We start from the raw sequence: 57,980 nt of genomic DNA, 5'->3' as shown, positions 1-57,980 counted from the left end.
AAATGTGGTAGCTAATGCTTTGAGTCAAAAATTCATTCACATGTTTGCTTTGATGGTGAAAGACTTGGAATTGGTGGATAGATTTAGAGTTCTAAACCTTGATGTGGAACTAACTCAAGACCACATTAACTGTGAGATGACTACTATAACTAATGAGTTCTTGAGACAGATTGGAGTAAAGCAATTGCAAAGTCTTGAATTGTTGAGAATTTTGGGATTGGTAGGCATGGAGAAAACAAGTGGTTTTGAGTTGGGAGGTGATAGGACTTTGAGGTTCAAGGGCTGAATTTGCTTAGCTCAAAATTTTGAGATAAGGAAAGTTGTTTTGGAAGAAAGACACAAGAGTCTTTTTAACATACATTCTGGTATGACTAAGATGTATTAAGATATCAAGAGAAGTTTTTGGTGGCCTGATATGAAGAGGGAGGTGGCTGAGTATGTTGTAGCTTATCTGGCTTATTATAGCTTATGGAAATTCCCAAGTGGAAGTTGGATAGCATCACGATGGACTTCATTACTGGGTTTCCTAGATCCACTAGGAATAGGGATATTATTTGAGTGATTATTGATAGGTTGACTAAATGTGCACATTTTCTTCCAATCAACAAGAAGTGGTCCTTGGAAACGCTTACATAGTTGTATATTAGGGAGATAGTATGGTTGCATGGTGTACCTTTTATTATTATCTCTGACAGGGATCTGATGTTCACTTCTAAGTTCTTGTAGAGTTTACATTAAGCTTTAGGAACATGATTGACATTGAGTTCTACCTATCACCCATAGACAAATGGACAATCGAAAAGGATGATTCAGTCGTTAGAGGACTTGTTGAGAGCTTGCATACTATGCTCATTAATGTAAATTCAGTGAAACTCAATTATGCTCTAAATTTTGGTGTTACTACTCTAAATTTGCATAAACTTTCAGCAGTCACAATTTAGCCTTCATTAGCAATAATTAAATTCAATTATCGTCGTCTTTAAATTAGTTTGGAAATTCTTAATTAGCCCATAATGTTGGAACATCGTTAATAGTAGTACCTAGTAGACAAATCGTGGATTTTGTCATAATGCTCATAAATCTTCTCTTCGCTTTATTGGATTATTAGGAGACAAAAATACATTTTTTCGTCCCTTATATTATTTATTAGTGTCAATTTAATCTCACTTTAATTAATTGAATCAATTTAGTCCCACATCTTTAAAATGTATCTTAATGTTTGATTTTTCATTTTTTTAATTTAAATACTTAACAGATTTAACATGTGTCATGCTATTATGTCACGTGTCATACTGTTATGCCACGTGTCATGTGTCATATCATCATGCCACGTGTCATGATGTCCAGCCATGTGGCATGAAACGTGTCATATCCGTTAAATATTTAAACGGATGAAACGGAAAATCAAACATTGAGATACATTTTAAAAATGTGAGACTAAATTGATTCAATTAATTAAAATGAGACTAAGGGACGAAAAGTATATTTTTATCTTTATTAGGACAAGTTTTTATGTTTGCTTCGTTGAATTATAAAAAATCTACGCACCTTTAGCATTGTGGACTAATTAAAGAAAAAAAAACTCAACAATGCATGGCATCTCCTTTATCACTCTGGGTCTAGTATCTTTAATGGTATTTTATTTAATAGTGTGCAATATGATTTCATTTACTTCCTAGACTTGATTAAGATTAGCTCGTAAGTAATAAGCAGAATTAGCGTTATTTATTTGTTTTTTTAATAATTGTATATATTAATATCCTTGAATTATTGAAAAGAGATCCTTGTAGCTGCTCATAAAAGAATGAAAACATGTCATCTTTTTGGCCTAAAACAGTCCAAAATATATATATGTTCATTAAAAAGTGGTCAAATCCCATATAATCTTGTATAGTATATATGATTTATATTGGTTAATGCGCAAGCATCAACATACATGCTTAAGGAGACTCAAGCTAGACAAACTGATCAGTTGTATAAAGTGACATGAAAGGATTCTTGCTTCCTATGGAAAGTTGAGAGGAAAGCTCTTGTGAGGAGTAATTTTAGATAGAGTAATTAAATTATATTAACACCCTTGAGTATTATAAAAAATATATATATTTAATTACCAAAAATTAAGCTGTAATTTTATTTAAAAAATAGGTTTTAATAAAATGAAGATGGAAATCAAATCTGTTGGGATTCATCCCAAGTCCTACATCTGTAAAATGAAGGAACATTGGCTAGTTTATAAGGGTGTCCACCATTCCATATAGTATGAGGCCTTTTGGGAAGGAGCCCAAAAACAAAACCGTGCGGGCCTAGCCCAAAGCGGACAATATCATACTATGGTGGAGCAACAGGTGGACTATCGTGGTATTAGAACCAACGGTTCGTCTGGGTTTGATGCGGGAAGACCCTCAGTGTTGTGCCTCGCGATGGAGATCCGAACTTGGTGCCTTGTGTCGAAAGTCTTCTTGATATTGTGGTGTTCAGGCGGCGTGTCCCGTAGAGTTAACGACGGTACAAGATGGTGACTGATTATCGCTTGAGGGGAGGAGGTCACGAGACATGTGGTCCTTGGTCTGAGGGGAGGTTTGTTGGGATTCATCCCAAGTCCCACATCTGTAAAATGAAGGAACATTGGCTAGTTTATAAGGGTGTCCACCATTCCATATAGTATGAGGCCTTTTGGGAAGGAGCCCAAAAACAAAACCGTGCGGGCCTAGCCCAAAGCGGACAATATCATACTATGGTGGAGCAACAGGTGGACTATCGGGCCCAACAAAATCTATATATAATCTTATGTTCATGACAAAAAAATTATCTAGAATATTAATTAAGTATATAGTACGTGACAAACCATTTTGTAAGAGAAAAATTTGGGCTTGTTCATTTGATCTTTTTTTTTTTTAGTGTTAATTTATCCACATACATATCTACGGGGGTCTGTAATGTTTTTGAACTCTCATAGTGGAATCAGATCGGCAATTTTCATCATGTTGTGGATTAATGAAAATTCCATTTTAAAAATGACATACATTGGGATAAATTACAGGTTATGGTTTTGTTTGGTGGCACTCTGATGTATTTTTAGTGTGATTATGTAGCTAATGAAAGGAATTAAAGTTGGTGTTACATTTGACATGGCATACGAACATGTTACGAAGAACGGAGTTAATTAATTGTGAATTCGTGATCATCAACACTAAAGTCCAATGTCATTCAATCGGAGTTAAGATGCTCTCTTTCTTTCATCATTAAGATTTTAAATAAATAAATGAAATGGCACTCAATCCACCTGCTGATAACCAGTACCATCCCTGTTCCTCGAATTTTCAGTTACTTATTTTATTCCCAAACATGCTTTTGGATTTAGTATCCAACATGAAAACAATATTATTTCATTAATTAAGAATTAAAATTTAAACTATCATAGACTGAATCAATCTTAATTATTAGGACAAAAATCAATCTGCTGAGTCTACAACACTAGTGCCACCTCATTGAACTATCATAGAGTGAAACAGCATGACTAATTTTGAGCAAGATAATCATAAGTCACAGAATAACCCATTGAACAAGAAACATAAAAAGTGAAGCAAAGCACATAATTAAAACCGAAATAACATAAGTCCCGATTCAAGGAATTTCTTGGGCAGGATATTGGTTAAGATCCAAATCAAGTATAAGTGTTTGTTTAGAGTGGGTTTGGTGATGAGTTGTTGAGCAGGTGAGAAGGTGCGAGGGAGGGATTGGGAAGTTTGTTTTGGCCTTGTCAGGTCCACGAATCTGAATGGCGGCAACATCGTATGCTTTGGCAGCATCTATGGCAGAGTTAAAGGTTCCGAGCCACACACACTTTTTCTTGAAGGGGTCTCTAATCTCAGCCACATACTTCCCCCATTGTCTTCTCCTCACTCCTCGATAAGGCACTTTCTCCACATGAACCTTCTTGCTCTCACTTGGGGCCATTATCCCTAACCACACTCTCTCTATAGTAAGAAACAATCAGAAAATGAATGTGCCAAAGGCTAAACAGGATCATCTTTTATAGAGACTCAATCATGTGTAATTCTGTAAGTTATCACCCATCCATCAATCAAATAATTTTATGTGTACAACAAAAATTATACTACAATATATATAATATATTTTGTCTCTATATTTCTCTCCATCACTTCATTTATTAAATGAAGTGATATTATTAATGATAAAAAAAGTTTAATACAAAAATAATGTTATATCATTTTTTATATACATCAATGTGTGAAATTTGATTGATTTAATAATAAAATATAAAATTCTCCTATTCACCACGAATTAGCTAACAATACATTTCTTGTGATACACTCTTTTTTAATTGTTAAAGTTTACTAAAAATTACAACAACAAAAAAATCATGATAGATTTAAATAAATGAGGAATTCACCAAATTTTGTAATTTCTACTAAATTTTAACTAAATATGCCAGAGAGTAGTCACTAGCATTCGTTTTAAAATAGTGTCTTATTAGTAATTATTTAATAATGATATATCTTTTTATGGGGTTTTTTTATTATAATTTCGTAATAAAAATATTTAAAAAAATTATAATTTTTTTAATTAAGTCTATGGAATAAATGTCTTTATTGTATATTTGAATGTAAGAAAAAAATTATGATAGTTAAAAAGATATTAAATAAAAAAATGAGTAAATATTTAAATTTCTCTGAATTGACTACCGAAATAAAATAAGAGGAAGTAGAAACTAACCGAAAGTTGAATTCTCTATTAAATACACAAGTGAGAAAGAAAATTAAAAAAAAAGTTATTAATAACTTATTTAATCGTTGATAAAATGAAAAGGATTAATGGGCCTCATCCTAAATAAATAAATAAATATATATATATATATATATATATAAATAAACGAGTAAAATTTTTAAAAAAATTATTTTTTTTCTTGACAATTGAGTTTATATACAATAATTGCAATAATTTTAGTGCCTTGCTATACGCTGATTTTCTTTGAATAATAAGACTTATTATATTTTTATTCATAAAAGAAATTAGAATGATAACAATAAAATTTAAATTTTTTTAGGTTCGTTCCTGGAGTATCCACCGCCGACAGCAGTGACTAATCTCCTCGCTACGTTGGAGGCACCTCAAAGGGTGGGATAGCTGGCCCCAAGATTTAATGCGGCTGCATACACATTTAAATTTAAAATCATACGTATATTATTACAAATTTATTTCTTTTCTACATTATTAAAAACATTAAATAATTTAAAATGTATAAGATATTAAATGTTTTTTTTGTTTATTAACTTTTACACTAAGAGTTAAATACATTAATTAAACAAAACGTTTTCTTTATAAAATTTGACTTTAGAACAGTTATTTTGAAAATTAAATATTTTGATTTAATAAAAAATACTAAAAAATTGACTTGTAATAAAAGATAAAATTTTCCACTAAAAAATAACTATTTTTAGTCTTTGTAATTTTAAAAAAATTTATTTTAATCTTTGTACTCAAATTTTGATAGAGAATCCATAAAATATTATCGTATAAAATTTATTTACTAGTGTCGTTATTAGAGAACATATCAAACCTAAGTGATGTTGCATATTTGTTTCAATATATCATTTTCATATATGTTATTGGTAATCTAAAATATTAAAATAATTTTTTTTAAATTATAGGCACTAAAAATAATAATTTTAAATTTAAGAGGATAAAAATAAATTTTTCCTAAATTTGAGAGACTAACAAAATATTTGAGTGATATTTACTTTATATTGATTCACAGACAATCTATTTATACACCATGTCTTATACAACAACAAAAAAAAAATTTACTTACAAATATTTTAATTTTTTCTTGAGAGACAAATATTTTAATTTTACGTGCATTAAATAATATTTATAAGTAAAAATAATTATTTATTTTTCGCAACACGTCTATAATGACAAAACATTTGCATATATAGGTCGTTATCATGAGTCGGTAAACTAGAATTTATTTCAACACTAAGTTATTGAAAGGTATAGGAGTTATAAGTTTTAATTACATTGGGCATAAGTTAAATTACTCTTACATCATTTAATGTCTTTAATTATAGTCGAAAGTTTTATTTCAAAAGTCAACATTCCATTAAAAGTTCTTAATTAATATGTAGGTCTATTTATAAAATCGTATTATAATAAATATTCTTAAACTTTAAATTTTATAATCCTTTTTACTAAAAATATATAATATAATAATTATTTTTTAAAAAATATTATGAATGGTATAAATGAAAAGAAATATTCTGTCAATTCTCTATTATAAGTAAAAAAATTAATTCTACGCATACTAAGAAAGTTAGTTATTTGTATTAAATTTTATTATTCTCATAATATTTATTTTAAATTGTCGTTGTTATAATGCTAAAATAAATAACACAACTAAAATATTATGCATTAAAAGAAATATAATTTGGAGAGAGTAATTTTAAATGGGACAAAAGTGTAATTAAAATTTGATTATATTTAAGAAAACAAACGTGCGTGTTTTTTGTGCTTATAATAAAAAATATTGGGAGTAATTAATACTATATTAAAAAACTAATATAACACGATACTTATTTTTCTTCAACACAACACTTATTATAAGGCGAATGAAGAATGAAGTGTATTTTTTAAACCAATTTATTGATATAAAGTATCAATTGGTTTCACTGATAATTATTTTCCGTCAGAGAACCTAACTAAACAATTTTAGTGAGGTCTCCCCTCTTAATTATGTATTTTTCATATGCATGAATCGAATCTAATATCCTACTTAAAGAAATCAAATTTAATATAATATTATTTGGACTAACAATTATCGATATACAAAATCTTATTTTAAGTTAAATTATGCATTTTTCATTTTCTCTTATATATATATATATATATATATATATATATATATATATATATATATATATATATATATATATATATATAATCAAATCAAAAGATCAATAAATCAAATCAAAATAAAATTATTAAAGAGTTTAATTTCTATATATTATCTATATAAAAAAAAGTTAACATTGACATAATCAATAAAAAATACATTAGGTATGAGTTTATAATTGAAATATTATTTAAATATATTCTTGTTCCTCAAATTTAGAGTAAATTTATTTTTGGTCCCTCAAATTTAAAATTGTTATTTTTATTTTTTATAATTTTAAAAAAAATTATTTTAATCTTTAAAATCACTTATAATATACCTGAAATTGATTTATTGAACAATTATACAGTATTAATTAGGTTTAAAATGATGTTTTTACTAATAGAGACATCGGTACATAAGTTTTATGTGACTACTTTGACATATTTCTAAATAAAATTTAAATATAAAGATTAAAATAAAAAAAATTTAAAATTATAAAGACTAAAAAGATTAATTTTAAATTTTAAAGTCTAAAAATAAATTTATATTAAATTTGAGAAATTAAAAATATATTTAAACTTTAAAATAATATAAAATAATTTTAACTTAATAAATTGTTCCGGAAATAAAATGGTTGTTAAGTTAATGGGTTTCCCGTAAACAAAAGGCTTTTAAGAAAAATTAAATATGTCTTTAATTAATGAAAACTGATTTTAAAGTTGTTGAGTTTTTACCTCGTGTGTTATATATATAAAATTTGAAATATAAATATTTATAATATAAAAATAAATACATTATTTAATTAAAATTTAATATATCATTTGTGTAATGACCCACCATGGTCGTTATACTACAAAACAACACCACACATCACTAAAATATATACTAAAATAGTATAATAAGAAAATATATACATTTATCCAACCATAAAAGGCTCAACATGCCAAATATATATATATATAATGCCAACAAAATGCTACTCCAAGGTAGCCTACAAAAAAAAATCATCTACTCAAGCTCCTACCACCAAGTGGCATCCAACAGCTCACAATAACCTATCCCTGCCCTGCTCTCATACATAGTATGATCATCGCAGTCCACACCACATGGAAACATGCAAGGGTAAGCTAGTGAAAAGAATCAACATATATTTTAAATAAGCAACTTTCAACATAATAACACTATCATCATTCTCAACAGGGTCAACATACAACACATGACAACACACAACTCAATCACAGCTTCACAACACAACAACATATATACAACTCATATCAACATCAATTCAACTCATCAACAACAATTCAACTCATCAACAACTTATGCGTCGTCACGCATTTACAACTCAAAGATATCCTACAACATTAGGTCCTACCGAACCAACAACACAGAACCTTTTTGAGCTTGCTAGGTAAAAATTTGGATATCACTCCACAACATAAAAACGGTTTCTCAGACTTTGCCACTTAAACAATAAAGTATAGTACTATGTCAGGATAGGATAACTAGGTTTAGGCCTACCACGGCATTAGCTAGCTCAACTAAGCCACCTATGGGATTAGCCTACTGACTATCCTCCAAATACTACAACCCTCCAATACTCGGTTAGGAACTAAGTTCCCGACTTTGTACTTTACTTGAATTGGTCGCTTGTAATTGGTATAGCTCGACCTGGCCCCTATACCATGGTCGCTTTGTACACGTGTGTCTCGACCTTGCCCACACACGAGACCAACTAAGTCCTAGAAGAGAACAACACATCATCCACTCCAAGGGACAACTTTCCAAGGAGGGTTTTTCAACAAATTGGGCTTTCAGAGCACCACAACTATCTCAATCCACACAATGGGATGAGCAACTTCGAAAACATCTCCTCTAATCTTAGTGATCAACAACTCATCATCACAGCACGATCAACACAGTTTTCAACTCATCATCTCAATTAACTTTCAACTTGAACAACATAGTCAACTCACAACTTGAACAACACAGTCAACTCACAACTTTAACAACACAATTTATCAGCACAACAACTCATCAATACTATTTAACAACACGTTTTAACAACATAACAACTCATTTCAACTTTAAACAACACAATTATCATCTCATCAGGTCCATTATCAGCTCATTTCAACTTTAAACAACATAGTCAGCTCAACATCTCAATAACTCAATTCACAATTTACAAGTCAACCATCACAAATTAATATCTTTTCAACACATAGTACAACATACAACTCTCATCTAACAACTTAGCAACACAGTATACTAATAACTTTTGTATCGTCTTAATACATCTACACACTTCACATTATGCTTCTCACAACTCACAATGTTATCATCATGTACTTCACAACTATCAACTATATCATCTCATCATATTTCACAAAATATAATTAGTCAACACATAACATAAAACAACTTTAACCACTTAATTTCAACATGCTTCAACAATATCATTTGTTCAACATATAATAAATCAACACACAAGTTGTAAAAAACTTCACAACATAAAACATATTCAACACATAATAAAACTCACCCATCATGTTTACAACTCATCAATCATGAATTAACCTACGCACCCAAAACAACCTTCAATTTAACCAAATCACTCCTTGTGAAATGAAAACCTTCACATAAAATAGCGTATCGGGAGTTATACTACTCCTTTCATGCTCATCCTTATCTCATATAAAATATAATAAGATTTCCTACAACTCTTATGAATACATAAAGTCCTAATTCCATCATATACTTTGTCAAAACTTACAAAAACCGAAACAACTATAACAAATGTTGACAGCTTGACTCATGTTCACTAAAACAGTCATATATGGAGTTCTAGACCTCCTTTTTGGGTGATTCCAACGCCATTGGAAAGTTAAGATCCAAGGCTACAATTTTTATGAAGACCATAAAATCAAACTATGAAAGTAAAAAAGCTCTCAGATCCCCAAAAGCGCTCAGTGCTTTACCTCCAGGAATTCTCCCCTGGCTCGTGGCCCTCAAAGGGCTAAGCCTCAGTCGTTCACCAAGCGCTCAGCCGTTTCCAATGGCTCAGTCCTTTACTTCCAGTGGATGCTCTTCTACACGCAGCCCCCAAAGGGCTCAGCCCTTTTAAAGGGCTCAGCCGCTTATGACAGAACCCCCCCCTTGTTCTTCACCATTTTTGAACGAAAACCTGCAATCAGAAAAGTCCCAACACATGCAACCACCTCCAAACACTTACCACTGTATCAAACAACTAAAAGCAGCTCAGAACAACAACATGCAACTATAGTATCATCACAAATCATCAAAAACACCACATGCAAACCCACTAGCTTCCCTTACCTTAGAGGAGAAAATCTGAGCTTCGGGGAAGAGAAAGAAGAAGATGAAGAGGAGTATCCGTGCTCCCAGCTAGAAATTCATGCCTCTACCCAACATAGAGGTTCATGGTGGCGGAGCTACCGAAGAGGCTGCAGTTTCTGGCATAAAGACGGTGGCCCTCAAGAGCCTCGCAATGGTGTTCCTCTACCATCCGCGGTTGCGATTTCTCTTTCTTCGTGGTGAATTCTCTGAACCTTGTTGAGGTTGGAAAGGGGAAAGAGTGGATAATAAGAATTAACGGAGAAGGATTAAGTGTGTGAGAGAGAAAATGAGAATGGTGAGGAAAAGGGGAGAAGAAGATTGCTCTACACTGCGGGTCTTACAATTTGCTTCATAAATATTTTTGAAATTTTTTAATTGAGTTTTAAATTAATATATATATATATATATATATATATATAATTTAATCTTTCATCTTTTATAATTTAGTTTTTAGGATTAGAGATTTTTTTTATAAATTATGAATTTGATTTGATGTAGTATTTCTATTTTCTTGTACTCAGACAATTATATTAAATTAATATTTATTATCATCATTCATGTGTATTAGGTTTTAAATTCTAATGATTAAAATCTTCTACTATTTTAAAATCGTTACAATTAAAGAGATAATGAAAAATTTTATAGGTAGATTACAATTCACTAAATATGTATGATGATATATAAAATAATAATCAAGTTCTAAGGACTTATAAGTTAAAAATAAATAAATAAATAAATAAAAGATGAATGACTCGATTTCAAATTTTTTAGTTTAGAGACCAAATTAAAAATTTCTAAAATGTTCATAGAGCAAATAATATATGAAATTTTTAATCGAAAATAACATGTTTTCTTACATTAAAGAAATAACAATATGAACAAATCTAAAATAAATATACAATAATTTTCATTCAATTTACTTTTATATTATCATGTGTTATAAAATATTATAAAAATATTTTTAAGAACCAAAGTAATGCATCTTGAAATTAGAAGAACAAAAATAAGACAAAAATAAATTAAGAGACTAAAACCAAACAAAATCTTTTAGAGGTATCAAACACATATATTACCCTTTTATAAATATAATACATAAACGTATCACTTTGCATTCAAATATAAAAAATACATAAAAATGATAATTTTAATTTATTTTAAAAATAATGTAAAATAATTTTAAAAAAATACAACACAATTATATAATTAAAAAAAATGAGTTCCTCTTAATGATGAGCCCTCAGCGATTGCATTTGCAAACAATGCCCGAGCCGATTTGCCTATATTAGTATATATCTTGAAAAAAGCCTTTTAGGTTAATCCTAATTTGCTTATAAATTTATTTAATTAACACTTATGTCAATATGTTTTGTAATTAACAATTTTGGGCAGAACATGTTTCACAACTGCACAAAAGTAGCGTGGAGAACTAGCCAGAATTGTGCCTACCATCTAATTAGTAATATCTATATAAAGACAAAATTTAGAAATTGTCATTTATAGAAGTGGTCATAATCGGTTCAATATAAATAAAAATTGAATCAAAAAAATTGAAAATAAAATAAAAAATTGATTTATTTTTTAATTGAATTAGATCAATTTTTGACTTCAATAAAAAAAACAATCCAATTCAAACGAAATCAAATATTTTTTTATAATCAAATATATATTATTAATAATTTATTATTAAAATTAAATGATCACCTATACTTAAAATAATGTTTTTCACTTTTATCTTTATTGTTTTAATCAGTTAAAATGACAATCTAATATTTACATTTATTACGTATCAACTTAAACTATTGTTTATTGTCCACTATTCTGTCATAAATATTAAAATAAATCTCCATTTTTTTCTCTTTAGATAAAAAAATTATTTGATTAGTCAATGCAAAATATTTCTAATTTGAAATGGTATTCATGGTAAACAGAATATATTTATTATTGAGGTACTACAAAATTAAAACCCTTGGTTGCTACTTGTTTTTATTTTAGCGATTTCGTAATTATTATTATTAATTTATTTAATCATAAAAATATTATAGTTATGTTTAAAAAATTGAAAATCAATCCAATCTTAATCGAAATATATTTAAATTGTACCATTTGATTTTTAAACTTTGATTTAATTATCAAGAAATAAAATCAAAGAAATTCAATAAAGTAACTTCTATTTTCAAAATTGATTCAACCCAAATTGTAAACACCCTTAATCCTTTATTCGTTTCCATTAGAGATGAAAAATAAAAACTTTTTTTATTTAGAGACTCGCGTCTCAAAATAGGTTAAGTATAAAAAGAAGGATTCTAGAGACAGAATTTTTCCGTGTCTACCAAAAACATCCGTCTCTCGTATCATTTAAATTTTTAAAATTCTTATATTTTATAAATGAAAAATAATTCGTCTCTAAGTCCTTATAACAATATTTTATTATTATGTTATTATTAACCACTCAATTAAAGTAAAATCTCTAAGGATTGATTTGTAATATATTTTGCTTAAAATTATGATCACATTCACAATTACATTGACTCAATACTTCACATTTCATTTCACATTTCACATCTCATCATATTTCATGTCACATTATGTCACAATGTCTTATTATAGATCATATGTTCACCTTTCACATTCTCACATCATATTTCCATAGTCTCATATAGAAACTTCTCATCATCATATACATCAAAATGATACATAAATCATATTCCTAATTTTACCTCATAGGTTTCTCAAAAGAACCCACAGAGCACTCTAATTCATATCAAAACTTATATGATTTTGAAATCAAATACATATTCATACATCACATCCAATAAGGAACACAATGAAAGAATCAGAAAGCAAAACAGAAAACATTCCTAGTTTCTCACAGGGTTTCCCGTAGGAACCCATAGAGCACTCTAATTCATATCAAAACATGATCATTCTCAAAATCAATCACATATCTACACATCACATTCAACAAGAAGCCCAACAGAACAATCAGAAGGCAAAACAGAAAACGTTCATATTTTACCTGTTCCTAGAAACATGCGGAGGTCAATCCTACTACCCAACAATTATTCCCGCACCCTGAGCGAGGTTTCTCACTCCCCCCTTACCTGGATAAGCAGAAGACAAAGCTAGAGCAGAATCTGGTTGATCTCCTTTTCTTAATTCACCTTGGTCTCTAGAAAGTGTGTCCAGAAACAGTGCACAGGTGCTCTATTTATAGATTTTCGGAGAGGCCAGAACGGCCCGTTTCGAATCCAAAACAGCCCGTTCTGGATCCTTGTGGAATATGTAAACTTGGCACCTGGAACGGTCCGTTCTAAAATTAGAACGGCTTTGGAACGTCCCATTCCCAACTAGAATTCGTAGGCCATTTAAGTAGCTTGGAACGGCCCGTTCCAGTTTGAGAACGGCCCGTTCTAAGCTACTAAATCACGCTTATTTTAGTAGTCTGGAACGGCCCGTTCCAATTTTGGAACGATCCGTTCTGGACTACTAAGTCACACTTAAAATTACTAAATTACCCTTATCAAAAACATGAAAACTAGAGTGTTACATTTAGCTCGGTGTGTCGTTGTCTATATGGGTTGGAAGATCCTTGTAGGACTTTCATAAATTTCATGGCTCATAAAGAAAAGAAAAAAAGCGTAATTTTTGCCTAAAACAGTCAAAATGTTCATTACAAAGATATCAAATTCCTTCCACTGTATATAATTGATATTGGTTATCTTGTTATCAAAGTGGAATTTTAATTTGGAGCCCGCAGTATTTGCTTACTCTTTAGATATGTATTTCTTATTTATTAATTAATACATTTAGTGACGTACACCAAAGATTGTCTAGAATTATAAAATCAGCTTAATTAAAAAATTAGGCCAAACTATTGTTATGTTTAAAATTCAGAATTCAACCCCATGACATCTTTATGACACCACATAGTTTCAATATTTTGCCAAACTTGACTGTATAATTTTCATGCTCCCAGTTGGAATTTGTTAAATTCTTCATATTGATTTCTTTAGATGATTGGGTGCATGGTTAATGTGCATGAATTCATGATGAAAATTAATAGCGAAGTCGTGACAACGAATAATCCCTTAAGAATGCTATAGTTAAAAAGAAAAATAATTTGTCTTAAATTTTAAATTTAATAAACTTGTTTTTCCCTTTTTTAATTTATACTGATGACAATAAAAAGGTTAAATACAACAAGCGCGCATACGTGCTAGCCAAATCCTACCACCATACCAGGCCAACTCTAATATGTTTTAAGATTATAAAACATTAATCATTTACTTTAACTCTTAACGTTACAAAATCCTCTTAGTTATAAAACATAATTTGGAAAAGATTATTGTTATTTTGCAACTTCAATTTAACAAGACTGGGAATTAAAGTATCTACCAAAATTAAAGTAAAAAAATTTAACAAAATTAAGGACTAAGTGATTTATTCTAATAATTATAATTAAGAAACTGGGCCTTATTACCTATTCTAAAGTTATTTCAAGATTACAATACTTCTATAATAATTTTGTTTATATAATCATGTTACATATTGATGTGAAGTATTTATGAACTTCACTAATAATTAATTTTTCCTTGAAGAATTTAGATGACCAAATTTTAGCAAAGTTTTTCTTTTAAAATTACCTTTTTCTATTCATAAAACTTTAACTAGAGATTTCTCCCCTAATTATATTTTTTATCGACAAAACTCTAATTGCATATCATTTTTATTTTTATTATGTGCATGTAATAAACTTTGAGCAAATTAAACATACATGACTGAAAAAAGATGATACAATCAATTATTTTAATTATTAAGATGAGTGAGATTGATGTATTTCACACCTTTATATTTTATTTAATAAAAATATTAATAGTTATTAATTTTTGTTAAATGAATTGATATTGTATTTGATACTTAAATTTAAGGTCTTAACTTCAAATCTTATTTTTTAAATAATAATTATATTTTAATGTTATTTTTGTAATAATAATTATTTTTAATGTTATTTTTTATTATTTAAAAGTTAAAAATAAAATTATTTAAAAAAATATAAACCAAATCAAACTATCACTTTTATAAATATTATAGATAAAAATTAAGTTATTGATCTTTTGTATTATAATTCCAAATCATTAAAACATAATAGACCAAAACGTCACAATGACTCATTTTTATCAATATAATAATTAATAATCACAAAACAATTCGAACATTCAATGATTCGAAGAATTCAATCTAGTTTAAACAAAATAAAATCAGAGATTAATTATCATATTGGCTTGAATTACAGAGTTTGAAATCCAATCAATTTTGTTCGGATACCAAATTTTAATATTCAAGAACTGATTCATCCGATTATTATTATTGTTTTGGGTTATCAAATTTGGCCAACTAATAAAAAACAAAGAAGGAATGAGTGACCTGTTCAACTTATATATATATATATATTTGAAACTAACTCATACACATTTAGTATCAAAGGATAAAAATGAAACTTAAATTTTTTATTTTCCTTATTGTGAGTGTCTCTCATTTGTGGGAATTGAGTACCAATTACATATTAAATTTTTTTGTTGTTGATTGTAAAATTTGGAATATTTTATTAAAAATGATATATGATAGATTTATAGATTGTGGTGTTATACAAATTTAAATTTTAATTAAATGAGATTTATTACTTTTAAAAATTATTTTTTTAATGTTTTAAGTAATTTTTTATAATGTTGATAAACAAGTATATAATATTAAATATTTTATCGGTTAATAATATGAAAATATAGTTTACAATATTATCTAAAAATGAATTTTTTTTATAGATAAATTCAATAAATTAATCAAATTCAAACTGAAATGATTAAATTGGTTGAATTCAAATTGAAGATTAGTATATAAAAAAAATCAAACTAATTCTAATATATTTCAAATTGAGGGTGGTAGGGTTTTGCATGATCAATTGTTGTGTTTTTTAAGGATGGGGAAGTTTAGTTTTGGCCTTGTCGGAGTCATAAGAGACAAGCCACGCGCACACATCCTTGTTGGGATCTCACTTTTGGATTTTGTTATTGAACAACGCAATGTGTATGTATAAAACCATAATTTTATTTTATAAAAAAACCACCATTTTATCCTAATTTAATTTATTCTATATTATTGACTCGTCTATATTTATTATTTATCAAGTTATTTGTTATTTCACTTTTTTAACATATTCCAAACAACTAACAATTCAAAAGCATCGTGTAAAAAAAATTAAAAACCAAAAGTCGTTAATTAAATTTGAAACGCGTTTAGTACCAAATGGGTAAAAAGAAAAGTAAATTAAGTGTTTAGCCATTACTTTTTTTTTTTGTACTTGGTGTAAAAATATATCTTATTTTTTCTTATATAAGATCATTTTCTAATTATTTATTATATTAGTTATTTTAATCTCTTAATTATTTAATAATATTTTTAGGTAAAAAATAATAAATGTTAGGAATTATATAGCGGGATAAAAAAATTTCTTTCACTTATTAGGATCGAAGAATATGGATAGACATGATTTTTATATGATTGTTTGATATTTTTTTTAAATAATAATTAATGAAGTGAAAATTAATTAAGTAAAAAAGAGAAATGATTTATTTAAAAAAATGTTAAGGATAATTGTGAAAAAACAATTTAATCAGGTATTTATAAATTATAAATTAATACATGATAAAAAATAAAAAAAACAATTGCTTACAAAGAATTACAAAGATTTTTTTTAACAAAGATTGAGTTAATTTAATTGGACGTGACATCTTAATCATAAAATTTTGAGACATAAATTGAGACATCTGATATCTTAAAATTATCATTTTCAAACAAAAATTTTAAATAAAATTAAATTATGCTAATCTATTTGAGTATACACTTCTCTTAATTTTATATTTTGATATATGAGTCATAACATTCTTTATTCCACCTAAAGATAAGTAGGAGTAGAGATAATTTTTATTGAACTAAAATATCAAAATAATAATAAAATATTAATTTTTTTCCAAATATACATGTGTAATTAGTTGTTGAATCCAAAATATATTTTAAAGATTCTTTTTCTTAAGGTTTTTTTAATATTCTTTTTCTAAGATAAATATCAGCGATGACTCTTATTTTTAATTATTTTCACCACTCCATTTGTCTTGGTTAATTCAATAGTTATAAGACTTTCTTTAAAATATAAAAAAATTGATATAGGGTTCAGAAGATCGATTCTCAATCATATTAAAATAATATTTCATCAATAAAAATTATATTTTGCTGATGAAAATTAATTATTAATTATCAATTTTATAATATTATGTTGATATAAAAAATAAAAAATAAAAATATTGATTGCCACAATGTGATTTATGTCTGCTGACATACATTTGCCCAATCACAACCCAATGATCGACACCTCAGTTATAGTTAAAAAAAATAACACATGTGGTAAATAATATACAAAAAAAGGCTAAAAAAATAAAACAACACGAGACAGAAAAAAAAAATGAATGAAAGATGATAATAATAACAATAGTTATACCTCTATGATTAACTCTTTAACCTCAGCTCTTGACCTTTACTTGCTTTTGCTTTCATTCCATTATTATAATAATTTATAGTGAATGAATAATTAATAATAAGATGAAGACCTCGACTAAGTCTTTATCATCATATATAATTTTATTCTTCATCTCTTTTCTTGTAAGAAACGATAAATAAATTTCTGCGATCTTACTTCCACCTTTTTGGGTCACTATCATAGACTACGTCTAAAGAGAGGGTGCAACGTTCTTCACATACGCGGGAAGAAAACTACATAGTTTCATGCTAACTGAAGAAACAAAAAAGGTTAGATTAGATTAATATGATGATGAAATTACTTTTTGACTCACTTTTGTGTTTTAAGAAGGATCATAACCCTCGTGTGTTGAATTGAAATACTTTTTACCATATGTGATACGTTTAATAAGAGTGACTAACACTGTGATGCCTAATTTGAATTATAATAGACACACATGTGAGAAGAGTTATACGTAATTATACAAAAATATTATAATTTGATAATTTTTACTATTAGATTAAAGAAATGTCAATTACGGAAACCATATAAAAATCATAGTATTTTATTAGCACATAGAAAACTATATTATGCAAGCCAAAGATAAAACATATACTATTATATTTTTATGAACTAAAGATAATATTTTATTCCGCCTCCAACATGTACCGTATTATGTAATAATAATATCTCTAGCATATGTAAACACTTTGAATGAATATTTAATATAGTATAAGTTTGAAAAAAATTATAAATTATATGTATATACTTTGACTTTAAGACCCGCAATTTGGAAGTTTACTTGGACTCATGCTAACTTTATTTTTGGTGAATAGTTGAGTCTTCTAATATTGTATTTCTTTCTTTTATTACTTGAAAGACAGAGTCAAACTCATTCAGAAAATCTATCAAGAAACTGTAGACAAATTGAATTGAGGATGGAGTGGAGATATAATTGAAAAATAATTATTAAATGTTAGACTCAACAAAATAAAATACAGACCGTGATATTTTCAAAAACTAAAAATTTTAATTATTCAAATCCAAATATAAAAGAGTTCTTAATCAACTAAAATTATAGTAGCGAAAATCACGTACTCTTCGCTCTCTTAATAACTTTTTGCCAATTACTTCACAGCTTAAGTAGTTAATTAAATGAAAATCCAAGTATGCAAGAAAAAGATAAAATAGTCAAGTAAATTTCACAATTAATCATTTCGATTTTTGCTAACGACATAAAATTCACTTTATATTTTAAACCATAATAAATAACAAGAATAGAATATGACTTTGAACGCATCAAATAATATTTTGTTTTTAAAACCAAAGCTAGGATCCATCCGATATCATTTTCGTAATTAATTTGCCTTTTTAGTTTCTACAACAAATTACCAATTGAGTCCGGAAGTGAACAGGGTGCATCATAACTGAGAAAAACGTGGTGTCGGTGTTTATGCATTAGTGAGAAAAATGTGAGGGATATATAGGGGTGGATCCACATTATTGGCTCAACAAAGTTTTTAATTTATTTAGAAATAGTTAATAAAAAAATGTCCCACAAAAATTAATAAGTATTGTTTCTATAAAATATTTTTTTTAAAAATAAATATAGAAAATTATAAGAGATAAAAAAAATAAATTATTACTAATCTTATTATTTTTATTCTTATAACTTTTACCATTCCGTTTTTCTTATATTATTAAACAAATTACACAAAATCACAAATACACACATCAATATAATCTCAAAAAGAGAGAGATAAAGGAAAGAAGAAAAAAGTATGGTTCTATTTATTAGACAAAATGTCGTGTATAGAAAATTCGGCATTTTAGATTTTTGTCCTGAAAATATGTATTTTTTAAAACATTATTATATTTTTTTTATAAAAATATTATAGGTTATTTTATTGTTTCCATTTAAAAAGAGTTAATCCGTTACTATTATGTCAAACATTATCATTATTGATTGAATCTATATATAACTAGATTATACTAATACTTATAATTACTAATAAACTTTAGAGAATAATATAATAAATATTAGAAATAGAGGCGAAGTATTCGGAGAGTCAATGATGCCTTAATCCCTTCATCTCATAGTAAGAATTGTATTAAAAGAAAAATATCATCTTAAAATAAATATCATATTAATTTTTTAATGTAATATTAATTACTTTTTTTTTGTATATAATCCTGATGATTTAAGAAGATTAATTATAAAGTTACATTTATAAATTTTTTTTTTTTTTCAACCTATAAAATAATTTAAGACTATACTTATTATAAAATGGATGGAAGAATAATAATGACACAATGAAGTAAAAGCAAAGGACCACAAAGACAGTGTCAGAAGCACCAAATGATTATATCGTCTTGAAAAGGCTTCAATTAACAAGTTGACAGAAGGAAAAGGAAGTTGTCAAGACGCGTATTGCAAAGTCTGGTCCCAAGTCTATACACATCTTGGTTATGGATCAATATTTGGACTCTTTTTTTTGCATGGTGATGATGATTTACTTTCATTCATATACTGCACATAAGACGATTGTGTTGTTAGCTTCGGGGAAATTTTCTCATGCGTGTGTGACGATGCAAGGCAACTTTCACAACATTCCTTGTTATTTAATTTATAAAGAGGAAACTTTTGGCCAAAACGAGAGACTTAACTGTAGTGTCATTAATACAGTTACACCCACCAAAAAGGGACCTTCACATTAGGAGACACACCGCGTAACATCGTGAAATAAGAAAATGTAGGAGTAGTTTCATTCATGTCCAAATAAAAAGACCATTGTTGTACATCGATTGGTTTTTAAAATTATTAACCATATGATATATCTAGCGTAAAACTAAGAGACAAAACATTGATATTTTTCATTCATAAATAAAAGAGATGTACCACCAGTACCACGACAAAAGGAGTTACAGTGTTTTCTAGGAATTTCCAAAGGAGGAGAGCGTAATTAAGTTCCGTTAAGGCACGAACTCATGAAAAAAGATGGTCAAGTCAACGCATATGGTACATTGACGAGTTCCACTTGCAATACAAAAAAAAAAACAACGTGGGTGGCATCGTTATTTACCATGCGATTGTGCCACGTGGAGGACGCAGAAACACGCATAGCATGGAGCCGCCTTTTTGTGGTTTCTACCTTTCCTCGTTCCCACATGCTTGTCCCCATCTTCAAAGGTCCAATCTTTGAACATGTCTCTTTTACGCTCGCAGAAAAGAAAAAAAATGGCCCGCGTACAACAACACCCTTTGAAACGTTTCATAGTGCATCTACAAGAACAACACCAACACCTCAGTCAAGTCAATAATCACTTATCCTCCTTCTTATATTGCCACAAAGAGTGAGACGCAGTTGGATCACTCTTAGTGAGGAATAACCAATGATGGGTATGAATCACGTGATCAGTGTGCATAGCATTGCAGGGTTGGATTCTCATTCCGCGGCGGAGAAGGCTGTCAGTGTTATTGGTCAAGGTTATGATCTTTGCACCGATGTTAGATTCTCTGGTTGCAAGTCCAGGTTGATTGAGATCGATCGCACCCATACTAGAGACCTTGTTTTCCCCGCTGGGGTTGTTCTTTCCAATGTTCCAAACTCCATCAAGTGTGACAAGGGTGAATGCACCAGGTTTCATTCGGACGTGCTCCCATTTAATCAGGTACTTCATGTCACCACCAACATTAGCATATGGAACAGTATCATAGATACTGTGTTTAATTTTTGTCCTGTTTTGATTGTGTCTTGTTCTGTCCCACTGTTTTAATTTTATCAACATTTTTTTTTTAAAAAGAAAGAACTGAATGTTTTAAACATGTTGTTGACAGAATTGAATCTTGATTACTGGCTGCCAACTGAGAATGATTGTGATTCTTGCCTCATATAGGTTGGATGGATCATGGATCTGTGGGTATTTAATTTCGGTTGCTGAAATTCCCTTTTTTAACCATAACCGTGTACTCAATTTTCTCGGCGTTGTTTTGACTTTTGAGTTTTGAGGAATAAACATGTGTTAGTGCCGCATTTGGAATATTCACAAACTTGATTTGGGACAGTCGATTTAAAAAGAAAACAATTTTGGTTAAAATTTGATTTCTTGAAAGCAAGTTTGTATGGAATTCTTTACCTAATTGAAAAGCTATATTTTTTTTCACTTCTAATCAACTGTACTTCTAAAAGCAAACTTGATTTTGATTTGTTGCAATCAAACGTGTGAGTGTTTGTCGAAACACTTAACTGTTGTGTTGACTTTCCCCCCACTTCCGTTGTGTTTGTTTTTCTTAATTGCTTCCATTTATGGTAGATGGTTTTTCAATATAAAAGTAAAATTGAGGAGTAAGTGTTGGGTTGATGTGATTAGATACTGTAAAATGAGAAAGTCTGAATTGCAATGAATTTGGTCCGTTGCAGATGTCTGAGCATTTCAACAAACAGATATCCTTGTCGGGAAAGATTCCATCGGGCCAATTCAATATCATGTTCGACATGAGGAAATGTTGGCCTATAGATGCAGCTTCCACTAAAAACCTTGCTTATGATGGATGGTTCATAACATTATACAATGTCGAATTAGATAGAACCAACTTAACCCTTTCGGAAAATGTGAAAAAAGAAGTGCCTTGTTCATGGAACCCCGCAGCTCTTGCTGAGTAAGTGTTGTCGTTATCGTTATTCTTTGTTTTCTTCTCGTTTGTAGTATTGAAATATTACAGAGCGTTGATTTTGTCTTTTGGGGTATGAACATATAATTTGTTTTCTTCCCTCTGAACAGTAATAGTATCACTTTGATTACCTACCACTTGCTCCATAATTACTAAAACTATAGTAGCATTAATATGGTTCTAAAGAGTACTCTAGATTTCTTTCTTTAAAAGTAAATCCTTATTTATGTTGCTTGGACCTGAATAGTGAATAGTGCTCTAAACGAAATTTGGTTCTTCAGGTTCATTGAAAAATATGGTACCCATGTAATAGTCGGGGTGCAGATGGGAGGTAAGGATGTTGTTCATATCAAGCAGTCAAAAAATTCAGATACATCGCAGACTGAACTGCAGAAATTGCTAAAGCATTTAGCTGATGAGAGGTTTTCTGAGACTTCAAATCAAAGTTCTAATGTCAATCCTGCTGACAAATCAAGAAAAATAAAGGTAAACATTAAGCAGTATGTTTTCTGATCAAGGACAACATGCCCTTAATTTCATTAATTGCTTTTAAAAGCACAAGGAAGTGCAGATTATGATTTTAGAGTTTTTAATTTTAGTTATCTCTAATCATGTCCACAGGATAATCATGGTATTCTGTGGAGGAAGGACAAACCTAATCCTGCTACTGGTAGGCCAGTTGTAAAAAGTCACTCCAAGAATGATGTTAGTACTTTGTTTTTTTTTTTTACAAAAATGTTGCTATTTTCATTATTTCAGCTGTAGCACCTTGTAGCCATCCTGTATCTGACAAAATTGGACTTCATTATAAATTTCTTTGCAGGATATTGTGAGCGTTTCTGTTCGAAGAGGGGGTATTGATAATGGTCAATCTTTCAACCAGTGGCTTTCAACCATATCACAGTCTCCTAATGTCATTTCAATGTCTTTTGTGCCTATTACTTCCCTGCTGAATTCTGTTCCAGGCAATGGATTTTTAAGTCACGCAGTGAATTTGTATCTTAGATGTGAGTGACACCTGCAACTTGGTTTCTTTTCAACCTGTTATTGTCTTAAATATTTTTCTTTTGGAATTTTATTTTTCTTGTTGGAATTTTGGTTGACACTATTGTTTAAATCAATATTTTTGTATGCTATAATTTAAACTCAGTTTACATTTAGTTTCCATTACTTTTCCAGTGCAGGTTTATTAAAGTTGACCTAAAACAATCAAATCATGCTTATTTGAATTCTATCATGTATAAAATGTATCATCTGTCCAATTCTAGTAAATACTTCACTAGGTACCTTTGTGTCATGTTTATTCTCGGAGCAGTGTAGACAGATATACGTATAGACACAAATATGGAGTATGTCAAGTGAGAGTTTGCTCTGTGAAATGAACTAATCTTGACCATACATCATAAATAGATAGTCAAAAAAATTTCATGTCACCTCTCAGGTTTTCACCAGATACTACTAACCTATGCGTGTTATTGATAAAGAGAAAGTAATTGACATTAAATTAATATATGATGTTTATTTTTATAATGCACTTCATGTGGTACATGTGTTTAACAGTTTCCTGTTTCAAACAGATAAACCTGCAATAGAAGAGCTTCATCAATTTCTAGAATTTCAGTTGCCCCGACAATGGGCACCAATGTATGGTGATCTGCCTCTTGGATTCGGCCAAAAGTACAAAAAGAGCATGTCCCCATCACTTCAGTTCACTCTCATGGGACCCAAGCTTTATGTCAATACCGTGAAGGTAATTCAGTTCTTACAAGTTACAACTATCTTAATTTACTCTTTAATAGTCATAAAATCATAAACCTTACCTATCTTTACCGGTGCTCTAATTGCTTTGTATCCATTCAAAATTGCACACTTCATTTAGATGCAATATTTTAGCAGCAAGAACACTATGTGTTTAGCAAGCGACTAAATGAGCTTATAAGTTAGTTTGAACAAATAAACTTGTTTGACACGATGAGCTTATAATAACGGTTTCTAGCTTATTCTTGAAAGGCATTGCTAAAAATTATTAGCCTTTTTTTCTTTACATTTTTATTGTCATAAGTTATTTGTAATTTCTTTTTACTTCAAGTAACAGTGTCATTTTACATTTCTGAGTTACTTTATCAATTAATTGACCAAATACTTTTAATTCAATCAGCAATTTATAAATTTCTAACTTATAGCTTTTAAGTTTCAGTTAACTTATAAACTTTCAGCTAACTTAAAAGTTAGTTTTGTCAAATTAAACACATAAATTTATGAACTTGTTTCTTCCAAAACTTCAGTAACTGATGTATTTTGAATAAGCAGATCGACTCTGGGAACCGGCCTGTGACAGGCATTCGGCTGTACTTGGAAGGCAAGAAAAGTGACCACCTAGCAATCCATCTGCAGCATCTTTCAGATGTTCCTGGTGCCCTCGAAATTTCAGAAGACCACAGTTATGATCCCATTGATGAACCAGACGATAGAGGCTACTACGAGGCTGTGAAATGGAGCATGTTCTCCCACGTGTACACAGCACCAGTGCAGTACAGGAGCTCCCGAATGGACGAGTCCACAGCAATAGTGACAAAAGCCTGGTTTGAGGTGAAGCTAGTTGGCATGAAGAAGGTTCTCTTCTTGAGGCTTGGATTCTCCACAGTGGCATATGCCAAAATCCGCAGATCAGAATGGGATGGACCTTCAACCACGTCTCGAAAGTCAGGATTCTTCTCAGCATTGATGAGTTCAAGGCTTAGCAAAGAGTTGCAGTCACCTGAGAAGCCAACTAAGGTGGATATAAACTCAGCAATTTATCATGGTGGACCACCTGTGCCAACAAGGGCTCCTAAAATGCTGACTTTTGTGGACACAAAGGAAATGGTTAGGGGTCCTGAGGATTCACCAGGGTATTGGGTGGTCACTGGGGCAAAACTCTCTATAGAGGGTGGTAGAATCTCTATCAAGGCAAAGTATTCTTTGTTGACTATATTGTCGGAAGAGTCTATGCTGTAGTGAGAGTAGAAACTTAGTTAATGCAGTTATTTATTGTTCTGTTGTAAATATCTTATACCATTTATTGAAAAAAAGGATAGGTATAGGAGTGTCATCTCGTGCAAAATAGCCCGAGTATGGCAATTTCTGTAATTGGTGGCTGATATATTATGGTGTTCTGATTTTGTTTTGGCATAATTGCCTTCAATAATGAATTATAGTATTTGGAATCAAAGTGTTTGATTTTTTATTTTATGATTTCTGGCTTATGGTGGTAGCATGCTGATGAATTTGTTTGAATCAACATTGTATACTTCTACACAAGGAGGTGGTACTCCAATTGGGTACCCCCCATTGGCTACGTGTTTGACTCGGTTTTATTTTTATAATCTTAGAACTTTGTATGACTAATTTTCAAAATAAAAATCGTCTGATCACTTTTAATAGAATTTGTTCTCTTAATTATAATTATCTCATTTGAACCCGAGTTTTTATTTGAAAAAACTAAATTCAATTTCATTTCAAGAACTTGTTGGTTGAGTAAGTTTATTTTGAAAGAATAATTTCTTATTTCTATTAGTTTTGTGAAAAAGTTTTTGGAATCAAGGGGGTTTTTTTTCTAGAAAAAGAAAAGTTTATTAAAGTCATGTTAACAGGAGTAAGGGAGGACTGTCATCAAGGGACGATTTCCACACGGAAATATGTTGACCATCGTGTTCCTCTAACCCTTGTGGAAAAATATAGCAAATCTAGAATGTAACTTTGGATCGTGCAATTGAAGCAATGTCTGACACTTGCAAAAACAGTTGGTAATATGCAGTCAAAAACCAAATTCAGCAAGAAAACAAAGACAATCCTTATCAACTGTCAATCAGATTTCTGACAAAATTTAACTGTCAATGGTTAAAATATCAAAGTTGTTTTTAGCATTATATTTTGAAAAATGTGGCATGAGGTATTTGAAAACTTTTACTCGTAGAAAAAGTCGAAGGCATTTATTAGGTACGTTTGACATTGGAATTTTAAAATTTTTCATTCCCAACTTGGCGTATGTTATTTTCTTGGAACCGAGAAATTCCTAGGAATTCTGAGAAAATCTATAAAATATGTATGTTTGATTATTATTCAACTTCTCTAAAAAATAATAATTTTATTATAAGTTATCATCAAAAAGTTTGATAACTTTATAATTAATAATTATATTGAAAGAGTTTGGTCGAAAAGTAAGTATGAACACTCATTTTATCTTATCAAGAATTAAATAAGTTTATGGATTTATGAAGATAAATAAGTAGATAATAAGTATGTTATCAAAATTTAGATCTAATAAAATTAGTATAAATAATAACATATTAAAAAAGATAATATACTTTTGTATTTATATTAAAACTAAATTCAATTTCATTTCAAGAACTTGTTGGTTGAGTAAGTTTATTTTGAAAGAATAATTTATACTAAAATTAGTATAAATAATAACATATTAAAAAAGATAATATACTTTTGTATTTATTACAACATTAATTACGTTGATCTATCTAAAATTGAAGACTAACTTAAACTTTAGAGTGTCTTTTGCAGATACCTTCCTTTTACCTTATCAGACAAGTATGTTCAAGGACTACACGTCTTAATATTAGAGGTGAAAAATAGTATTCGTATTAGACTCCTCAAGTGAGTAAAACTACAGACCACAAAGATATGAAGGACAAAGACTATGAAGACAAAGACTTACTAGACAAAGACTAGTAGTGATAAAACTACATGTGTACTCTTATATAGTTACATTTTGTTGCCCATCGTGGGATCTCGTATCCATAGTCCAACAAGTAATACAATTATTGTTTACTACATAAGGGTACATGAGTAATTTTATCACTTATAGTCCTCATTCAATAAGTCTTAGTCTACATAGTCTTTATCCTTCATATCTAATGTGATTTAGGAATTGTGTGTTTATCTTCAGCACATATAACTCTTATTTATAATAAAAAAGAATAAGAATTTACATGGTATGATATGATATGATGATTAACCCTAATAAATCTCCACGATATCTTAATACTTCCTCTCAAGTTGGAGCATATTATCATATGCACCAAGCTTGTTACAAATGTAACCAACCTAGGGCCCTTTAAGCGATTTTGTGAACACATCTGCTAACTGGTCACTAGAGTGGATGAACTCAATTGTGATCTCTCATGAGAGCACTTTCCCTCTTATAAAATGACAGTTTATCTCTATGTGCTTAGTCTGCTCATGAAAGACCGAATTGGAGGCAATATGAAGAGCAACTTGATTATCACAGCTGAGTTTAGTTTCTTGAGTGTCTCCAATTTGGAGTTGGTTGTGGAGTTGTTGTAGCCATGTAATTTCACTCGTAGTTGTTGCCATAGCACAATATTATGCTTCTGCATTGGATCTAACAATTGTATTTTGCTTTTTGTTTCTCCACGAAATCAAGTTACCTCCAATAAGAACACAATAGCTAGAGATGGACCTTCTATTTGATGGTGATCCTACCCAATGAACATCAAAGTAACAGACAATTTTGGAATTGCCTTTATCCTTATATAGGAGTCCATAATTTGGCACCTTCTTAATATATCTGAGGATCATCATGACTATAGTCCATTGGCTATCACAAGGATCGTGGATAAATTGGCTTACCACACCTATTAGTAATATGATGTCTAGCCCAATGATAGTTAGCTAATTGAGTCTTCCAATGAGTCTATGATATGTTTCCAGGTCATCTAATGACTCCCTCTAACCTAGAAGAAGCTTGACGTTAAGGTCTATTAAAGTGTCACTGGGGCGACAATCAACCATACTAGACTTAGTGAGAATGTCTAGAGCATATTTTCGCTAGGAAATAGCAATAACGAAAGCAAATTGAGCAACCTCGATCCTCAAAATATATTTCAAAGCACTAAAGTCTTTTATCTAAAATTGGAACTGAAGTTGAGATTTGAGATGACAAATACCATTGAAGTCATCACTAGTAATGACAATGTCATCAATATATAAGAAAACAGAGTAGTCAACATCACATTGAGACATACTAAACTCAATTAAGGTCAAGTTGAAGCAACATATAAGAAATTGACTCATCTTATGTTATTAATATTTTGGACCATGGTTTTCCTAGCAAACAAGATCTTATTAATCTAGTCTGACAAATTAGGTAAATGCAGCAGCTGCATAATTGTATACAAGGGAATTATATCCTTCATAAAGCCAATCAAGTGGTTGATGTCCTTGCTAGTATAATATCAATTTAACTTTCAATAGCAGAATTTATGATGCATCTCTCTCATTCATTTGTATGTCTTTGATGGTTGACTTTATGCCCACGCCTTTTCCTTGTAGCTTCTAGTTTTGTGCTCTTGCCTTGTTTTCTTAGCAAAAAAAAAAAAATTGACATATGCCCCAAGCATTTTTGTGATTTTGCTTTATGTGGATTACTTTCTCCAATTGCTTAATTTGGGCTCTATGCTTCATTGGCATACTTTAAATACAATGTAGGGTTTATGATTGATAATCTTTAAATATTATAACTAACCTACTTTGATAAATTGTTGAATATTTCATTATGTTCTTTTATTATTATTATTATTATTATTATTATTATTTAATTTTGAAAAGGTGATAAAGTGGTAACTTACTAAGAGAATGTCACTTGTATATTATTATCATCTATTTTACCTCTATTCTTATATAATATAAAGGTGATCAAACAAGATTTCTAACAATGATTAGGCATTAACGAAATTAGTAAATATTTTATACCAAAATATAATTATAAAATAGACTTTTAAACCTCTACCACACTGGACATGCAAGGCATCCACCTCATCATGTATAAATGTAAAAGTGGGTTGGCTCACAACGGTTGGTGTCTTAAATGACCAGCCCAACATAACTCACTTTTAGATGAGTCAGAAAAATCTTAACCTAACTTGACCCACCATAGGTTGGTACGTTAAATGGGTTGACTCACTAGATTTTTAAAAAAATATAAAAATAATAATAATTACGCATTTATGTTTTTAACAAATAAAATAAATGACTATAATTTTTTCTATCAAAAAATCAAGTCTATCATTGATTCAAATGCAAATAAAAAAAATATCAATCAAAATTTTAAATGATAAATATATAAAACATAAACATATTTTTTTTTTTAATTCTAATGAGTTAAAATGGCTCACCCAATTCACTTAGATTCAATCCCGATTGATTCATGTATTAAGTAAGTTGAGTTAAAATTTGGCCAAAATTGACATACATTTTTTTTCTTCTAACATGACCTGAATCTATGGTGAAATATGTTAATCCATTGGGTTGAACTCACTTTGACACTCTCTATGAAAAACAGTGCAAATATAAACCTCAAAGCACATGAAAAAACACAAATAATGGACTTAAGTAGAAAATAATGTAAATAAACTATTTAATTAAATATTCATAATTACTAAGTTTAGTATTTTTTTATATAAAATATACAATTAATTTTAATGTTATAATTTAGAATATATAATTTTCTTTTAAAAAAAGTATAATCTTAATTCTCGTCATTCTTTTATGTAAACATTTTTAATATTTTCTCCTTTATTAGTTTAGAATTGGGACTTTTTTTTAACATATTATTTTTTAAAATTATTTATTTAAATAACCTGGGCCAATTTTTATTTACGTAAATAACCCATTTTGTGGCCCAGGTGAGAAATTGGTTACTAGGTATCCGATTTCTTAATAGGATTTTTAAAAAATAAAATAAAATTCCATTCAGAAAAATCGATTACCTAGTAACCGATTTCTCTTTTATTTATTTTTTTTATTTTTTGTTTTTTGATTTTTAGATTTTTAAAAATATTATTTTTTTTTGTTTTTTATTTTTTATTTTCAAATTTTATTAAAAATTATAATTAATTTTAATTTTTAAATTTATGTATAATATTTTTAATTTATTTTAAAAGTAAAGATAATGTTAAAACTTAATTATTTTATTAAAAAAGAAATTTATTTAAAAAATAGAGATAATTTAATTTAAAATTCACAACTTTAAATAAGAACAAACAATGAAAGCGATTGAAAGATACCTTGACCAACTTGACCAAACACTGAAGTTAGACAACTAATGTTATATGGTTTAACGTTTATGTTATTCATCTACTATGTTTGAAGTTTGTTTAAATTTTTTTTTTCAGTTATTTTCATTTTAATGATATAAGCGATATAATTATTGTACTTAATATATAATATCATTAATATTTAATAAAATAATATTATTGTACTTAATAAAATCAATATATTTATTATTAAATTACATTATTCAATTTTCTATATTTAATAAATTTAATTTAAATAATAAAATCAATTTTAAAATTCTGAAATTTAAAATAAAATTTAAAAATAAGTATAATATTAATTTTATTTTTAAATATTATTCTTTAATAATTATTTAATTTAAATATTAAACATATTTTTCATATTTAGAAAATTAAAATAAATTATTTTTTATTTTTAAATTTTGAAAGAAAAAAAAAACCAAGTGAAAAATTAGTTGCTCCAATAACCGATTTCTCAATAAAATTTTAAATTTTTTTTCAAAAATCTTATTGAAAAATCGGTTATCCAATAAGATTTATCATCTAGGCTACAAAATAGGTTATTCAAGTAAATAAAAATTAACCCAGATTATTTAAATATTAATTAAAAAAATAATATATTTATAAATAAAAAAAAGTATAGAATTGGAGCACTAGTTTAACTTATTGACTTGTGACGACATTTAACAATTAACATTTAAGCATCGGATATTTACGAAAAATAAGATCAAATCTATCACTTTGGATATTTCCTTTTTACACCAAGGATGGATATTTTTTTTAATCGTTCATAATTCCAAGAGTAATAGAGAAAAATTAAATATGTAAAAAAATTGGGATTTATTAAAAATGGATGAATTCTAAAAATGGCCAACAGATTCCAAATATAGTTGCAACGTTTATCGGTTCCCGGAAAAGACTCGTACACCAAACTTTGCCGTGTCAATAGCGTTTACGGTCCTAATTCTTCCACGCGTCACAACATGATTGGAAGTGGTACCGGTGCCGTGACGAAGCAACGCATCAGTTTTGCTATAAAAGCGAAGCCCCGGACGCCAACTTTTCTTATCAAAGCATAATAGATAATCGTATTGTTGCAGAGAAAGAAACCCTATCAAGGTATCTTCTTCTCCTCTTCTCCTTCTTATTAAGATTTCGATTATTAGGGTTTTATGTTTAGATCATAGGATATGTCGAGCCCTTTCATTTTGATCTGGGTCGTTTCGGGTTTGTGAAATTCTTTTGAATCTAATTGTCGTGCATGATTTTACCTTCTCAATAATCATGGATGAGGAGATCTTTGCAAGCTTTTATTGAATAATAGGCTAGTTTGTTTGTAAGAGATCTTAAGATCTGTTGTAATATGTTTAATTTGTCAGATCGTGTACATGTACTCTGTATTGTGTAATTGTAAAACCTTTTTTTTTCTCTAGATTGGACTGAATTGTATTTCTCGTCCCGTATCTGGTTGATTTAATGATTCCTTTTCGTAAGGGTTTTACTTATGTCGATGTTTTATACAAATTTACAGTAATTTGTGTATCTATGACTGTTTCCTCGGTATGTTGATTGTTTAGGATGACTTTGATAATCAACGACTTTGATTACTTACTTTCAGTCCTGTTGTTTTGTATAATATTTTCATCATCTATTTTCATTCACTGCAATGCGCGTGTTGAAGAATTGGCGATTGATTTTTTACTTTTTGTTTTGTAGATGCAAATCTTCGTTAAGACCCTCACCGGTAAAACCATCACTCTCGAAGTAGAGAGTTCAGATACCATAGACAATGTTAAGGCCAAAATTCAAGACAAGGAAGGCATCCCACCCGACCAGCAACGTCTCATCTTTGCTGGCAAGCAGCTTGAGGATGGCCGTACCCTCGCCGATTACAACATCCAAAAGGAGTCCACGCTCCACTTGGTGCTCCGTCTCCGTGGTGGAATGCAAATATTTGTGAAGACCCTAACCGGAAAGACAATCACCCTTGAGGTGGAGAGCTCTGACACCATTGACAACGTCAAGGCTAAGATTCAGGACAAAGAAGGCATCCCACCAGACCAGCAAAGGCTCATTTTTGCTGGGAAACAGCTCGAGGATGGCCGAACTTTGGCAGACTATAACATTCAAAAGGAGTCCACTCTACACTTGGTTCTCCGTCTCCGTGGTGGCATGCAGATTTTTGTTAAGACCCTCACCGGAAAGACCATCACCCTTGAGGTTGAGAGCTCTGACACTATAGACAATGTAAAGGCTAAGATCCAGGACAAGGAGGGTATTCCCCCAGACCAACAAAGGTTGATTTTTGCTGGAAAACAGCTCGAAGATGGACGGACACTGGCAGACTACAATATTCAGAAGGAGTCTACCCTTCACCTTGTCCTTCGCCTGAGGGGAGGTATGCAGATCTTTGTAAAGACTTTGACTGGAAAGACTATTACCCTGGAGGTTGAAAGTTCAGACACCATCGATAATGTGAAGACAAAAATTCAGGACAAGGAGGGGATCCCACCAGACCAGCAGAGGTTGATTTTTGCTGGGAAGCAATTGGAGGATGGAAGGACTCTTGCTGACTACAACATTCAGAAAGAATCAACACTCCACCTTGTCTTGCGACTCCGTGGTGGTATGCAGATTTTTGTGAAGACTCTTACAGGGAAGACAATTACTTTGGAGGTAGAGAGCTCAGACACAATTGACAATGTAAAGGCGAAGATACAGGACAAGGAGGGTATTCCTCCAGACCAGCAAAGGTTGATTTTTGCAGGAAAGCAGCTTGAAGATGGACGTACACTGGCAGACTACAATATTCAGAAGGAGTCCACCCTTCACCTTGTCCTTCGTCTGAGGGGAGGTATGCAGATATTTGTCAAGACTTTGACTGGAAAGACTATTACCTTGGAGGTTGAAAGTTCAGACACGATTGATAATGTCAAAGCCAAAATCCAAGACAAGGAGGGAATCCCACCAGACCAGCAGAGGTTGATCTTTGCTGGGAAGCAATTAGAGGATGGAAGGACTCTTGCTGATTACAACATTCAGAAAGAGTCTACTCTTCACCTTGTTTTGCGTCTTCGCGGTGGGTTTTAAAAGTTTGAGGATGTTATGTAGGTTTCTTGTTTAAGTGTAAGCATGTGAATGTCCAGCAGATTTGCTATTTTATGTTCCTGAATTTGTTGTTAATTTGTCTCGGGGGCATTGTGTGTTCCCTTGGAAAACTATGTAGGTTCTGGTGTTTTTTGTTTTACATTTATGTTCTCACATGTGCTCGGTTCATGAATAAGGACAATTTGCTACCATTTAATGAAATTTAGTACTTCGCTGTGATATGAGTAATCGGCTGTCATGTTTGATGAAATTCAGTACTTTCAAATTTCAATATCTTCTGTTTTAGCTGTTGATCTTTTAATCTAGTTTCTGTAACTTCAAGTTTGATTAGCTCAAACACCGGCATAGTAAAAAGTGGTTGACATTATGGCTTATCAGCCATCGTTTCTTAATTTTATGAAAATCTCTGAGTGATACATAAGATTTTCCTGCTGATAGATGATTCACTGATACATAAGCTTCGCTGCTACCCCATATTAAAGTCTCTTCTGTTAGAAGTTCATTGGGAAGTATAACTGAATTTAAACACACGGTATTCCAGCACTATTTCTGTTTGAAGATTGAGTATATAGTTCACCCAAGAGGTGAATCTTTTTAAAGCTTTTTTTGACTTGAGATAATTTTCCTTTACGTTCTGTTACATGTGCACATAATGCAGGATCACACACAACGGCATCAGTAAGTTTCATTTCGCTCCCAATTAAAGAGGATTGAAATAAAGAACTTAACGATGAATTTATAACGCCGTTGTAGTAAAATGCTTGAACCGTTGGGAGCCTAATTAGTGTTCGTGGGAACCTAATGGGGTCAGTGCAATATCTGAAACTAACAGATCCAAAATTAACATTAGCCTGTAAAAAGCACAGATTGAGAGATGTTAGCTTTAGCTTCTCATTGAAAGTTCTATTTTAAAATGCTAGGCGACTGCGTTGGTGTCACTGGTACAGGTTAATTTTCTCACACGATTACTGTTAAAGGCAGTAGATTTCTGCCACAAGATGAATTTTTAACCAAGATACGAGCGACTTTTGGCATGGCTCTCGTCATTTTATCTTCTTTTCCTACGATATGTCCAGGTAATAACATTGCAGAAATATGCAAGCAAACATAGATGACACATAGAAAGGAAAGTGGCCAGCTAAATAAAACTGATTCACTGCCATCTAAAGAGCTTATTCGTGTTTAAATTATTCGAACTAGATAACATTGTTTCCTCTAAAACTTTGGGTATTGTTAATCGGTACTGACTTTTCCAAGGCGGCTTGAAAATTTGATGCAGTGCATTAACCACAGTAAGCAGAAAATAACATTTTACTTCATGATAGCAAAATCACAAAACCACAGTTCACATAACAAGTCACCAACGACAACTATTTACATGTTTATTCACTCGCAACTCCCATTACACGATATTTTTGGCAACAAAGAAAACCACACGATTTCAAACAGAGACACCAACAACAATTAGCCCTTGCTTAACCAGAGATCTCTATGCTTTTAACATGAGGCTTCTTAACCTCTACCTTGGGAACAGTGACAGTGAGAACCCCATTTTCCATAGAAGCCTTTACTTTATCCACTTTTGCATTGTCCGGCAACCTGAACCTCCTCGTGAACTTTCCACTGCTACGCTCCACACGATGCCACGTGTCGTTCCTGTCCTCCTTCTGAACGTTCCTCTCTCCGCTGATGTGAAGAACCTTGTCATCTTCGATCTGAACCTTGACTTCCTCCTTGCTGAGCCCTGGAATGTCAGCCTTGAAGACGTGCGCCTCTGGGGTCTCCTTCCAATCCACTCGGGTACTCACAAACGCTGAATTTTCCCTGGCAGACACAGACACAGAAGTGGGAAAAGGGAAATCCCTGAAGGGATCCCACACGTCGAGAGAGAATGGATCCAAGACGTTGCTCCTCCTGTTACCCAAAATACTTGGAATCAGAGACATCTTCTCTTCTCTTAGCTGAATGCTTCTCACTCTCAGAATTGTTATAAAATGTAACGATGATATTGATGTTGCGTTAAAAACACGAGCGAGTATTTAAAGGAAGTGACGGAATAATCATGTATTATCCAGAAAATTCTATTTACTTAATTGCTGCCAATTATTCTTGTTTCTGAAAAATGAAAATGTTCTAGACTTTTCTACATGGCCCCCATCCCCATCTACGCTCTACTATTTTCTGTTTTCTTTTTCAAAATTATTTTTATTTTTACATTCATTTTTCAAGTCACAGGTGGAAAACAAAAATAGAAAATTAAAAATAAAATTATGTGATTATTTAAAGGCAAATAATATATACAGTTTTCTTTCCTTTAGATATGTCCGTTCTCATTTTTTTTAAATACTCTTTTAATTATTTTTTTCAAAATAAATTTTATTTCAATAATATCTTTTTCTTCGACTATTCTTCATTCACTTATTTTCTTTGCTTATTCTATTTTTTTTTTAATTTCTCTTTGTAGTCTTTATTTTTTTCTTTTTAGTAATCGAGACACTACTTTAATCCTTATTGTTTTTTAAATCTTATTTTTTATATTTTTAATTTCAATATTTTTTATATCTTATTCATTAACCAGATGCAAGGTTGTGAATTCTACAAAGATGTCATTTCTAAAAGCATATTTTTGTTTTACAGAAAATACTTTCTCAAAATATATTTTTTGCTTTTAAAAAATGTTTTTAGAAGTATATTCCATTCTTTGATTTTGGGTACAAAAACTTTTTAGAAATTTTTTTAAGAAATACATTCCAAAAGTATATTTGAAGAATTATACTTTCAGGAAATATTTCTGGAAGAAAAAAAAATATTTTTGAAAAGTATTTTTGAGAAGAATTTGGAGGTATTTTTCATCTTTTAAAAAGAATTCTCTGCGAGTATATTTTTTATTTCCTAAAAATATTTTCTAAAGAAGACTATTTAAAGAGTGAAAAAAGGAAAGAAAGAAAAAAAGTAAGGAGATATATTATTAATTAATGAAAATATATTTTAAAAAATTTGTATATAAATAAAGTAAAGAATATATATATATATATATATATATATATATATATATATATATATATATATAATATGATCTATACATGTTCTAAAGTTCAGACTAACTTATATTCGCAAAATATTATTTTAATATTGACGAAAATGAAAGATAGAAAATTAATTTTACTATTTATTTTTTCTGGAAATACTAGTAAGCTCTGCCTAAAGCTACGAGTGGGCCTTAGTTTTGAAGCCCAAGTAATTTGAGTTGGGCCTGTCTCTAAAAAAAAAAAATTTTACGGTATTCTTTTTCATTTATGGGTATCCAACTTTATTATTATTATTATTTACTACATATGTTGTATTCAATATACATTATTATTTTTAAAAACAGGAGTGGCATGCGATACACAGGACAGTATAGTGTGAAAATCATTTGAGATAACATAATTTTTAAAATGAAAATAAAATAATTGCATAATTAATTACATATGAATAATATTAATTGAAATTATGTTATAAAAAAAGTTGTATTTGATGTGAATTTTAGCAATTATATACTTGTCATGATAATAAAATGAAATTTGGGTATTAATTTCATAAAAAGTATAATGATTTAAATTCTTAAAAAAATTTAAAGAATGAAATAATTAAATTTTTACCTGAATTTAAATATTACTAAGAATTTGTGTTCTAAAAAATTGTGTACAACAAAATTCAAAAATTATGTACATGAAATCATAACAAAATGAAATTTAAATATTGTTCTCATAAAAATAATGCTTCAAATTTCTAAAAACATATAAGCAAAAAAATCATGTGTTTAATAAACAATATTAACTAAAATTGTAACTATAATAATATATAAAGAAGATATTGTGTATTCGCTTTTTTAAAAATAATTATATTCTTGTTTTTTTATTTGAAGGGATATATTCTTGTTTTATATCTTACTTTTTTCACTAATATATATTTAAGGATAAAACAGAAAGAATATTAAAAAAAATTAAAAAATAATAACTAGTCAATAAAATAAAATATGGAAGGGGTGACGTAACGGGCAACAGATTCGAGAAGTTGTTTGAAGGTTTTGTCATCAAAACATTTTCATTAGTTGCCGAAAATGACTCATATACCAAACGTTGGCGTGTCAACAGCTTCACCACTTCCCACGTGTCACAATCTTATTTGAGGACCTATACCGTTGCCGTCACCAAGCAACGCATCGTTTTGCTATATAAACGAAGCCCCTCACCACCATCTTCCCCCAACCAACGTTAGAAACAAACGCTTACTGCACCTTTACAAGGTACCTTCTGCCCCCTCTTTTCCTTTCGATTAAGATTACCATTATTAGGGTTCTGTATTATTCCTTAGCCGATCATCGGATTCGTCAACCCCTTTTAATTTTGACTTGCCTTTTTTAGCGTTCCAGAATTTCTTTTGAATATAACATGGTTCATTGATTTTACCCTCGCAAGCTGAGATTTTTTTGAAACATTTCCTGATTAATTGGCTACTTTCTTTAATATAATTTGTTTATCGAAAGCAATTTTGAAAACTGTTATAAAGGTATATGCTTAATTTGTCACATCTGGGGGTATGAATAATTGATATTTTCTAGTCTATTGTGGATTTTTTTGTCCATTTACTGAATAGAATCCTTATGTCAAGGTCTGTTAATTTTATATTTGTCTGTGTTTCATACAATAAACATGTAACTTTTTTTAACTAGGATAATTTCCTCGTTATATTGATTGTTTGGGAGGGTTTGATGAATGTGTTTTTTCAATTTTTTAGGCCGTAAATAGAATTGATGATGTTGGAGAATCTTGCTCAGTCCCTTGTCTAAGTCTTGTGTTGTCTTTCTATTCTCTGTTTTTACTCATCATAATAGTTATGAAGAATTGGAGATTGATTCATTTATTTTGTTTTCTGTGTTGTATAATGTAGATGCAAATCTTCGTTAAGACTCTCACCGGTAAGACCATCACCCTTGAGGTGGAGAGCTCTGACACCATTGACAATGTTAAGGCTAAGATTCAAGACAAAGAAGGCATCCCACCAGACCAGCAAAGGCTTATTTTTGCTGGGAAACAGCTCGAGGATGGCAGAACCCTAGCTGATTACAACATCCAAAAGGAGTCCACCCTTCACTTGGTTCTCCGTCTTCGTGGTGGAATGCAAATATTTGTTAAGACTCTCACTGGAAAGACCATCACCCTTGAAGTTGAGAGCTCAGACACCATAGATAATGTCAAGGCTAAGATTCAAGACAAAGAGGGTATCCCACCAGACCAACAGAGGCTCATTTTTGCTGGGAAACAGCTTGAGGATGGACGCACACTTGCAGACTACAACATTCAGAAGGAGTCCACCCTTCACCTTGTCCTTCGTTTGAGGGGTGGCATGCAGATCTTTGTCAAGACTTTGACTGGAAAGACTATTACCTTGGAGGTTGAAAGTTCAGACACTATTGACAATGTCAAAGCAAAAATCCAAGACAAGGAGGGAATTCCACCAGACCAACAAAGGTTGATCTTTGCTGGGAAGCAATTGGAGGATGGAAGGACTCTTGCTGATTACAACATTCAGAAAGAGTCTACTCTTCACCTTGTCTTGCGTCTTCGTGGTGGATTTTAAGTTTAATAATGTTTTGTAGGTCTCTTCTTGTGTCTAGTATGTGTATGTCCAGCATCGCTTTGGGCCTTCATGTTTCTGAACTTTCGTAAATGTGTGGGTGTCGGGTCCGTTGTGGCCCTTGAAAAACTATCGTTGACCGTGATCTATTTTATAATTCAGTTATAGTTCTGTTCATGAATATGGACAATTTGCTATCATGTTCGATGAAATTTAGCACTTTCATTATGTTCTGTTCTTGCATCAGCAGAACTCTTGAGTATTACATGCTAAGCAAAGTAAATGGGTACAGTTGTTTCATTACTTTTGCGTGAAATTTGTTATAACAATTACATAGTTTCAAATACTATTATAGTTTAAAATATATTATTTTAGTTTCTATACTATATCTTTTAATTTTATAGTTTGAAATAGTTTTTTAAATTTTTATGTACAACTTTTTTAGTTTCTATAATTTATATAGATATTTTTAATCTTTATATTTATATATTTTTTAAATTTTTATTGTTAATTTTATTTTATAACGTCTTTTTTTTTTACTTGACAAATATATTAATTTGATTTTATGTATTTAATATCAATTTTATTTTGTTAAATTTATTATAAATTAGATTTCTTAATATGTTTCTTTCATTGTTAAAATATTTTTTTAATCTCACAAAAATTGAATATTTTTATAGCATTAAAACAGAACAGATATTATAAAAAAATAACAATATGAACTAAAAAAAATTAAAATATTGAAAAATAGATAATATTAAAAAAATTAATGCTAAAAATTAAAAGAATTAATTAAAATATTATAAGTATAGAAATTAAAAAGTCTATTTTAAATTATAAGAATTAAAAAATATTTTTAAAAAATAAATTAAATTTTCTATTTTAAATTATAGATTTTAACTCAATCACATATTCATATTAAGTAGTGCAATGGATACTGCATTCCACTCGTTTACATTACTTGCACATGAAATTGAGTATATGAATAAGCGTTGACTGCTTGAGGGAGTAAGTTGAAGTTTCGTGTCTTATGCACATTAGATTTCAAGTGACATTAAAAAATTATGAAACTATTTGATCATTGAAATTATTTATCTTCGCTTAATTTACATTTTTCCCTGTACATAAGTCTTAGATTTTATAGGAAGTGAAAAAAGATAAAGTTTCCCAAAAAATATTTTTAATAAAAAATAAAAAATTAAAATTTAGATAAAGACAAAACTTACAAACAATGTCATAAGTACTGTTTTTATTGTTTAGGATTTTTATTGTTATCCTATTATAAGATGTTAATTGAATATTTTTTCCAAGTCATATAAGTAACTTAAAGAGATAATTATTCTTCCTTTAGTGCTTATTAACACTTTATTAACATTTTCTTTATTAAAGAAGGTCAAACATGAATATGTCTTTGTTCAGCTTCTGTCCACCCTTATAAGCAATAGCAAATGTATTGGCTCATTGATGATCTTTGGCACGCTCAAACCTACAATTTTGCTTATATTCTACATAACTTGTGTTTATGTATTGCTGAAGTAAATAGGGATAGTGATAATTACGTATTTCATCATGTTATCCAAATAGGTTTCAGCAACCTCTTTCATTTTAAACAATACCATGATAGTTTGAAAGTTTTAGTCCAAGTAACAACAAGTAACTTAGATGAAAGAACAAATCTAATTATTTTATAAGGATTTACCTATTAAGAATTTAGGTGTTTACTTTATAAGGATTTACTTATTAATTATTGATTATGAGATCTAGTTTTTGTTGAACTCGTGGTCATTAACCTCCTCTTTTCTCTAATTATAGTAGAATTGTCTATAATTTTGGATATTTTATTTTAAAGTAACTAAAAAAAATTTGTGAAATATAAAGACAAAGGAAGACTAACGGTATATCAAGAAGAAAAAATCACTTTTAATCAAAATATAATGATCTACTATATTAATGACCATCATAATCATCATTTGTTGTAAACAAAACTTAATATAGTTTCGTGACACATCAATAATTTTTATAACTCCTTTGTGAGTCCAAGAGCAAATAAGTTTGACTTTTAACTATCTCAATCTTAGTCGTCTTCCTAGCACATTCACCTTCAAAGAATCCTTTCATGACTTATCAATCCATGAATTCTTCATATATATATATATATATATATATATATATATATATATATATATATATATATATATATATATATATATATATATATATATATATATATATATATATATATAATACAAACCTCTAGAAATTTAGCTTTGTTCTTTGGTGGAGGAGGAACCTCCTCTCATTAAGTTAATCAAAACATCTATTATCAAAGGGGAAAAAAGCACAACCCTTAGTTTAAAAGTTTTCCCATATAAGAAACATCCTTTGTAGCATGTTTTTCTGTTCTCACACCTTCATCCACCTCTATAATAGACTAACCTTTATACTGTATTTGGATGAAAAATTTAAATGGAGTAATTCATTTATTTAAAGAATTTCAATTTCTTTGAAGTGAAATACTATGTTTAGATGGAGAATTTATAAAGAATTTAAAATTCAAGCAATTATGAAATTCCTTGAAATAGTAGAATTTCAAATTCTCCAAAAAAATAAGAATTTGAAATTCTTCATATTCTTTTTCTTATTATTTCACTTATATATTTTATCTCATCTCTTATCTCTTCATGTTTTTAATTATTAAATATTCAAAAATATTTTTAAAATTATTAAATATTATCTAATATTAATTTTTAAAATTATTAAATATTTAAAAATTAACTAATATTTATTTTTATAAAATTTAATTTAAAAATCTTAACATATAAATATATTTTTAAAATTAATTTTATCATATGGTGAAATCAAATTATCATATCCAACTTAATAATTTAAAATTTAAAAAATTTTAAATTGACTTATCCAAACAAAATATTTTAAAAATGTTATAAATTGAAATCAAAGTAATTCAAATATCAAGAATTTCAAATTCCTTGAATTTGTAAAATTCTTCATCCAAACACACTATTAAACTTCTCTTACGACGAAGAAGATCTCCCTCTAGTGTAGAAGTTATGAGAGGAACCCCTAACAAAGCTTGTGTTCTCAATCATCTGTATGGAAATTAGGGTTAATACAAAGCTTATCTTGCTTGTGTTGCTTATATTATTAAGTTTAATTAAAGTTCAACATGTGTTTTTGAAGTTTTGCAAAAAAAAAAAAATTTAATTTATCTATGCGATAATATTGAAATCAAATACTGCAAATATAATATGTACTCTATTGTTAAAAAAATTTAACAGTAAAAACTATTTTAAAGATGTAAAAAATTGAAATAAAATAATTTATTTATAGGAACCAAAAGTAAATAACATTAAATTATAAAACAAAAATTATATTTAACCTACTAATTAAATATATATATTTCTAGGACACACAATTTATTCTTATAGTATGAAGAATTTTAAATTAATTGATTACCAGTAAAAACTATTTTAAAATTTAAAAAATTAAAAATAAAATAATTTTTCATAGGAGCCAAAAGTAAATAACATTAAATTACAAGACAAATATTGTATTTAACCTACTAAATTTATACATTTATAAGATACAAAAATAGTATGAAGAATTTTAAATTAATTGATTGCCAGTAAAAAATATTTTAAAATTTTAAAAATTAAAAATAAAATATTTTTTTTATAGAAATCAAAAGTAAATAATACTAAATTACAAGACAAAAATTATATTTAACCTACTAATAATATACACATTTCTAGGATACACAATTTATTCTTATAGTATGAACTATTTTAAATTAATTGATTACAATAAGGTGTTTGGTCTCCAAATTTTAATCTTAATTTGCTCAAATGTTGGTATAAAATAATATCTTTTAAGGATTAAGAAAAATTATAATCATTTTCTGCAAGTTAAAATTGTTGGAGCAGGGACTTACTTTTTTGAAGATTAAAATCATATTTGAGGTGTACATAGTATGAATGGATCTCCCCTCAAAAAAAAAACTATGAATGGATCATTTTACAAAGATACAAATGTTATTCATTTTCCAAAATTTACAACTTAAATGTTTATATTTTAAAATTTTAAGATCAAATTATTAATTTAATTCCTCAAAAATTCATTTGCAGAAATGTTATCCTTTTATATATAATACTAATTAATATAAAAGAACTAATTATAAACAAGTTATTCCAAGTAATTTGATGTTGTTAAAGAGCACGCTCTATTAGTTTCTCTCCAACAGAAGTTAATGTTCAAAGTAAGACCCATCCTACAATTAAATTTCATCTAAATTTGGTGTTGTCTTATTTTCTCGCTATACCCATTGAGCCAATAGAAGACTAGAGAGTGTGTTATAATCTTATTTTCATGTAATCTTGATTTTCCGAACCAATTCTTCATATTTCACACACATGACACAGTACAAAATTTTCTAAATGCAGAATTTTATTGACATGAACACAAGTAACCACTTAGAAGTTACAATTCACAATGTAACATCTTTCTCAAAGACACAACACTTATTACAACAAACCAAATTTTGCAGGCAAGACATGGATCAACCAGAGATTTCTATGGCCTTAACCTCAGCCTTCTTAACCTCTTCCTTTGGAACAGTAACAGTGAGAACCCCATTTTCCATAGAAGCCTTCACTTCATCCACTTTTGCATTCTCCGGCAACCTGAACCTCCTCATGAACTTTCCACTACTACGCTCCACGCGATGCCACGTGTCATTCTTATCTTCCTTCTCAACATTCCTCTCTCCGCTGATCTGAAGGACCCTATCATCTTGAATCTCAACCTTCACTTCCTCTTTCTTCAGCCCTGGTACATCAGCCTTCAACACGTGTGCCTCTGGGGTCTCCTTCCAATCCATTCGTGTGCTCACAAATGCTGAATTCTCTGCAGAAAGAGAAGTGGGGAAGTTGAAATCCTTGAAGGGATCCCACACATCCAGGGAGAAAGGATCGAAGACGTTGCTCCTTCGCCCACCGAAGAAACTTGGGATGAGAGACATCTTTTTGATATTTCCTCGCTGAGATTGTAAACTTTGCAGATTGCGATGGTAACTAATTCTGGGTTGATGATGATTGAGGGAACTCATGAGGTATTTATACGAAGTGAAAGGATAATCTTGCATGTTCTAGAAAATACCGGTTACGGTTTGGTTGGTTCCCATTTCAGATCATTCCCAAAACTTCTACACTTTTCCTCGTAGGTTCTGGTCTCTTATCGTTGTATTTATTAGGTTTAAATCCTTATTTGATCCCTTATAGTATTTTTTTTGTTTCAATTTAGTCCCACTTTAATTTTTTGTTTTAATTTGATTTCTAATAATTTAAATTATTACAATTTGGGACTTCCGTCTAAATAATTTAAACAGAGTTAACTGTTGGCTACGTAGATGCCAGGTGGATGCCACGTAAATACATAGGTGGATGCAAAATTTCATGAATACACCTGGAACCAGAACGGCCCGTTCTGCATGCACAAGTTATGTGTTAATTTTGTAACTGAAACGGGCCGTTCTGGTATAAGAAAGGGCCGTTCTAGATTCAGAATGGTCCGTTCCAGAATGCCAACTTCATGCATACGTTGACCAAAATGCCGCAATGTAATTCAAAAATTGAAAATAAAAATTCATAACATATCATAAATTCAAAGACAGAAACATGGTTCAGAAACTGAAAACAAAAATTCAGAACATAACATATATTAAAAAAGTTCAATGAAATTATTGAGAAAAGAAATCATCTGGGTAACGCTGAAGGGAAACCCTAAACCACAAAAATTCAGGTTGTACCTCCTCAAGAATAGGTTGTTATTGTTGGGGTACATCGTCAATGACTTCAAGGGAAAATACCGTTTCGTTTCATCCTTGACGGTATAATGTCAATTTGGTAGTAAGTGGTTCACTCCAGTTTGACTAACAATGAAATAAAACCTGCTATCATTGTCCTTAGTAATACACTACATCGTCCTTAATGATACACTGTATAGCCCAAATGTTTAGCAATTGAAGTTATTAATCCCCATTGATAATATTACCAAATCTAGTGTTGGAAATACTTTGTACCTTGGGTCTTTTTTCTTGCACGATTCACAACCGTGAACTATAATCATCGACCATTCTGGACTAAAATGGTCTGTTCTGGTTATACTATTGGTGTGTTAATTTTGCATCTAGAACGGCCCGTTCCAGGTACAAAATTAACACACCTAGAGTGCAACCAGAACAAGCCATTTTGGTTCCAGGTATATTCAAAAAATTTGGCATCCACCTACGCATCTACGTAGCATCTACGTGGCATCTACCTGACATCCACGTGGCCAACAGTTAACTCCGTTTAAATCATTTGGATGGAAGTCTCAAATTGCAATAATTTAAATTATTGGGGACCAAATTGAAACCAAAATTAAAGTGGGACTAAATTGAAACAAAAAAATATTGTAAGGGACCAAATAAGAGTTTTAACCTATTTATTAATATCATTTCATTTTGGCCACTATTCAATTCTACCAAAAGTAGAAAAATAAAAGGGCTAGCTCAAATAAAACCCCAATTACAGAATTGTAGAAGGCCGGATCTAGAAATTTTGAGGTTTTAGGCAAAAATTAAGATAGAAGTTTATGTTAATATAAGCTAATAAATTTTTTGTTATTTTTCTAGCTTTTTGAGTTGTAAAATTATTTATTAAAATTTTATAATCAAGTAATTCTAACATCTCACTCTCAATAGATAATATAGTTAACACATTCAATCTATCTTGTGACACAGTTGATCTTAAATATGATTTAATCAGTTTTAATTTTGAAAAACTTCTTTCAGCAGTCGCAATAGTTACAAGTAATGTTAATAATATTTTATAAGCAATGTATGTATTTGGAAAAAAGCATGATCTTTTTATATAGTTCAATATTTTTAATGGTGTGTTAATTTCATTTGTTAGAATTTCTTTCAAGAATTTTAATTTTAAAAATAAATCAAGACCATCAATATCAAAATGGTCCTCAAAACTCAAAATCTTTTCAAGATTGATACAATATTTTTTCAATTCATTTTCACCTAAAGTTTTAAATTTATTTGAATCAAATAAAAAACCAAACATGTTTTCATATTCTAAAAATTGTTCAAATCGACTTTGAATAGAAGAAATAGATTGATCTAATATATATACAAAAAATAATTAATGCGAAAAAAATCTTCAGCAGAATGAGCTATCTCATCACTATCAATGTTATCAAAATGTTTTTTCTTATGAATCTTACGTTTTTCATTGAATTTAGGCTCTATATCCATTTTAATAGCCATTTCTTTGGTAGATTCTAATGCAGATGCAAAATCATTTTCCCTATAATTTTTGAATTAATTTTTCAATTCTTCTATTTTTTTTTTCAACTTTTCAAAACCAAATACATACTTTCTATTTGACATATTTTACTAATTGGCTAAAATAAAAATAACAAGAAAATTGATTTTTAAAATTAAAAGAAGATAACAATGAAATAATAAAACTTGGAAAGTAAAAAAGTATATCTGTGAATGAAAATTTCTCTAAGTTATGGCTATGCATTATCACAGTTATGAGTATCCAAAATCGAAACCGTAGTGACAATCACTTTGCGTGCACCTACAATGATAAACAATAAAAAAAATGAGATCTAAAAATTGTAATTTGTAAATAAAAGTACTGTACTAAATTATTTTTTCTCATGCATTAATAATTAATTTACAATGTTTTATAAGGGTTTGATGCTGACTTTTCAAAGACATATAGGAAATCATGGAAAGAAGAAATCTTGTCACAATAACAAACTTTAATTTCAATAAAGAAGAATATGTGGTACTGATCCACGAGATGACCCATGACAAATTCACAATATGCAAGAAGTGCACTGCAATAGATTGTTAATGGTTATAACTAAGAAAATGCGTTGATGTTATTGAACCAACACCCAGAATTATACTAACCTAGTAGTTTTAAGGATCTTACAGAGTACGAATCAACCCAGAAAAAAAAAAGGCAAAGTAGGACCGTATTACTCCCAATCAAGCTCTCAAATTAGACGGGAAGAAGGAATTGAGAATGAGAATGGAGAGAGAATGAGAAAGAGATAAACTAGAGAGCAAACAAAGAGGTTAAAAATTTTTCATCTGTAAAAGACAAAAGTAAGTAGTAGTGACTGTTGAGTGTTATGTAACTTTTTATTTACAAAAGCTAATAAATGGGTTGTGATCTTTTAAGTAATTTTAATAATAAAAAAATAAGAGATATAAAAAACTACTATTAAAAAAATTTGGAGGCCTTATAAATTTGGGAGCTCTAGGCATTGGTCTTAATTGCCTTATTTAATATTTGGCCCTGTCTATAAGGCTCATCACATATAAAACCTCTTCTATTATTTTATAAGTATATTTTTATACTTTTTCTTCAAGAATTAAATACTATTAATTTTTTTTAATTTTTTTTAATTTTACACTTCCAACATTCAATTTAATATTTTATCCTTCTTTTGTACATATCTCATTTCTTTTCCTTTTTAATTTTTATATGTCCCACATTATCTTTCCTCCACTTCTCACTTATTTTTATAAGTAATTTTAATTCTTTCAATTTTTATATTCTTTTTTTTTCTTTTTTTTCTTTCAATTTTCATATACATCAAATTGTAGAACATGGCTTTCTTGATAGTGTTAAAGGTGTTGAGGCAAGTTTTTTTTTCATGAATACTTCCTCGTTTCACACTTAAACATCATCATTAAATTTAATGTTCCAGAAAATACTTTTTGGAACATTAATTTTAGAATTTGAGAAAGTACTTGTTGGTATAGTGAAATTAGTATTTCAAAAAATATTTTTTTATATTTTTTTATACTTTCATAAAGTACTTTCCAAAACACTAAATTTGTTGTTTTGGAAAGAACTTTTTGGGATCATGTAAAACAACAATTTCGGAAAGTACTTTCCATAATACAAATTTTCGTATTTCAAAAAGTACTTTTTGGAAGTGTATTATTTTACATAATTGTGAAAAGTAATTTTTGGAATATTAAAATTAGTGTTCCAAAAAGTTTAGGATTTAGAAAGTATGTAAATAACACAATTCTAAGATACTTTTTAGAACACGAATTTTACTATTTTAGAAAATACTTTCTGTAACACTAAAATTAATGTTTCTAGAAATTATTTTCTGGAACACTAAATATAATGCTATGCTTTCCGGAAGTGTGAAAGTATAGAAAGTACTTAAAGAAAAAAATAATGTGTCTAGCTTATCACGTCCGACACTATCAAAAAAATTATACATGTCTACAACATTGTTGCGCACCAATTTTACGTTCAAAATGCATGTGAAAATTTGAAAAAAAAATGAAGGAGAGAATAATAATCTAAAAACTGAAAAAGAAGGAAGGAAGAAAGTAATGTGAAAAACAAAAAAAAAAAAATAAAACTATGGGGAGTGGGGGAAAGAAGGAGATGCATTTAAAAACTAAAAAGAAATAGAATAAGGTATATGAAAAAGATAGAGAAAGTGTTAAATTGAACATTGTTAACGTAAAATTAAAAAAAAAAATTAGAGAATAAAAAAATTAAACATAATTTAAGAATTTATTTAAAAAAATAAAAGAAAAAGAGATGTACTTGTTAAAAAGAAAATAATTTGTGTATGTCATGAACCTTCTACAATGCATAATTCTTGAATTTGGGTCCATCAATTCGGCTTGGGTTTTTAAGCTTAAATAATTTATGTTGGGCTGCAAACAAAAGTAATGATGTACGGTGAGTTTATTGTGTTCACTAATTGGCCATGTGAATGGACGATGGTGCATGAAAATCTTTTGCTCTTATCCACACTTATAAATAGAAAGTATAATTTCTAAACACTTTATTATTTTTTTACATAATTATCATCATTATTTATTGATACATGATAGATGTCCGACTAATTCCTCTATAACTACTTATATGTGATAGTGAACATTTTTTATTTTCCACCAATCTAAGAAAAATACATATGTTTATTTTGGACTGTATATAAAATATTCTATTCTACAAAAAAAAAAACTAATCTATTTTAATAATTTATACAAAAGTATATCAATATAAATTATCATTTTCAAAAACTAAAAAATATATTAATGTTTTAAAAAAAATCTTATAAGTCATGTTAACAATATTTGATTAGTTCTTTAACTACCTATTACACTAGATGAAATCTTAAATATGTGATGTTTATATATGACAATGTTAATCCTTTTAAAATTTTCAACATTCACTAAATCGTGGATAATATGTTCTACTAAGAATTGAGAAAAATTCTTAAAGGTAAACGACTATTTTTTCTTTCTTTCTTGATATGCTTTCTCATATATAGGATAATAAAAATATTTTTTTAACAACAAAAATTGACATTTTTGTTGGTGAAGTGTAGACAAACTGAAAATTGTCTTGAAATATGGTTATTGTTTAGTCTCTCAATTGATAAGGAATTTATGACTACAACATAATGATATTGTACATAAATAATATCTTTTCTTTGACTTTTTATGTGTTTATGTATAACGAATGTGTACAATATAAAAATTTTAATATTTTTTGTTTATGTGCATGCATATAATAATCACAATTTTTTTAATATAATCAAAGCTTTTTATATTAGAGTATCGCCGCGCAAATATAAAAAGAAAAATTGTTATAATATATTAAACATGGCACAATAAAAATAAAAATACATTAGCATGATAGAAAAGTAGACACATTGGGACAACAGTATTTGTGTTTCTGCTGGTATAGATAAAGAAAAAAAATAGTTAATTTTTTTTTTCTTATTTGATTCAGAAAATAAGTAATATAAAATAAAATTATATTAAAAACATATTTTTTTATTATATAATAATAAATATTTTAGTAGATGAATAAACTTATAATCCAATTGACTCTTCGTCACTAATTTTTTATTCATTAAAGAATATTTTTAAATCCTATGTACTTTTTTTTTTCTTTCCTTGACTAAATACATAAGAAAAAATATTGTTTCTTCACCTATTTGAGGTTATTCAATCGATGCAGGAAATCAATTAGTGCAGTTCGCCAGCACCTTACGTAATACGTATAAGTAGATATAATTTAGATAATCAACCTCATTTGTATTTGTAGGCTCAAATTTTCCACTGTTGTTAAAGTCTATGATATAGATACTGCACAGTTTTAACAACAGCACCAGTGGTCTAGTGGTAGAATAGTACCCTGCCACGGTACAGACCCGGGTTCGATTCCCGGCTGGTGCACTTCTGAGAGCTGTGATGATAATTTAGTGTCTGATGGGTCAGTCACTTTCCCCTACTCTTGGGTGATTAAATACGTTCAGAGCTCTCTTTTACTATTTTTTTAATTAAATAGGTCTTCACCTCTTTTTTTTTTTAATACATTATTCCTCCAAATATTGCAAGCTATTCCAAGTGTCATATACAATAAGACAGTTTAAAATTCTTTCTCAATGCAGAATTTTATTCACACATGACATGACACAAAATGTAACATCTTTCTCAAAGACACAGGGAAAACTTATTACAACAAACCAAATTTTGTACTTTGCAGACAAGAAATAGATCAACCAGAGATTTCTATTGCCTTAATATGAGGCTTCTTAACCTCTTCCTTGGGAACGGTAACAGTGAGAACCCCATTTTCCATACAAGCCTTCACTTGGTCCACTTTGGCATTCTCTGGCAATCTGAACCTCCTCATGAAGGACAATCTTGTATTTATATGATGTAAAAGGACAATCTTGTATGTTCCAGAAAACACCTTTAATTTTACGGTTTGGTTGGTTTTACCGGTTTCAGATCATTCGCAAAACTTCTGGACTTTTCCGCGAAGGTTCTGGTATGTTATCATTGTATTTGTATTAATTAATATCATTTTATTTGCAATATTCAATTCTACCAAAATAAAACGAGCAGAACAAACAGAAGGGCTCAAATAAAGGTTCTGGTCTCTTACATAGTGTTCTTGTTAAGAAATCAGTACAAGAAGTCTTCAACACGATGTCGGAGGTTTATGGTTTATGGTTTTTATTTTCATCCTCTAAAATATAAAATCTTTATTTTATGATAAGGATAGAGACTAATGATTTATATAACACCTTCAATTTTTGCTTGATTCTACTCATCTTTAAAAGAAAGAATGGGTTAGATCAATGCTGACAAGGGACACTGGTATTGAACATGATGTGATATGAATTTTTGATCTCTCTTTGAATTTTTTTTTCATCTATTTTTCTTTTCTCCATGAATTTATTGTATTCAGCCTGCTTGTTTGTTTTTATGATCACTCTTTTCATGCTCTAACCTTTGTTTTCCCTTCTTTTGATTGCAAATTTGCAAGGGCACACAAAACAAAGAGCACTTATTGTAATAGAGTTAATTTAGGATTAACTAGGTCTAAGAATGCACTAGTAAAAAAATAGTCTTTTACATCACTCTTTTCTCGTCGGTCAAAATAAAAATCGACGTAAAAAAGACGTGGTGACATTTTTGTAATTTTTTTGAACTTTTTTACGTCGGACTTAAAAGGATCCGACGTAAAATGTAAAATCTACGTCGGATACATCTAATATCAGACGTAAATTTTACATTTTACGTTGGACTTTATTATATCCGACGTAAAAAAGCTTTCTATATTAAAGTGTAGGCACCTTTAAACGTGCTAAGCTATGGAAGAGAAGTGCAGGGGAATCCATGCTCTCCGCTGAAGCCTTCGAAAAACTGGATCTGCACCTTATCTTGTATGAGCTTTCTATATTTTAACATTGTTTTCTTCATAAGAGCATAGAAAAAAAATAAGAGAAGTGCTAAGCTTTCTTCATACACACCAACATTGCAGATGGCAACAAGAGAAAGCTGGATCTACGCCTTTTGGAGCTGCACTCTGCCTTTTGCTTGCGGCGCGGCTTTGGCTTCCACAACGATGGCGAGCCTATCATTCGGGCTAATGTTTGTGAGAACGGTTACGTTTCCTTTTCCCATGTACACTTAATTGCAAGTTCCCTTTTTTATGTATTTTTCATTTCCTTTTCCCTGTCTACTTTCATCTTCACTACTACTTGTTCTTTTCTTCATTTTTTTTTGAATATTATTATTTCCAATCTTCTGCGTTTCTTCTGCATCTGGAACAGGCCGTTCTGCAAGTAGAACGACCCGTTCTCCTTGCAGAACTGGCTGTTCTGCTTGGAGAACGGTCCGTTCTCCTTGCAGAACGGGCCATTCTGCTTGCACTCGTTATTTTTTTTATTTTTTTTTACTACTTTTTCACTTCGGACCTGGTAATGTCCGACGTAAATTTATGTCGGTTTTACAATGCTGATGTAGATTTACGTCTCCCACATTAACGTTAGTATTTTTCCCGACGTAAAAAGGTCTAAATTTATCATGTGTATTTTTAGATAATTCTATATGTAATGCATGAATATGTATAATAAAATAATAAAAATATATTATCTGTCAATTTGAATTAATAAAATAAAGTATTAATTAAATAATTTTTAATATTTTTAAAATTTTGTATATTTGATCTATACATTGGAAACTTTAAGGGGGTGTATTGGATTAGGATTTTAAATGAATTTTTTAGTTAAAAAAAATCTTGCGGATTTTAAAAGATTTTACAGGATTTTCATGACTTTTAAGACTCCGTAAGATTCTGCAAGACTTTAAATCAGGATTTTAATGTATTCTGCAAGACTTTTAAATAAAGATTTTAATGGATTTTACGGGACTTTGGGAATTTTATAGAATTTTCGTGGATTTTTGACATATGATAAGATTTCAAATTTTTTTTCATACATTCAAATTTAAAAAGAGTCAAAAATAAAAATAATAAAAAATAATGTCTAGATAAATAATAATAATAATAATAATAATAATTCTCCATAATATCATATCCTCTTAAATAGCATTCACCCACATATTCATAGTTATACTAGTCTTCCAAACATTAGCGTTAGGGATGACAAAAATACCCGCACCCGCCGGTATCTGCGGGTAAAATCCGCTACAGATAATAAATGGATAGGCTAATTAGGTACCCGCGGATAATGGGAACAGATAATTTTTTATCCGTTTATAAATGGGGCGGGGGTGGGTATGATGATATTCATTCCCGCGGGTACCCGTTTAATAATATTTCCTAAATATCCTAATTATCCTTGTACCACATAATCTTAAAACTACACTCTTTCATCTTATTTTCTTTCCATAGAATTATGTTGGATGTAATTTGATTAATTTTCTAGTTTTGATTGGACAAATAAGATTTATGTATTTTAAGTTGTTTACTTTCGTTTGGAATTATGAGATTAAATTATTGTAGCCTTGTGATATGAGACTTTCACTTACTTGTGTGAGATTGATATATTTTAAGTTATTGATTATCTTGTATTTTTATTATTATTTCAACAAAATTGACGTTAAATAGAAGTTCAAAATTAACATTGAATTTTTATTTTTAATATTTCAATGACATTAAATATAAACTTAAAATTATTTATAATATAATTTTTTTAATTTCTTAAAAAAAATTATAAATATCCATGGATATCCGTGGGTATTCAAGAAATTCATGGATACTCGCGCGGATATGATATGGGTGTGAGGCCAATTTTTATCTAGCGTGACAGGGACGAGTTTACTATTACCCGCTCCCATGGGCCGATTGCCATCCCTAATTAGCGTCTTCTTGCTTTTGCTCATGAGTGTGAATAATAAGTTCAAAAGTATGATCTTCATTAATCGGTAATGTTGAAGATGAAGGATCAAATACCTTGGCCATTAAAAGAAGCATGTAAAAATAGAAATATAGAAATATAAGATAATTTTTTTATATAAAAAATCAGTATATTCGATATTGAGAAAATATTTAGATATATAATTTTTTTAATATAAATGGAAGTATTTAGATACAGAAAAAATATTTGTATATATATATATATATATATATATATATATATATTAGTATTTTAGTTATATATTATATGATAAATTTTTAACAATATTTATAAATGCAAATTATTCTAACAAATATTTTAACAATATTTCCTTTTTTTTAAAATAAGTTAATGGAGGCATAAACTCTAAACCCTAAAAAATTAGATTTTGCAATGTCTTATATTAATTTCCTTTCTTTAAAATATAAAAAAAAATTATAATTTCACAATATAAAATTTTTTAAAAATTCATAGTAAAAAAAAAATTGTTGGGTCATAAAAGGAAGAGGGATAAAAGTAACAAACTCAAGGAAAGGAGAAAGATCACAGTTTTTATGCTAAGAGGATTTTTTCCCCAACTAAGATCCATTTTCATTTCATTGTACTCACAGAAACCCTAACTCAAATTCATCTTATATATATATATATATATATATATATATTGCAGAGATCATGATATAAATTTCATCTTTCACCTTTCCTTTTTCTTGACGTGTGTTATAAAAAAATTACTACTTAAAAGTTTAAATTTCAAGTGTTTTTTTGTGTTATATAAAGGAAAAAATTAAACTAAATAGAATAAAATAGAGCAAGTCAATTAAAGAGAACGAAGACAAAAATAGAGCAAGTCAATGACACTGTAATTTACATATCAGAGTTTCACAAAATAGAAGAATGGAATGAGAACAATACTACAGTATTATATATGAGCAATGAACAGTAGTGCAGTATTATTAGCAAAGAAAAAATGGAGAAGACAGAAGTATAGAAAAAAAAAAGATAAAAAATTCACTTGAAAATTCTTAAAGCACTTGAAAAGTCACTTCAAACAATCCTCCAAAATCTGATGGATTTGGATGAGATTGTTTTATGAATTTGGTATTTATAAATAGCACTAAAAAGTCCTTCAAAATCCCTCTAACATAACAATCCTTTAAAATCCTTATATTTTTGAATACCAATAAATTATTTTTAAGTCGTAAAAAATCTCAAATGAATAGCAATAGATTTTAATGGACTCTTTAAAAAATCTTGAAAATTCAGATTGAATACCACTAGATTATTTTTAAGTGACATAAAATCCTAATTGAATATCAATGGACTTTTTTACTCAAAAAAAGTCTTTTAAAATCCTATGAAATCCTAAACCAATACACCCCCCTAAATTTAAGTTTGGATCGTTGAGATTTGATATAGAGCATGAATTATTGAACAAATTAAGTTTAGGTAAATTTACTGTTGGAGTAAACATCTCTCTCTTTATATAATATATATATATATATATATATATATATATATATATATATATATATAGAGGAGGGTTCAAACGACACCGGTGTAACTTTTACTAAGTGTTACACCGCTCAATAACTTTATATTAAATGTAAATTTTGAAAATCCAACCGTTAGATTGAAAGTTCATATATCTTAGATCATATATGTCAAATTTTGTTAAAATTGAACAACAACTTGAAAGTAATCAAAGTGTTCATATTTTAATATATTTTGAAATGTATATATTACGTCAATTTTATTTTATAAGAATGAAGTATCAAATCATCTTAGATTAATATAAAATTTGATATATATGATCTAAGAGATATGAACTTTCAATCTAACGGTTGGATTTTCAAAATTTACATTTAATATAAAGTTATTGAGCAGTGTAACACTTAATAAAAGTTATACCGGTGTCGTTTGAACCCTCCTCATATAATATATATATATATATATATATATATATATATATAGAGAGAGAGAGAGAGAGAGAGAGAGAGAGTTAATCACGTTTTAACTATTTAATACTCTATTTCATTAATTTAAATCAACGCATAAAATATTTTTATAATTATTCATTAATTTGAATTAATAAAATGAAGTATTAAATAAAATTTATTTTTTTAGAATTTTGAATACTTGACTTATGGATTAAAAACTTTTAATTTAATGATTGAATTATTAAAATTTGACATTTAATATAAATTATTAAGTAGATTAAACTTAATCAGTGAGTAAATGAGTGATTTCTTTCTCTCTTTTTCTCTCTCTTTATATATACAAATAGTATACAAATTTAAAATAATAAACAACAAAACTGTTATGAACAAAAACTTTAAAAAGTATTTTTATTTTGACTAATTATATTATCTCAATATAAAAACAATTTTATAAACAAATATCATTATACCTAAAATGAGAATATATAGTGTTTAAATGCACAACTATCATTCTAGTTGCGTAGAAAATAAATCCATGTATCCTACCAACCGAAATCTTATCAAGCATAGCCATAATCTTTACAGAGTAATGATGTGATCAAATATTGTACTGAATTCGCCTAATTTGTTTGGTTGGCATGTTTTGCTGTTTGTTCTTCAAATAACAAAGCATCATTGGTCTAAAGCCTAACCACATGTCAAGAAGGTAGTGATTCCGAAAGGCTTTCATAACTTTATGGTTGTGATCTGTGATGAGTCCCGTGAAAGAAAAACCATTTCTGAAGCACTTTCATTTCACTTAGAAGCCAGCACCGCAGCGCAGCCACGTAGGACCCGACGAGTTTTGATTACTCTCGCCACTTCAAACTTGTTAATTAAATTCAAACCACCAAACACGACCCACCAACCGGCAACCTATGAACTCACCGGTTAAGCATCATTAGAAAACCGTGTGACCAAAGAAAAGTGGTTGAAAAGCCGAAGCGTGGAACCTTCCTGGATTCCTCAATATAAGCCCGACCCATTTGTCTATGAGGAAGCAAAATCGCAACTTGATGAGTAGTGACATGATTGGAAAGAAGAGATGGTGTTTGAAGAGGGTGAAGAAAGAGTGGGGCAAGTGGAAGTACGTTTGGTCAGCATTCAAGTCCAAGAGCATTTCTTTGCCGGTAACATTCTTCAACGACGTGGCGTTTAAGGTTGTTTCTGCGTTTGAGGCTGTTCTGCTCCTTCTCACTGCTTGCTTTTTCTACCTCTTTTGTGCCTGCCGCTTTTGATTTTCATGTAACTACTCTCTTCTCTTCTTGTGTATAGTATATCAACTTGTTACATTGCCCATGCAAACGCACCTTTCTACCTTTCGTATTTTAATTCACGTCTATAACGGACACGATTGTGAGATGTTAAAAAATTAATCTAAGATTTTGGTATTCCTTATGTAACAAATTTTATACTATACAGAAACTTTTAACGTAACACATGGATGTAAAAATTTTCAAAAACTGAAACTTAATTCAGACTCGCTTGCTTGTGTGGATGGAAAAGAAATGTGATGTGTAGTGTAAGGTAAGAAAATTTATCGCTTTTGGTGGGTTTAGTGTAGATTCGGAGAGATCAATTAATTAATCTAGTTGCTTCTAAGAGCTTCTTCAACACTACTAAGCAAGCGTTCGCAATTACTTTTTTTTTTTTTTCATTGGAGATGGTGTTGCCGCACTTAGAAGTTAGAATTACTTTAGTTTAACATCCATGCGGTTTCTTATGATTAAAAAAAGGGAGTTGCTACTGTACCCTGATAAATGAGGGGTTTTGGTACTGTAGTTAATGTGTATATGTACACATCATCTAAATACCATGTCAAATGCTATGTCAACCTTTTAAATAAAAATTATTTTATATTTAAATTTTTACATTATTTATTTTAAGTTTTTATTAATATTTTTATAATTAT

At 29.3% G+C, this 57,980-nt stretch overlaps 5 protein-coding genes and 1 non-coding gene across 9 annotated transcripts; 3 read left to right on the top strand and 3 right to left on the bottom strand.

The window, feature by feature from the left end:
- Positions 1–3,624: 3,624 nt before the first annotated feature.
- LOC109790919 (ethylene-responsive transcription factor 4) lies at positions 3,625–3,957 on the bottom strand. Its single transcript, XM_020350165.1, has one exon. It carries the CDS (start codon positions 3,955–3,957, stop codon positions 3,625–3,627), a length of 333 nt encoding a protein of 110 aa, XP_020205754.1.
- A 17,082-nt stretch (positions 3,958–21,039) lies between these two features.
- Positions 21,040–25,725, top strand: NSL1 (MAC/Perforin domain-containing protein). Of its 3 annotated transcripts, none has more exons than XM_083071174.1 (8): positions 21,355–21,494; positions 21,661–21,719; positions 22,244–22,482; positions 22,776–22,980; positions 23,116–23,199; positions 23,318–23,501; positions 24,072–24,244; positions 24,805–25,725. In XM_083071174.1, the coding sequence occupies exons 3-8, from the start codon at positions 22,244–22,246 to the stop codon at positions 25,489–25,491; spliced, it is 1,572 nt and encodes a 523-aa protein (XP_082927300.1). In that variant the 5' UTR covers positions 21,355–21,494; positions 21,661–21,719; the 3' UTR covers positions 25,492–25,725. The 3 variants fall into 3 exon arrangements, with proteins under 3 accessions (XP_020205757.1, XP_082927300.1, XP_082927299.1); XM_083071173.1 differs by having other exon boundaries at positions 21,661–21,739; XM_020350168.3 differs by lacking the exon at positions 21,661–21,719 and having other exon boundaries at positions 21,040–21,494.
- Positions 25,726–31,539: 5,814 nt separating this feature from the next.
- On the top strand, positions 31,540–39,508 carry LOC109790918 (polyubiquitin 11). Of its 2 annotated transcripts, XM_083071172.1 has the most exons (4): positions 31,540–31,700; positions 32,298–33,664; position 33,707; positions 38,622–39,508. In XM_083071172.1, exons 2-4 carry the CDS (start codon positions 32,298–32,300, stop codon positions 39,309–39,311), a joined length of 2,058 nt encoding a protein of 685 aa, XP_082927298.1. In that variant the 5' UTR covers positions 31,540–31,700; the 3' UTR covers positions 39,312–39,508. The 2 variants fall into 2 exon arrangements, with proteins under 2 accessions (XP_082927298.1, XP_029125586.1); XM_029269753.2 differs by lacking the exons at positions 31,540–31,700; positions 32,298–33,664; position 33,707 and adding an exon at positions 37,818–37,977.
- Positions 34,983–35,706, bottom strand: LOC109790917 (18.5 kDa class I heat shock protein). Its single transcript, XM_020350162.3, has one exon. The coding sequence runs from the start codon at positions 35,633–35,635 to the stop codon at positions 35,165–35,167; it is 471 nt and encodes a 156-aa protein (XP_020205751.1). The 5' UTR covers positions 35,636–35,706; the 3' UTR covers positions 34,983–35,164.
- Positions 39,509–43,751: 4,243 nt separating the features above from the next.
- LOC109790916 (17.5 kDa class I heat shock protein) lies at positions 43,752–44,424 on the bottom strand. The gene has a single exon (XM_020350161.3). It carries the CDS (start codon positions 44,341–44,343, stop codon positions 43,882–43,884), a length of 462 nt encoding a protein of 153 aa, XP_020205750.2. The 5' UTR covers positions 44,344–44,424; the 3' UTR covers positions 43,752–43,881.
- Positions 44,425–50,545: 6,121 nt separating this feature from the next.
- Positions 50,546–50,616, top strand: TRNAG-GCC (transfer RNA glycine (anticodon GCC)). The gene has a single exon. It is a non-coding gene; the product is annotated as a tRNA-Gly (tRNA).
- Positions 50,617–57,980: the final 7,364 nt, after the last annotated feature.

This window comes from Cajanus cajan, chromosome 3, assembly GCF_000230855.2.
Source record: "Cajanus cajan strain Asha chromosome 3, NIPB_CcT2T_4, whole genome shotgun sequence".
Lineage (NCBI taxonomy): Eukaryota > Viridiplantae > Streptophyta > Magnoliopsida > Fabales > Fabaceae > Cajanus > Cajanus cajan.
The sequence above is the reverse complement of the archived record's forward strand: the minus strand, read 5'-3'. Positions and strand labels throughout refer to the sequence as shown.

Bases quoted from the DNA above. Each gene is read 5' to 3' on its own strand.
- LOC109790919 (XM_020350165.1), bottom strand. From the start codon at position 3,957: ATGGCCCCAAGTGAGAGCAAGAAGGTTCATGTGGAGAAAGTGCCTTAT.
- NSL1 (XM_020350168.3), top strand. From the start codon at position 21,216: ATGATGGGTATGAATCACGTGATCAGTGTGCATAGCATTGCAGGGTTG. The intron at 22,981-23,115 runs GTAAACATTAAG...TCATGTCCACAG, and splicing joins ACAAATCAAGAAAAATAAAG to GATAATCATGGTATTCTGTG. The intron at 23,502-24,071 runs GTGAGTGACACC...TGTTTCAAACAG, and splicing joins AGTGAATTTGTATCTTAGAT to ATAAACCTGCAATAGAAGAG.
- LOC109790918 (XM_083071172.1), top strand. From the start codon at position 32,298: ATGCAAATCTTCGTTAAGACCCTCACCGGTAAAACCATCACTCTCGAA.
- LOC109790917 (XM_020350162.3), bottom strand. From the start codon at position 35,635: ATGTCTCTGATTCCAAGTATTTTGGGTAACAGGAGGAGCAACGTCTTG.
- LOC109790916 (XM_020350161.3), bottom strand. From the start codon at position 44,343: ATGTCTCTCATCCCAAGTTTCTTCGGTGGGCGAAGGAGCAACGTCTTC.